The following is a 71,274-nucleotide window of genomic DNA, read 5'->3' as shown; positions in this document are numbered from 1 at the left end:
GTCTCTATTTCAATGGAGAGTTTTAGTGTCCCATGACGGTCTAAATCCTGTTTCAGAGGCTTTTCCACGCTGACATAACACTGAATACTTGTCATTTTTGGGGATTTTCTTGGACTGAAAATGATCAAATTTAAAGATCTTGAATATCGGCACAACGCATCGTCTTTTGGCGTTTCAATTCAAAAATATGGGTATTGGTATCGGCCTTCAACTACCCAAATCGGTCGAACTGTACTGGCTGCCACTGATATGCAGAGCACCACATGTTCATGACTGTACCGCTGGCTGGATACAAGACACACACACACACACACACACCGAGGCATGCATTTGATTATAAATTCATCAGGGATCTGGCGAATGATAGAGAGAGGGAGGGAGGGAGGGAGGGAGGGGGGGATGTGGGAACGTGATGAGACGGGAAATGCTGCCGTGTCCAACACATGTCTTCTACAGGAGACACATCCACATCCACACAGGGACAGGATGCAGTCCTGCTCCTCCAGACCCAGAACCCTGCTGGGCTTCACTGCAGCCAGCTAATCAGGAACCGATTTACAGCCGGGAATGAAATGAACTAGCTGATGGGACAGAAAACCAGCAGTGCTTATAGACTACTGCTGTAGCCTAGAGGCCCACTTCCACAAATACCACTACAACACTGCAGTCGCGTCACAAATCTCCCAGCGACCACGTCTGGCGTCATCATGGAGGTCCGGTGAACTGGCTCTGCACAAATAATGACTGAACATGTAACAACTGAGCAAGAAAAAGAGAGAAATCTAAAAAAAAAGATGGTAGATGTTGGTCAATTCATTCTCAGTAAAAGTGATCAGTCTGATAAGGTGGATTTGGTTTCTGTGACTCAGTAAACTGTCTTGTCTTTAGCTCTAGTCTCTACTCCAAAACACTCTGAGTTGTAGCTTGAGAAGAGTCAGCTCAGTTAACCTGAACAAACTGGTAGCTAGCTAACTAGCCAGCAAACACACTGATGTTAATGTTAGCATGCTAATGCTAGCTGCTACTAGATACATTAACTATTGTGCTAATAAAATGAGTTTACAGTAAGGCAGATGGTTAGCTGACTGGGGCCAGTTGCATCTTAGATTGAGGCTAAATGTGACCTTAAGTCAAACTTGCTATAGACACTTAGCCTATATTTACCTGTTCCTGCTTCTTGGTTGTTGTAGATCTCTACTGGCTTGTTTCTGTCTCTGAAGACTCTCTCTCTTCTTCAGACTCTTTCCAAAAACCAAAGATTTGCCATCTTGTGTGAAAAAACGTATTTAAACTTCCCACTCTGACAGTTAGGCCGACTCGTTACCATAGCAACAAAGTTCTTAACTCAAGATTAGCCAGGGGGAAGGTGGCTAACTTTCCTACCTCAAAATAAGTCGTAATATTTAAGTAACAGACAGTCTTAATTACACTAGTCCAATCGAAGGCCAGTCTAACGCTTAGACTAGTCTTAAACTAGCTTTATGTAACTGGCAGACGCTATGGTTAGCTAGCTAACAAGCTAACATTATCTAAACACAAAATCAGATGGGTCAGTGGTTAAATGATCGGTTCCCAGTCGAAAACAGCACAGAAACTAACGATATCTATTGAATTCTGTTGACACCCATGTTGTAGATTTAGAAACACAATTAGCTGGTTTCAGCTATTGTTGCCTTTCAGTTGAGGACCTCCAATATGGCCGCCAGCGGGTGCGTTACATTACCTGAAAGCCTTCTAGAGGCAGAGCATAACATAGATCTACTGCACTGCATGTAGTCATTTGAGTGTGTGTGTGTGTGTATGTGTACATATACGTGATAGTATGCATGCAGAAAAATATGTGCTAAAGGGTGTGTATGATATCATCTGTCAAAACTGTGTGTGTGTGTGTGTGTGTGTGTGTGTGTGTAATACATTCCTCCCTGTCCTGTGAGTGGTTCCTCTCTCCCACACTGTGACACATTCCCTGGGAGGTGCTGTGTTTCTGTTCTGTTTCTACTTCAGAGTCCAAAACACGAGTCTGGAAATGAGTAGACCCCCCCTCCACCCCCTCCACATCCCCCTTACTGCCTTTTCACATCTTATCAGGTTCCCACCAGTCCTGGAATACCTGGAATATCATGGAATATTAAAATGTTGCATTCCAGATCGGGAAAGTCAGGGAGTTTGAGGCCACTTTACAGGAAGACACCAGAATGTATTTTACAACGTGCTTCTCACATTCATTGCATTAGATGTGGTTTTGTTTTTCTCCACAGCGGCCCGACTGGAATGGAAACTTTTATTGCCCCTTTAAGACTTTTCTGAGGTGGAAAACAACATTAACAATCCAGGAAAGATAAAGGTTTTAGGTCATGGAAGTGCTCCGACTTGGCTTAAAGGATAAGGCTTGTGTTTTTTAATACATTGCTTACCGTCAACAAATCCTATGAAAATAACAAAATCAGCAATGATTTTGTTTTGCTAACAAGTCTCGTCCATGTAGCCGGTGCCCAATGCAGCCTCATGTCCCAGCAGCCATAGAACTCCATTGTATTAAAAAAACGGTTAAAAACACGTCAAAGAGCCATGCCGTTGCTCTGGGCAACATATTTCATCATCACGATGCACCGGGCCAGCAGACTTTTTCCTCAAACAACTTAATAAGCCGGCTGTAAACACGTTTGCGATCTCAGGAAAGTAGTTCCGTAGCACCGAAAATAGTCCCCGGCGTAATGAAGAATTTGTTCCCATTTTAATTTGATTTGGTAATAACTACAACAGTCTGACTTTTCGTGGTAACAGTTAACGATTTTTAAAATGTAAACTATGTCTTTGTGAGCTGTATTTAAAGGTTTTTAGCTTACAATTGGAGCCGATGACTTCCGGGTTGACGGCTAAAAACGGTACGTGGGAAGTCAGAAAGTAACGGGAGTAGAGCAAACGCATTGTTGATTTTGTTGTTTTCATAGGATTTGTTGATAGTAAGCAATGCATTAAAAAACACCGGCCTTATCCTTTAACGACATGGGATTTGTGTGAACTCTTTCAAATGTCAAATGGTTTGGATTTTCCTTGTGGCCGTGATACGCTCTTCATGTTACAGTCCAACGTTTGTAGGAAGAAACCAAGTATTTAGAACAGCAAGTCAAGTCAGAAGAAATCAAGAGTCCAGTATCAATTTAATATCTTAAAGAAAACTAAATATCTAGGACTTTTCAATGCTATATGGTTTTAATAGGATAAAAACTTGGTAAGAGCATCATGAGCTTGATTTCTATAATCAGTTTCAACTTCAATAAATTCAATCATTCCATACAAATTCAGAAAACAGAATTTAAATTCAGTCGTCCGCTGGAACAAATCTCATCACTTTCAATCTGAGTCATTTACACAAACACAAGATCTCAAGTCAAGACTTTAGAAACCTTTTCAAGTCACCAAAGCACAAGTCAGAGTCAAGTCCCAAGTCACCAGAACCCAAGTCAAGTCTCAAGTCTTCTCTTCATGCATCAAGTCAAGTCTCAAGCAATTAAAACTGTGACTCGAGTCCAAGTCGTGTGACTCGAGTCCCCACCTCTGCTGGCTGATATTTGATATTTAATAAAAGGCCAATATTAGCCTGATATATGTGGTCTAACCGCAGTGAGTCTTCTCTTCATGCATCATGTCAAGTCTCAAGCAAGTTGAAGTTGTGACTCAAGTCTGACTCGAGTCCAAGTCATGTGACTCCAGTCCCCATCTCTGCCCACCAGTGACCACACCAACACCAGAGCTTTGAATCTACAGCGTCTCAGTTAGCGCTGATGTGACGCTCTTCTCTGCTGCAGCCTCACTTTGTGATTCAGAGAGATAACACTGATGTATTTTTTACATAAAGATCTTGCCTGGTGAAGATTTAACGGTGCAGAAACTCAGCAACAGTCTCACAAATATTTTCCTCTACAGGATCGCAGCACAGATCTGGACAAAAGCAGCAGGGATGAATCACATTCCTGTGGCTGCTGCTGCACAGGGAGGGGGGAGGGGGGAGGGGGGAGGGGGGAGGGGGACGGGGTGCGGCGGTTTGGGGGGGGGGGGGGGGGGGGTTAGCAAAGGAGGTCAGCAAGTTGGTTTCAACAGCATTGCTTTCACTGTGCAGGAGCGTGCAGCGTTTCTTTATTGGGGCGATTGTGGCAGGGAAATTGTTGTGTTCATTTTTCTGTGTGTGGAGGGGGAGAGAGAGAGAGAGAGAGAGAGAGAGAGAGAGAGAGAGAGAGAGAGAGAGAGAACACGAGAAGCGAGTTCCTCTACAAGAAGATCCAGCAGTTAAACTGGTTTCCACCGTTTTGTTTTCATTTTGAATGCGAGTGCATGCGTGTGTGCATGCATGCTCGTATGTTTGTTGACATTTGTGCTTGCATTCGTGTGTGTATGTGTGTGTGTGTGTGTGTGTGTGTGTGTGTGTGTGTGTGTGTGTGTGTGTGTGTGTGAGAGAGAGAGAGAGAGCTCTGCAGCAGAGAACCTACTGGGAAACTTCTGTACTGTTTTATCCAGCTGGTAGTTTCAGCCAAGCAATCTGATTGGTCAAGGTGTTTTTATTTGTTATTCTAACACATGTAAACTACATTGAAGAAAACCTTTCAGACAGCACAGAGGCGTTGGTAACTGCTGCAAAAAAAAGCCATAAACATCCTTGAGGATGTTCTTTACTGCAGGGGATTATGGGAACTTGGATGCCGTCGCTGCCACTGACAGGATTCCCACCTTTTCCACGACTTTCCATAACTTAATCAGAACACTTCCATGACTTGAAAATGCATTCCTTTCTGGCTTTTTTTTTTTATGTCGCTTTCAAAAGAGGCGAACAGTTCCCCATTTGTAAAAATTCCCTGATTTCTTGAATTCCCAGAGTTTCCCTATGTGGAATAAACTTCTCAAACTTTCCATGATATTCCAGGAATTCCACGACCAGTGGGATCTCTGTACACTGCATCGCCATCGCACTGCGAATCCCAGAAAAGTCACACTTTCAAACTGGGAGATGATTCGTAAAGACAGGAGATTAGTCAAGCCAGCGAGTAGCGACTTTAAAAAAAGTACGGTGACCAAGAAGGACAAAAAGAAAGACGGCGAGACCAGACGACAGGAAGTCGGAGGAAGGGAGAGAGGGGGAGAGAGAGAGAGAGGCTGAAAAAGTGTCAAAAGAAAGAGGATTGTGTTTATATCAGAGAGGAACAGAGAAGCAGAACAGTGAGAGAAATTCCTAGGCTCTGACTCAAAAGAAGTAGGCCTCTCTCTCTCTCTCTCTCTCTCCCTCTCTCTCTCTCCTTCTCTTGTCCAACCTCTCCATTCACCTCGACTACAGCCGCAAGGGGGTTTTTCATTCACACCCAAATACAGTATTTCCTACATGGAAAACCTCTCTCACGTTCCTTCTATAGAGCCGTGATGGGGAAAACACACACGATTTGAGTGTGTGTGCCACAATCAAATATACGCTCTTCATTTGGACGGAGGATGATATTTCTACGAGGGTTTACTAGACTTCTCGAACTCAAAAAACAGGGATAAAAGACAGGGTTAACTGCTGTGCGGGAAATAAAAAACGCAACCCAGTCAGATTCTTTGACTTGTCATGAATTAATTTCATCTTTTACACTTTTCAGAAAGCAGCTTTGAAAAGAACATGTGGCCCAAACCAGACTAGCACTGGGCAGTAGCAAGTAGTGTGTACCATCACTCACTATAGTGTAAGCTAAAGTGTTAGCATGGAGCAATGGGGCCAATGATCTACTGGGGAAACATAGATGATTTTGGTGTTAATGTTCTCATCACTTTATGGACTACAACGAGGTTTTGGTGAGTTTGGCCTGGTCTGCATATTGGTCTCCTTGCCTAATATGTGATGAGAGGATTGGCACCAAAATCATCTCTGTGTCTCTGGTAGATAGCTCTGTCTGGTGCGCATGCTAACGCTTTAGCATACAGTATGTTCAGTAATCGTAGGAGACTGATCCAAAGTATGAAGATAAACCTTTTGGTAATGTAAAGTTGGCCCATTCTCTGGCCTGGAGATTTGTGTCTTCTGAAAACAAAATCTCTTTAACTTTAGCTGTCTGGCTAGCTTCGCTCACTTCATGTAAACAAAACAAGTTACACTGAAAGTCTCATGGGAAGAGAGATCTTCTGCTCTTCTGAGTAGTAGTGGTGCTCATTTTTGTCGTCTGTTTTACCAATTCCCTGATCATTAAAATGAACTAACCATCCAGTCTTAAAGCTTTTACAAGTTCTCATTTTCTCACTTTTATGCTAGTCGCCTACGATTACTGAACATGCTGTATGCTAAAGTGTTAGCATGAGGACAGATCTATCTGGCAGAGACACAGAGATGATTTTCCTTTCGTCACATACCTGAATTTCCCCAAGGGGATCAATAAAGTGCTCTCTTATCTTATCTTATATTAGGCAAGGTGACCAATGGGCCAAACTCCCCAAAAACTTGATGTTTTCCTTTAAAGGCCCTGACCGTCGGCCAATGTCGGGCCGTCAGTAAGCATCTGTGTCCCTAGTTTTTGCGGTGTGTCCCGCACCGTCGGCACTAGTCGGACCCCTGTCGGCGGCTTTTCGGGCCGATTGAGCATGTTGAATCGGCGGCGGAGCCCGTCGGTGAGAGAGATCACTCTGATTGGTAGTTTGTGTTTTGCCTCTGGATGATTGGACTGATAAATTCGGAGGTTTCATATATCTTCGGTTTATCTTAGGTTCGGGAAAGCCCCTTGAGCCTGTCGCTGGAGTAACGTTATTCATGATTTCACCCATTTAGTGCGGTTTCTCCTTATTTTTCGCCTCCGCCTCTTCCTTTCTTCTTCCACAACCAAAAGACCAAGGGCTGACAACGCCAGTGCCATTTGCAACTTCTTATCAGACATATGGTATGGAGAGTTATTTCCCCTCACGCGGGCGCAGAACGTACGTGCTAGTTGGCCGTCGGCTGTAGTCTTTGCGGTGTGTTCAAGTGCAACTTTTTGGACCAGACGCAGGCGACGTGAGGCGACGCAACAGTCGGCCTTCGTCGCCGCTGGTTCTTTGATGTCGGTCTGGTGTGTCAGGGCCTTTAGATGATTTATCAGGACTGTCCCTTTAACCCGACCCCGCACTTTGACCAAAAGCAAAAAAAAAAGCGAGTTTCTCCCTGAGGGGATCAGCAGGGTTTCACATTAAAACTTCCCCCAGTAAGCCGTGATGTGCTTCAGTTTCACTCCAGCGGTCGTGTCGTCAGAGTTTCTCCCCCTCAGACGGCGGACGTCTCGTTTCGGAGCGAAGCCCTTCACATTTTTTGCAGCTCATTTCCTGTGGCTGAGTGAGGATGGAGGTGCAGTAATGAGGTCACATGCCTCGGGTTTTACCTCCTTAACATTCCACAAAAGACGGACCGCCGGCCGCCGCTCACACACACACACACACACACACACACACACACACACACACGGGGACAAAAAAGGGGCATGCCACTGAATTTTGCAGCTTTGATCATTTAAATTCAGATGCAAATGGTAAATGTTATGTAAATGTCTGTGTGAAGGAAAATGTACCGTATGCATGCATGCCGCAAGCACACACACACACACACACACACACACACACAGTCTTATTCATGGGTAGTGTGTATCTCCCTATGGCCATGAGAGAGAGAGAGAGAGAGAGAGAAAAAAAAGAGAGAGAGAAAGAAAAAGGGAAGAGAGAAAGATGGGAAAGGAGACGACAAAGATAGAAAACTAGAAATAACTCAGGTTATTGATCTAGTGCACATACATGTATGTATATATGCACACACACACACACACACACACACACACACAACAGCAATACCATAAAAACAAACCAGATTCAATCACCAAACATGCCAATATTATATCTACATGCATATTATAGTTAATTTCTGTGTTATTACGTTAAAAATTGTGGATATGAAGGCAAACATCCACCAAAATAAACACAAATCCATTATAATTTCAGGAAAGCCTGATGTTTTCTTCCCCTCATCTTTATATAACTTCCATCCCATGGTGTTTCACATAAATTCATGTCAGACAACATGAGTAAAGTCTATTTCGCAAATAAAAAAGGTGCGTTAAGTGAATTTAGGTAAGTTTACCCTCCTGCATCCCTGATCAAAACACTAGTTTGAATATCTGAGCTTTACTTCCAAACTTTTCCAGGCCGTTATTTCTTGATTTGAGGTGAACATTTTGGCGTTCAGTAGGATTTACACTAACTCACTCTAATAAGGATTATCCTTCACAGCCACAAACACCAGAATACTTGAGATGACGGGATGAAAATGTGTAAACAACTACATATTTTCATTTTATTGGGGGGAAAAAAGAATTTGGCAACTTCCATGTCTTGGTAATTTGGAAATTGCACATAAGAGTTTGGAAAAGTATGGAGAAATGTTGTTCTGTCCTGATAAAGATCTATATCAGGACAGAACAACGTTTAGTAAAGTTGGAAAAGTATGGAGCAGATGGGGACTCGAGTCACATGACTTGGACTCGAGTCACAGTTTTAATTGCTTGAGACTTGACTTGATGCATGAAGAGAAGACTTGAGACTTGACTTGACTTGGGTTCTGGTGACTTGGGACTTGACTCTGACTTGTGCTTTGATGACTTGAAAAGGTTTCTAAAGTCTTGACTTGAGATCTTGTGTTTGTGTAAATGACTTAGATTGAAAGTGATGAGATTTGTTCCAGCAGACGACTGAATTTAAATTCTGTTTTCTGAATTTGTATGGAATGATTGAATTTATTGAAGTTGAAACTGATTATAGAAATCAAACTCATGATGCTCTTTAGTTTTTATCCTATTAAAACCATATTGCATTGAAAAGTCCTAGATATTTAGTTTTCTTTAAGATATTAAATTGATACTGGACTCTTGATTTGTTCTGACTTGACTTGCTGTTCTACATTTAGACTTGAGACTTGACATTAATGACATGGACTTGACTTGGTAATCTACATTTAGACTTGGGACTTGACTTGACTGACTTGGGACTCGAGCAAAGTCGACTTGGTCACACCTCTGGTATGGAGAAATGTTATCAGGCCAGAACAACAACATTTCTCCACACTTTTCCAAACTTTTCTGTGCAATTCCCAAACCGACCAAGACCTGGAAGCTGCCGGATTCTGTCCAGACCCCCGAGGTTCTGGACGAAGTCTCGGTTCAGCAGACCGCGAGGCAGAGAACCACACGGGGAGCGGAGCCAGCTGCCAACAGCAGCCCGATAAAACATTAACACACATCTACCAGCAGAGGAAACCAGCGCCAAGTTCTCCTGGAGGTTTTCACCTGGTCGCCGTTCCTTCAGTCAACAACTAACTCTTACAACTCTTCTAACTCTTAAATTCTCTTCTCCCGGGTTTTTTCTACCAACCGAACCCTCCAGCGGCTGCCCAGTTCCTCCTGTCCGGTGTGAAGTGGGTTCATCAGTGAAATCAGCTGCTGTAGTGTTTGGCTGGAATGAAAGCCTGAGAAAAACCTCCAAACGTTTTCATGTCCAGAGACGCAGACTGACGGGAATATCTGACCAGTGACAGCTTCACTTTCAAAATCACAGACTTCGTAAACACCTTGAGAGTAACAGAAGCCGGTTGACATCCTAGATTTCTGCTCAGTCTGCAGCATGTAAACGCCTGACTCAGATTTCTTTTGTTGTGTTCAAACTGCAGAGGTCAAAGGTCACCAGATGCAGAAACCTGGATGTTGTATTTACAAAAGGAAACAACATGGAACCATAAACCATATAACATTTCTAGAAATCAACATTTTTGGTAATAGTTTTGGTCTGTATTGGTGAATAGGTGAACACAAGTTAATTTAAAAGTTATTATTAGTTATTATTTAGAGGAATCGCGTTACCATGGAAACGCTGTATTTGAAATATCACCTTAAGCTGATTACTGCCAGAAATCAGAGTACTGTTGCGCATGTAAACTCGCTCTGATCACAGTGGATGAAACAACAGACATGGTCAAACTGAACTGTCTGTCCTGTTGCTCAGTCAGGACCCTCCAGGGACCGTTACAAGGACCCTCAGGCGGCCCCAGACCTCACTTTGGGAACCACACTGCTTTGGGGGCAATATAAACATTGAAGCTGAAAAAGCCATCATGTTGGGACAAAAACTACTTCTGATGGCAGACACACCGAAACTCTGCTTATATCTACTTTTTCATTTGCAGAATAGAGTTTATTCACCTTCAGCTGACATAAACCTTTATAACATGAATTCATAGTGATAGAGAGTGAAAAACATCCATCATAGTAATTAGTATCAAACCAATTATTTTTCTGAATATATAACAGATTTTTGTTTATGTTGGTGGTTTTTTGCCTTTATGATCCCAAACGAAAAATCACTATAATATTCCTATAAAAGACTTGTAATGCGTTACTAAATAGTGAGTTAACAGTGACTTTATCATACTTAACGGCATTTTTATAATATAATATTCCTATAGGATCTTACACCTAACTGTATCTGTGTTGTCTTCTACAGGATTACTAGTTTTTCTTCGTAAGAGAGATTAAAACCAACTTCACGTTACAGATTAATTTAGATTAGTTTTTATTCCCCACTTTACCTTTCTGCAGCGCGTCCTCCCGTTACTTCTCGGCTTTATTCACGTCTCCGGCAGTGAAACGTCTCCATAATAATTAATATTATTAGTATTTATTAGATTTGGAGCGCACATCGGCTGCTGCTGCAAAAAAGCAAATCCTCCCCCAGAAAATAAAAAGTTCACGGGTCTGTCGCGGGTGTCGATGCCACTTTTAATCCGTTCAAAGGGAAAATGAGCTTGTTCTCCGCCGGAAAGGTTTCAAATGTATCCACCGCTTTCATATTTAATAATAATAATAATAAGAAGAAGAATAGCAGGAGTAATGAGGGGTTCAGGGGAAGGAGGAGTGCAGGAAGCTTCCCCCTGTCTGCGCTATGAGAGGAATGCGTAAAAAGCCTGAAACCCCCCCCCAAGTGACTGGAAACTGGAGGAAAAAGTTTTTTTTGGGGAAGCGGGGAAATCCCTCCTCCTCCTCCTCCTCCTCCTCTCCTCCTCCTCCTCCTCCTCTCCTCCTCTCCTGTCCCGCAGGAAGTGACTCGAGCCGCTGCAGCACGCGAGGCTGTTGGCTTCTGGGACTGTCGCTCAGTCAGGAAGTTAGAAAAAAGAAAAAAAAAAAAAAAAAAAGGAGAAGAAGAAGGAGGAGAAGAAAAAAGAGAGAAAATGACAAAGGGCTTTTGTGTGTTTTGGTTTTGGAGAGACTGTCGGTTCTTGTGCTGCGTTCAAGTGCTGTCCGGAAATGTCGGGGTTGCGGGAAAAGCACTGAACCAGCCAACAAAGTGCACTGGGAATTCAAGCAAAACAAAATAACTGTACTAGAACTCGTAACTGAAATCCTGTTTGGTAGAAAATAAATAGAAACATCATGTTCTAATGTCTGATAGGGCAAAAACACAACAGGATTCTGACAGAGGGTTTCCAAAAGATCCAATATGATCAGATTACATTTCCAATATGGTGTAAGACTCCTAAGTGATTCTGATAAAAGGTGAAAGAAAGTCTTATAAGACATTAAAGAAACCTATAGGATCCAATAGAATAATCTTACAGGATCCTTTAGGGTTCAACTGAAATGCTGAAAATCCTACAGGTGTTTTTGACTAGGGAACCTTGTCAGCAACTGATGGTAAAAGTGCTGAAAAGTGATTTATTATTGTTATTCTTTGGATTTATATGTAAATAATTAGTAATTAGTATTGTTAGTATTGAAAAAGAAAAGAGCGTCACCTACAGAAACTCAACCTTCACCAAAGATGTCACCAAAATCAAAAGGACCTCACACATGGCGACTCTCACTTGTGGCTGTCATTGTATATTCTTTGTATACTTTAAGCGACCTGTCTTGCTTTTGCATTGCATTCTGGTCTCTCTCCTGCTCCTGTGGGTGGAGAAACTGGTCTCTCTCCTCTTCTACGATGGATTTCTCCCTGTGTGATTGTTGAACGTCTCTCGGTGCAAAATGGCGGCTCTAGAAAGAAGCCCTCGCTCTTTGATTCTGAGGGACTGACACCAAAACCTGACGTTTACCGCTGAGGTTTTACACACTGAAACATTTTCTCATATCAAACTCCACTGTAGGTGTTATCTTTCCACAGGACTTGACGAGATAAAGCAGATCAAACCAGGAGACGAGACGGAGAGTTTGGCACGAAGATGTTAACGATGAAACTCGGTGGGGACTCAAGCATGAAACTCACCCAGCATGCAGTCGCTGACTTCCAGCAGATCCAAACCCGTCACTGCGTTCTCTGCAAAAAAACACAAACAAAGAGTTTTAGTCCAAAATCAAAACCAATCACAGGAGCATTTAAACCCTTACAGAAAAACCACATGTGAAAAACCACATGTGAATTCAACTGGCGGTTTATGAAACAGAACTGGTTATTTAGTTGAATTCACTTAAATATATGATGAAAAAAATTATGCACAAAATTTTCTGAATATAATAGATGCCTTAGAGTTATTAGCCTATTAAGTCTTTATCTTTATACATAATTTAGGCCCATTTTATTTCTTTTTGTTTATCTTTGCTGTGCGTTCTGTGTCTTTTTTTAATGCTAATGCAAAAAAAATGGATGTCATATCGACACTTTCCACTTAAAACAACCCAAAAAACTCGATCAAAGCCGATAATTCCGACAGCACGTGAATGCAGCACTAGTGCACCGCCGCATCACTGACTCTGTTCATCATCAGAGAGGCGCCACCGTGCGGCGCTGAGCAGGAACTACACACAGGGCCTGCAGAGCTGGAAAACTGCGCCTTCCCTTCGGAGTTCAGACAGTTTCAAAAACTCTAAAAAAAATCTAAACTCTGATCTTCCGCTCAGCCTCCAGACTGAACCCGAACTCACCCAGGAAAGGTCTGGCGCAGTCCGGCAGGCCGATGTGCCGCAGCCAGCCCGCCACCTCCTCCGGACTCCACCGCTCCACCGGGATCATGGCTGCTGCTGCTGCTGCTGCTGCTGCTGCTGCTTCCTCAGACCATCTCACTGCACTTCACTGCATTCAAACCGCATTAAAGGAGATTAAAATTCAAAGAGAGAGAGAGAGAGGGCAGAGGAGAAAAACAAACCGACCGGGCAGCTGGGGGGGGGGGTTTACATTTAATTTCTCCAAGTAAATAGCGGCAGCAGGTCACATGTTGTTAGTCGTGTGAGTCCTGCCCGGGTAAAGAAAGTCTCCATCAGTGGGGAAAGTGGAACAACTCAACACCCTGCGGAGACGGAGGAACTGCAGCTGGGGAAGTCCAGCTTTTGGGTTTCTTTACGTTTTGGGGCGCAGCGCCTCTTCCAGGAGAATAAAACAGTGTTCAGCACGTGCTAACACAGTCTGCCGCTGGTATTTTTTTTTAAGTATTAGTGTGAAACAGCAGACACGACACTGAAACTGTCCAAAACTCACCTTTTATATCCGCGTTTTGATCAGAATCCATAGTTTGCCACGCGCAAACAGAGAGGTGCGAGAGACACACTTCACCTCTGCAGGTGAGGGCGGAGCGTGGTGCTGCTGCCTTCAGGTGCTGCTCGGAAATACTATTGCTACTACTGCTACTACTACTAACCCTAACCCTAACCCTAACTACCACTACTACTACTACTGCTGCTGCTAGGCTACTCCTACTACTATTAATATTATTAATAATAATAATGATAATAATAATTATAATGATAATAATAAACATTATTTGTATAGCACCTTTCATACAGAATTGTAGCCAAAAGTGCTTCACATAATAATACATAAAACCAGGTAAAACAGGATAAAACAGGTTATTAAGACTAAAAGAATGAGGGGGAAAAAGAGGAATATAAACATAAAATCATACTGTATGTGCACAGAATAACCTTAATTAAAAGGCAGATTAACGAGATATGTCTTTAAGTTTTTCTTAAAAAAAATCAACAGAGCTCACCGTTCTCTGATCATAACAAAATGGATCCTGTAACAAAAGTGTTTTATTTTTTTATTTTTATAAATCAAACGGCGCAGAGCAACTTTGTGCTGCAGCGGCAGAATGAAGATGAGCCAAGACGTATTAATCTGTTATATCTCTATGTATTCATCACTTTGTTGAGTCGTTCATGACTGCTCAGCCAATTATTACGATTTTCCAACAGTACCTGAAGGCTGCAGGAGAACAGCAACAGACTGGTGCATTGTGGGTAGTGGAGTTCATAGTTTAGCAGCAACGTTAACCTTCGGGCAACTGCAACTTCCAGTTCCAGAGTGTATCAGTGTTACTGCATCTATCATCAGTAACCATGGAGACACCAAGGCGAACTGCTGTACAGATCTCAATATTATTGATTATTAATCAGTGGCGATTTGAAAACTTGAAAAGGGAAATTTGGTCTACTAATTCAGTGGTTCTCAACATGGGGTCTGGGGACCACCAGGGGTCCTTGAGAGGGTTCCAGGGGGTCCCCAGCAAATTTATGAATTGTTAAACTTCAGCGTTACTTCATTTACAAGAAGTTAGAGAATGTAGAAGAATGACTGTTTGGATCACAGTTTCTCTGTTATCTCTCTACCTACAATACAGATAGTCAACGAATTCTGGACAAAATCTTACAATAAAAATATTCTCAGATTTGGGTCAGAGAGACAAAATCTCATCAAATAGGGGTTCGTGGCTCTAATGTGGACTAAATTGGGGTCCTTGATATGAAAAAGTTTGAGAATCGCTGGACTAATTGATCAACACTGTGGGCATTATGATACAGAACTTGTATGATGTATTGAAATAAAATTCTCTTTAGATATACTATTAGCTGTTATATGGTAGGACTGATGCGCTTTAGTCTTTAAATCTGACAGATGTTTGTGTGACGTAATGAAGCTTCGAGTGTCACATCCCTAATGTATCTCGCTCAGGATTCGATCAATAAACCCTTTTAAAACCCTTTAATACAATAAATACTGTCTGTATCGCTAGGCAACATACAGTATACATTAGTGTGTGTGGCATTAGGCTTCAGGTCATTTCCTGTTGACCCATAGGAAAACAACAGAGGTCAAACATCCTACTGTCCAAATAGTAGACTCTACGTTTACACATGCATATTGAATTAATTTGTAAAGCACTGTTAAACAGGTACAGGCTGCTGAAGCGGCTTTATGGCAGAGGAATACAGCATATCCATAATAGATATAGATGTGGCGTTCTGCATGTTAACCTGTGTTTAGAATAAACCAGCAACGGAGAGATGCTGCTGCATGACACTTAACTTTAACTACCGCTGTGATGCAGCTTAAAAAGTAGATTTCCAGTGAAACAGTGAATGGCAAGTATGATGTTTGCTAAGATGTAAAATACCAGAAAAATGCACTTCATCTGGCCTTGGTACTTGTGGTACAGATCGATATAAATATCACATAACCACTACATATAATCATATAATAATAATGACAACTTGCACTAATGTCACCAAGAGAAACTCCTGTCAGTTTACTGAAGTGACTCATTGCATCAAACAGAATGAGTAGGGACGGGACGATATGTCGAAATTCAATATATCACATTGCAAAAATCCCAAAATGTCAATCTGTATGGTGGGGCAGAAAAATGAATGGTGATATCAGCTGCATGTTGTTCTGCTGTAGTAATCACAAATGAGACGCTTGACCATCACAGTTCCACAAGCTCTCCATCCAAATTACATTATTGTCACTTTGTAATGACGTTTTTAAATTGTCGTTTACATTCTAGCAGCCAATGGCATCGCTAGAAAGATTTGTGTCTCAGAAATAAACAGAATTCTGCACAGTCAGACTTTGTTGTCGCTGAACTTGAACCCTGAATCTCATATCGCGTATCAAATCGCATCGTGAGACAAGCAGATCGTCCCATCTCTATTAGAATGAGGGAAATAAAGGATCAGGAGGCAGGTTAGTTTTACACATTAGACCGTTTTTATTCACCTGAACACACCTGCTCAGGTCAACATCACTCCTCACTGCAGCAGAGACTCCCGGCAGACAGAGGCGACACAGCGAGCGTGACTTCAACACACTGAGACAGAAAACCCATAGAAAATATAAAGTGTAGGTAGAGGTACAGACACAGGACACGTTTCATACGGGATGGTGACGGTGCAGGAACGCTCCCAGGCTGGCTATGCAGAAGTGACGCGGCGATACACGCATGTACACACACACACACACACACATACACACACACAAAGTGCAAGCATTCTAGCTCAGGTGACACAGATGCCAAATTCCCGTTTGAAGCTGAGCGGCTGTTGAGAGAGAGAGGAGGAAGATCGAGACGGGACCCAAAACTGAAGCTGGGAACCTTTTAAGTTCGGGTTCGGGTGTTACGCACCATGCTGTCCCCACGCTGGGAATCATGATCCTGAGCGGCTGTGTGCTCCCTGTGTGGCTGGGACACACTCTGCATTATTAAACATGATGGAACAAGAAACTACTGTGGTAGCATGGGGACAGAGGGTCAGATATTGGTCTTATTAAATATCAGATAAACCTGCAATGAAATTTATTTCGTCTTTGCTTATATTATTTATTCATTTGATTGTTCAATTATGTTGTTTGGGATACACGAGGCCTTTTTAAAGGAGGAATCAATCTACAGAGTTTCCCCTACTATTAAATAGGTGTGATGAGTCATAATGCTTCAAAGAGCTGCTGACACTAAAGGAATTACATCAGTCTGGGTTTCAGTGGAGAGTTTTAGTGTCCCATGATGGTCTGAATGTTTCAGAGGCTTTTCTACCCTGATGAGAAGAAAATTCAGTGGGAAAAACTAAATCCTTGTCATTTTTTGGCGTGATAAAAATCTGTATCGGCCTTCCAAAATCCCATACTGGTCGAACTGTAATGGGAATAAACACTGAGGCATGTGAGAGAGGGAGAGAGAGAAAGAGAGAGTTTCAGTCGCTCAGCAGGATATCTGACATCTGTTCTCCCTGGCTGGGAGCGGTGTGGTGGCTCTGCAAAAAAAAAACATCCATCTTAACGAGTCAATTCATCTTGTATTTCATCTTAAAATCTCTCACTTCTCAAAACAAGTGAAAAAAAAAATCTGCCAACGCAGTCGTTTCCAGTCCAGTTTCACCTGGTTGAAGAGTTTCGACGCCATCTTGAAATCAATTACAACTGGCATCAATTTCACTGATTTTGAGAGAGATTTTAAGATTTTAATACTGAATAAAAGATGATTCGACCGGTAAAGCGGGATGTGTTTTTTTTTTTGCAGTACGCTAGCCGAGCGTGGGGTGAGGAGACGAGAGGAGAGGAGGATCCGGCAAACCCCCCCCCACACACACACACACACACCCTCCTGAAGGGGCTGATGGGAAATTTAGGCGCTGCTCAGGGCGTCCACACCGGGCAGGACTTTACCTGAGGGCAGAGAGAGAGAGAGAGAGAGTTAGGATCATCGTCAGTAAGCCTGATCCATTATTTAAATATACAAAATGTGATATTTTCATGAAGAATCACAATAGGACAGAAACAAATATAAATGAGCAGTAGTTCTTTTGGCCTCGCACACTGCAAAAACATCCGTCTCATTTAGTCTCATATTCAAATTTAGCTTTATATTTTTATCAACACAAGAGAGAAATGAGAATTGGGGTGAGATAAGTCCACTTGTTTCCAATGCAATTTCACTGTTTATAGAAATATTCTAGGAACACAACATCAATATCTTGAAACCAGTCAGAATAAGTCAGATCACTCCACTAGTATCAAGAAAATGACACTTGATCCAAAAAAAAATTGTCCTGAAACAAGTTGATTTGCATTGGAAACAAGTGAAATTAACTCAATCTCTTTTACTTGTTTTCAAGAATTTTAATCCTCAGTACTATATTAAATGACTTGTTAAGATGCTTATTTTTTTGCAATGCAGAAACTAAAATCAATTTATACTGCGAATTACATCGTGCAGAACGACCTCAGCTTTTTTTTTCAGGCCATCATACATTCATGGATGAAGAGTTTGTTCTCCATCGTCCTGCTGGAATGAAACAAAGTGAATTATTCTCCCACTCACCCTCCAGCAGCTCCAGGCTGGCTCCGCCCCCTGTGCTCACATGGCTGACCTTGTCTTCTGTGTTCCACTTGGCGCAGCAGGTGGCGGTGTCGCCCCCACCTGGACAACACAGGGACACAATTAAAAAGGGATAATACGTAACCTACGACCTCTACTGGCCACCAGCAGGAACATCGGCAGAACTCGTCTCCTCCTGTACAAGTCTCTGGCTCCGCGTGTTGTGGAGAAGTCTTGATCTTTTCCTCCTTTTTAATGGTAGAATTTGAACACGTCCCACCACACAGGAATTAAGCATTTTCTTTGTTGTTTTTTTTAGTGATAATGATGTAATTTAGCCTGGTGTCACTAATTATTAACTCAGTAGTATTAGAATAGAGTCTAATCAGAGTTCAAGAAACAGCATATAGCTATAAAAGATTCCCACTGAGATACAAGGTGCGTTAGATGGTTTTTAAATCTCTGGTGTGTTGTTTGAGTACTGTGGTGCTGATCAACGGTTACAGAACAGCAACAACCCATGCTGCAAATACACAGTATGCACTCATGGTACTGCAAGGATAAAAACATCCAAATGCCATGTGTGGTGCAATAGTCAACAATCAACTCTCTGGCACCAACAAAGGAAACAGTATGACCATGATCAACGTCGGCCAACATTTCTCTAGTGGTAGAAAGTTGCTGGCTTTCTGATGAGTTTCTGGCGGTTTGTTGAGTTGCCTGCAGTGTGAATACACACCTGGGCCACCAGCAGAAGCCTGTGGTTGTACTGGGTGTGACTATGTGAAAATGTGAGAGTGTGAGTGAAAAGTGAGTGTGCTTAGTCAACATTCCCTCGAGATAAGATGGAGCAAAACAAAGACTGAAAGAAAGTAAGAGCAAAGAAGAAAGAAAAAAGAAGGAGAAAAGTCTCCCGTCTTCTTTTCGTACCGATGATTGTGATGCAGCCGGACTTGGTGACCTCCACCACTTTGTCCATCAGGTTCTTCGTCCCCTTGGCGAAGTTGTCCCACTCGAACACACCGACCGGGCCGTTCCACACGATCTGCTTGGCCCTGCCCACCGCCTCGCCGTAGGCCTTAGAGCTCTCTGGTCCACAGTCCAAACCCTGAGGAGGAGAGGAGGAAGAGAGGAGAGGAGGGGAGGAGAGGAGGAGAGGAGAAGAGAGGAGGAGGGGAGAGGAGGAGAGGAGGGGAGAGGAGAGGAGGAGAGGAGAGGAGGAGAGGAGAGGAGAAGAGAGGAGATGAGATAGAGGAGAGGAGAGAGGAGAGGGGAGAGGAGGAGAGGAGAGGAGAGGGGAGAGGAGGAGAGGAGAGGAGAGGAGGAGAGGAGATGAGAGAGGAGAGGAGATGAGAGAGGAGAGGAGACGAGACGAGAGGAGGAGGGGAGAGGAGAGGAGAGAGGAGGAGAGGAGGAGAGGAAGCAGGATGAGTACAGATCATTTTGCTAATCTGAAACTATAAATGAGCCGCTGTTCTTCCTTTTCCTCCCCACAAACTCCTTGTTGAATTTGTTCAGGCACAACCAAAGAAAATAAAACCGACGTTACGGCTGGTCCTATTCACATGTTTTGGTGAAACGACACAATTAATGGCATTTGCCTTATTTCCTTTATCTTATGTTCAAACTCTGCCTCGACTACACATCACTGAATGAATCTGTCGATGCCGCTGTATTTTTATAGTTCCACCAAAACTTCCTTGAAAATAAACCTGCATAATATACAATTTAAGACCTCTAATTGCTGTATTTAGGACATTTTGACTTTATGGATTTATATTTAGATTAAGACTTTTTCTACTAATTTAGTTTTACAATCAATGCTCTTGTGAACCATATATTTAATTCTTCCCCACACTCAAGAGTCTCCCTGCCCAGCTTTTTGAAAGTGTTATGAGGGACATAAGAAAGGGATCAGCAGATCACTCACAAAAATCTCTTCCTGGTTCTTGGTTGCTTGTTAAATATGTTTGATCCGGGACACAGAATGCAGCTGTGTTAACTTAATCTACTTTTCCTTGTTTGTAGATGTGGGAAGTGTTGGAAGTGTGAATTTTTTAGACAAGGATTTCAAAATAAAAGTATGCAGGTTACTGTTTGGTTACTGTGAGGAAGTATCTATCTGTCTCTCCCTGATCAAGATCAATCTCTGAGCCAATGAGATTTCTCCGCTCACCATCCAGCCGGTGGGGATGCCGCCACCGGCCACGGAGGCGGTGCCGGTGGTGGCGTGCTCGTCGAACTTGTCGGCGGTGACGAAGTCGACGGGCAGGGTGATCTTGACGCCGTTCTTCTCGGCCTTGGCCATCAGGTCCTTGACGATGGTGGCTCCCTCCTCGTCGTACAGGGAGGTACCGATCTGACCGAGGGGAGGAGGGGACAACATGAGACGAAATGCTGACGTCAGGACCGTCTTTCATCCTGCACTGCGCTAAAATTGCAGATTCTGAAGTGGAACAACACCGCAGCAAGAGTATAACAGTGCAAAACGTGAGAATCGTACAAGGGCTACATCTAAACTGTGACTGTACTACACATAGAAGAAAAATCTACAGAGAGATACAGCGGTGTTTCAGCAGTTTGTTTAAAGCTGCTCTAGGTCATTTCCTCTATTTCCGTGACTTCAGCAGCCCCAGACAGCAGCAAGAGGCAACTGTTTGAAATTTAAAGACTTCAATACCCAGAAATCCTGTGCAGTGAGGTCAGTAAACGTCACACAGCTCGCTCATGTTTACCGACTCGGCCGGTCTGTGATGCTTTATACCAAAGGAAACCAAAGAGTCGAGAGAGGAGAAGATCTAACGTTGCTGAGTCCAGCTTTGTATTTGGGTCTTAAGTTTTGATTCCTCACTTCTTGTGGGAAGAGAAGATTTCATTCAATTACATTTGGGCAAACAGGGTGAATCTATTGCGTCTCAGTCTTGTATTTTTACATAAAAATCTTGCCTCCTGCAGCTTTTTTTTTCTTCCAGATAACAAAACATTGTTTTATAGACTTTTACATCCACAAAATCTCTGCTTGTTGAGTCAGAACAGAGAGTATGGGCCACTGTGCACAAAATAATGTCATTATTGTTGGTTTCAGTGGAGAGTTTTAGTCTCATCTGGCCTCCATCCGGTTTCAAAGCCCATTCCACTTCACCAGCCAGCCTGGTCAAAAGAATTTCATTTGTATTTGGCATCAATGTTTGGCATCAGTTTTAGTATCACTCTGTCTGAATTTACCATGTGGCCTACACACTTTTACAATCTGCTCAGTTTTACACCATGTATATTTCACTTTCCAAAGAAAGATTTGAAAACGTTATTGTTACACAAAAGCTGGTATTGTCAAATCTTTTTTTCCCAGGGGTCAGTTTGGTTACGAACGTGCTTCCCATTCTCTACCAGGACACAAACCATGCAGTTTCACAAGTCTGTTTGAACATCACCAACATTAAACACCGAGTCTAACAGTCAGATTAGGAAAGCATGTTGGCCAAGTGGCAAAGACGTCTAAGTTGTGAAATAGCAGAAATGAAACACTGATGGTTTTCTGTGATACAGACTTCGTTCCTGAGGCTGTTTCACCCCGACAAGAAAAACAGTTCTGGGGGATTTGTGTTAATAGGGATGCTCAGTTGTATTTGGACTCATTTTTCTGAATAAAAGTATTAGTTGTCGACTACAGGTCCTCAGAGAGGCCAATATTGGTGGCTGACCATTAAGAGGAAACTAGACTAATAAATGAAAATGAAGCATTTAGCTCCAAAATGAAATTCAAATCATGTTACTTTTTCAAAAATAGCAGGTAATTTTAGCCCCTAGTTAACAAAATGACAGTACTTCTACAGAATGGGCCATCTGTATTTTAGAGATACTGAATGATGAACTTTAACGATGGCGTTAAACAGCATATAGCATTTTGGAAATAAAGTATTCAAATGTTCCGTCAAAGCCAATTATCACTTTCACATGGACTCTCTGTGTCATCTTCCTCCTCCTACTCCTCCTCCTCCTCACCTCCATGTTCTTGAGGACTTTGAGGAAGGTGAAGGCCATGCCGCCTCCGATGATCATCTCGTTGACCTGATCCAACATGTTGTTGATCAGCTGGATCTTATCTTTCACCTTCGCCCTGAAACACAGAGAGGGGGAGGGGGGGGGTTGGGGAAAGAAAGAAGAAAAAGGGGGGTGGAGTGGGGGGAGGAAAGAGAGAGAGAGGCAGGGAGAGAGATATTACATCAGTATACACTAGAAACTAGAAAAAAACAGATACATACCTTTGTAGAAAGGGGGTTTGACTGATGTATCAGTTTACAGATATTGGCCTTTCAATAAAAACCGTTGCCCACCGCTAATATGATGAAGGATAAGATTTCAGGAGTGTCAGTCTGTAAAACCTGCCTCAGCCTGCCTTAAAAGAGCTGCTAACCCACCCAAGAGTTTCATTATCCTGGGTTTCAATGGAGAGTTTTAGTGTCCCATGATGCTCTAACTGCTGATTCAGAGGCTTTTCCACCCCGACAAGAAGAAAATTCTGGCAGGAAACGTTGAATCCATGTAATTTTTTGGGCATGGTCGAATGTAAATATACAGAATATCAGCACAAAATATTGGCTCTCAACAGTATCATTACAAAAATATTGATATCAGCCTTCAAAACTCCATTAAGCGTGTTACTCCTATGCCTAGGATGGATGACAGGTTAGGTTCACAGATGGCACACACTTCTACAAAGCAAGGAATTAAGTCAAAACACAGAAGAAACAAACAGAAGAGATCAACAAACACTGATGAAAACATCTTTGACCATACAGACAGTCACACAGGGATGGAAATTCACACACACACACACACACAACTGATCTGTTTCACTGCTGTCTAATGAACCCAGTGCTGAAGACTGCAGCCTTCCATCCACTGATTGGCTTATCACTACACACTAATGGTCAATGTCCTTTGTTTCTGGCAGTGGAGGCCAAACAGCTGAACGGTGCAGAAAACTGAGGCTCAAACTGGTGAATTGGAGGGACGTGATTGGCTGCGACGCTGAGCGGAGGCGACAGTTGCACAATGAGGCCCGGGCTGAAACGGACTCTGACACGGGGCCAACTTCCACATGTGGCCGACGGCAGCTTGTGTGCAGAGCAGCTCAATCTCAGCCCGGTGTTTCCCCTGTATTCATTCAACAGTGCAACAACACTGCCAAAATATATTAATATAGTCGCAGAATTTAGCCAAATTGCACGCTAAAAGGAAGCATTGGAGTCCTACTGTTTGGAATTAATGTTTTTATTCTCATTAACTGATAAATACATCGCTCTGCCAAGTTATATACAAGGTGGAAGTATTAGGACGCTTTTACAGGTTGACATCAGGATAGATAACAACTCTCTTCTTTGCTGTGTTGGTGATCTAGGAACTGAAGCGTATTCTAGTTGCTCATTGCAGGTCTCTCTGGATAATGTGAAGACAGGACGGTGTCCGCTAAATTCCTTTATGGAATACACTGTCATTTTGTTAAATACGCTCTGTGATTACCTTGCTGCTGTTTGACAGGAAGACTGGTAGCCGTTTCACTTCTGTGTGTTCAAGATTTTGGGATTTTGGGATGAAACGAAACTAGCTTTGACTGTCCACTGTCCACGCATGCGCTGTGTTAAACCAAATAAAGAATGAACACAACGTTCCACAGCGTTAGATTTAACATCTCAGGCAGTTAGCTGATGCTCTTATCCAGAGTGATTTACAAGTGCAAATAACTCTTAAATCACCAACATTACAGGCAACCAATAGAAAACATTCCTGCGACCATGGATGACCAGGCGAGAGAGGAGTGCTGGGAGAACAAATTCAAAACAACACGATTTTACAAGTTTATCCAAGAGCCTGTTAGCTTCAAAGCCAGAGTATCACTTCAGCTTTGTGTATAGTATCTCATCTCTGCTAGCAGCTAGCAAACTGCACAGTAAGTGCTGAGCAGTGACAGTGGCTTGAAGTAATCGGAGCACTCTCACACCACAGATTACATAATAAGCTTATGGTCTCTATTCCTGGATCGCCACCTGGGTATTTTAAAGCAGAGGCTTCAGCGCACCGGACCAGAGTGTGATGACTCCTCCACAGCAGGAGAGGATGTCAGGATGAGAAGACGCAAGGAAATCAAGAGTGTATTCTGAAATATGACAGGTGGTAGCAGGCTCAGGAAACCATGATTATACTACTTCACCCCACAACTAGACTTTTTAAATCAAGCGGCACCTCTAAATGATGGCTGGTTACCTGCCAAAGTGCAGCTACTAACCCACCATAAAGAATTTATTAGCATTGGTTTAAACATAGAATTTAATTTATGTTGGTTTAAATGCATAGTTTTAGTGCCACATGGTCTAGATTCTGTTTCAGCGGCCCTTCAAGAAACATTTTCCAAATAGTAATTAGAGTGCGATAACGTGTGCTTTAATATTACAATTTCATTCAAGTTACTCAGGTGTTACATTTTGGGGATTTAGTGTTCATAAGCCACCCACAACAAACATGATAAGATCAGGTTACGAGAAATCAATATCATTATTTGGGAATATTCCTTTCTCATTTACTGCTGTTTTCTGCAGTGTTAACAGTTTATCCCAGTTCCTTAATCAGGATATTAACGATTAGCCATACTGTGAGCATGTAAATCATATACGTTGGAGCACTTGGAAAATAAATTTAAAAAAGCTAAATGATGAGGCAGCCTTTTAAAGGTTCCATATTCTCCACTTTGTTGTTTTATTTTCTGTCTTGAGGTCCATTCAAAGCTGTGTGTGTGGTGTCATGTACCAAAAACACTCTCAATCCATTTTTGCACGTTCATTTTCCAGCATCTCTCAGAAGAGGCTGTTTCTGTTGCTGTGTCTTTAAGGCTCATTAATATTAACGACCCCTCTGTTCTGATTGGCTAACCGTTTCAAGAGTGAAACGTGAGACGCCGCGGCCCGGCAGCTACAGGTAGGGAAAACTCTCCGGTTAATAAACAATGACAACCGCTCAACCACTTTGAAAAAAACACTTTGTTAGTTTATTATTTCTTACAGAAATGATAATGAGCGAACCTTTGTGACGCCACAAAGTTACGGAAGTCCAAACGGCTCGTTTAGAGGCTCGCTTTTCTAATATGGATTGTGTGGATTTAGTTGGCGACCGTGCGTTTTGATACTTTCACCATGTTTAGATAGACCATCCAACTGCTTTATCATCACAGAGGCGAGGGGAGTCCTGCTTTACACCGTATGGGACCTTTAAAGACGCCGCACGTAGAAACTCTGAAAGCTTTAGCTCCGTTTGCTCTGGAAGAACAGAACCTCTTCCTGTTTTGTGCCGTAAAGCGATCCAGCAGATTTCCATCCAAATCCGACCAGGTGGAAAAACAATGGAAAAGTTGAGTAGAGAGTGTGGAGGCTGATAGAGGCTGATAGGCTTCTCAGTGATAGTCTAGTTTGTTTTCATAATTACACTGACGTCTCAAAATGGTGATGATTTATTGATGTGAAAAAGCGACACGCAGCACCTTTAACTCTTTAAATGTTACAGGAGAAACCAGCTGTTCTTACCCTCCGAGGATGGCGAGGAACGGCCTCTGAGGTTTCTCCAGGGCCATGGCAAAGTAGTCCAGCTCCTTCTTCATCAGGAAACCAGCCGCCTTCTGGGGCAGATTCACTCCCACCATGGAGCTGGGAGAGAGGAAGAGGAGGAGGAGGAGGAAAAAAGAAGAGGAGTAGGAGGTGGAAGAGGAGAAATAAGAGGAGAAACGAGATGGAAAGGGGAAGAGGAGAAATGTGAGAGAAATGAGGAGATGAAAGAGGGAGAGCAGATGTGCATTAAACCCCATTCAATCATATTATGCGCGTGCAGACATTCTTCTTCAGCACTGTATGTCCAAGAGTCTGCATCCTGTTTTTTGATCTAGACGTACATCCTATCCATACTACCCAAAAATGCTGCGTCCCGCTCACCTGTGGGCTCTGTGCGCCGTGCCGAAGGCATCGTTCACGTAAATGTCTCCCAGTTTGGACAGAGACGCCCTGAAGGAGTCGATCTGCTCTTGGGAGGCCTTGGTCTGAGGGGCGAAGAAGAGAGGAAGACAGAAAGATGGAGAGAGTCAGAACACAGGGAAATAAAGATAAAGGATAGGTTTGGCGATTTTATATGTATATACTGTATATGTATGGTATACTCTGCCAGTAACGCACTTTCATCCCACAGCAGTCAGCGTTGCGGCAGAGAAAAATAGTTCTGTGATTTCCTGATTAGTTCAAGTGTGCGTAATGGAGGAACTGAGTCATGAAATCGGAGCTAATTTTAATTTATACACTTTGCAACTTTTACATTTACTCTCAACTCCCTGTGGAGCCACAAACAGCTTTTTTGGAGATATTTTGACAAACAGTTTGGAGTCATTGTTGCAGCAAGAGGCAGCGGAGCTCGCTGTTTCAACTGACAGCTGACTCTGGAGACAGTATTGTCTGTGGGTCCAAGTACTACAGGGATGGAAGAGATAAATTATATATATAGGTCCAAAATCACAGAACTTATCCTTTAAGAAAAAAAGAAAGACAGATATCAGTCATTCATACAGTCTGCTTACAGAGAGATAAGGTTACTGAGTCAATAAGTCTCCGTTTCACCCCCGGTCGACACAAAGATCTATAGCTGTCCATCGTGCTTCAGAGGGGATCAAGTATTTATACAAGGAATATTGGTATGACTATATTAGCTTGGCTACCAGGGTGAAACTAAGTTTCTTCAGAATAGCACATGCCCTGTGTGCAGCAATTTGTTGCCTATTGTCCTTGTTGCTGGTGATAAGAGGAAGGAAATGTGAAAGAATGAATAAATGTTCACCACAAGGTCCGAAAACAGACTGGCACTGTTCATGTTGGTCAAGATCAGAACTTTCTATTGATTCTCACCCTCCTGGGGAAGTGTAGAGAGTCTTTACTGTAGGTCTGATGTACCATACTGTTTAGAGATGTGTGTGTATGGCCTTTACAGCAGGTTTATTACTGTACTGCAGTGCTTTAGGTGCATCTGTGTTCATGTGTGTGTGTGTCTGGAGTCAGTCAGTCGGTGTGTTGTGGATCAGGTTCCTGCTGCACTTTAGCAGGCAAAGGTCAGGCCAGTTTGACTGGAGGGCAGAGAAAGGTCGAGACGGTTCTTTAGTGTCCCGTCCAAATGTCAGCTGTGGGCTTCAGCATGGTTCAGCCAGGTCGCTGGTATTAGAGAGACTTATACATCCTCTTTCTGTCCCCCCTCTTTCTGTCCCCCTTTGTCCAGTAATGTGTACGATAACCAATTACAGTAAGAAGTAATATTATTATGGTTACCAATGAAAAACAAAAGTCATTATATTTTGTCAGAGTGGAAATTTTCCCACTACTTAGATAAAAATAAAAGGGACCGGACATGATCCAGGAGCCACGAAATGACGACAACACTTGGCGGCCTTTTCAGGTTTACCGGTTAGCTAAAAACTGTGACACTGAGGTTTAACTCAACCAATCAGAGTATTTCTGGAGGCAGACACTTAATTCAGGCTGCATACCAGCCAGGCCTCACAGGACAGGAAAAGCAACACGTCCGGCCCGGGACAACCCACCAGCCTTCAGCCAAATGTCAGCAGGTCAAGGCTACAGAGAGCGGGGCCCGGCGTAAATTCATACAACTTCTAAGAATAGTACTGATCCTGGATCTGTTGTCCAATCAAACAGCCATGTGCACCTCACTGTAACTTATGAGAGAAACTGCTCTCTGGTCAGCCTCTGACTCTGAGATCCTTTCATCAGCACGCTTATTTAAAAAAAAAAAAGAGAGAGTGATGGATACAGTAACTGGTTTAGAGGTGAATAATCCTGTCTAGTGTTGTCTGCACACACAGCGTTGTCACGGTAACTGAAATTTCAATTCTACTTCAATTTGAATTTCTAATGCAAAAGGTTAAATTGAATATTGAATATTTTTTTAAAACATTCAATACATGTACGAAAATCTGTTTGCCTTCTAGAACCTTCTCAGGCTCACTGCAGTTCTAGAACGTATTTGGGGTTTACTGCAGTTCTAGAACCTTCTCAGGCTCACTACAGTTCTAGAACGCTGTCAGGCTCACTGCAGTTCTAGAACCTTCTTCACAGGCTCGCTGCAGTTCTAGAACCTTTTAAGGCTCACTGCAGTTCTAGAACCTTCTTCTCAGGCTCACTGCAGTTCTAGAACCTTCTTCACAGGCTCACTGCAGTTCTAGAACCTTCTTCTCAGGCTCACTGCAGTTCTAGAACCTTCTTCACAGGCTCGCTGCAGTTCTAGAACCTTTTAAGGCTCACTGCGTTCTAGAACCTTCTTCTCAGGCTCACTGCAGTTCTAGAACCTTCTTCACAGGCTCACTGCAGTTCTAGAACCTTCTTCTCAGGCTCACTGCAGTTCTAGAACCTTCTTCACAGGCTCACTGCAGTTCTAGAACCTTCTTCTCAGGCTCACTGCAGTTCTAGAACCTTCTTCACAGGCTCACTGCAGTTCTAGAACCTTCTTCACAGGCTCGCTGCAGTTCTAGAATCCTGTCAGGCTCACCGCGTTCTAGAACTTATTTAGGGCTTACTGCATTCCAGAACTGTTTAAACCCTGGGCTAGCTGTGTTTTTAGACTAGCTGCATTCTAGAACCAATTTCATTTACAGAGCCGACGAAGACAAAGACGCAACCGACAACAAAACCCTGAGAAAAAGTTGCTATAAAGCTGTAGAGGTCGAGTGCGGCAACACACTGCAGCATGATTTATCCTCTTTTACCGTGATATTGTGGTAGTGTTTTGGCATCAAAGTCGAAATTCTAGCAACATTAACTCGCACCACACATAATATTTTTATCCAATACTGAAGTCCCAGGAGTTACTTTATCTTATGGGAGTATCAGTATTATGATATTGGTGGTGTGACAGCAGAATTAAATACTCTTCTTTTGGATATCCTTCCTGTGTTTCTTCTGATACTGTGCTACACTCACAGATACCATCTTCTCCTGCAGGAGTTTTGAGGTCAGAGACGGACCGCCTGCACGGCTGTGCAGTGACTCTGCAGATCTGCTGATGCTGACATCATCAGACGGTGACGCAGCAGCTTCAGCCTGACACTGCAGGGACGCTGCAGCTGGAGCTGACTGGGCGTTTTTCCTCCAGCTGACCCATCATGAGACCGATTCATCCGAGAGTCCAGTTCTTTATCTCAGTTACAACACAGTTCTTCAGTTTCCTCATGTAAAATGACACTGAAGCAATGATGTTCTTCAGCTGATGATACAGTTACTGAGACTCGTCGTATTCTCTCTCTCCTATACTGGTTCAGGTTTGGGACAAGCAGCTCATTTCTAACTAGGGCTGGAACTAACTCATTATTTTCAGTGTCGATTCATTATTTTTCAATTAATCAATTAATAATTTAGTCGATAAAATGTCAAAAATAATGACAAATGGCCATCACAAGTTACCAGAGCCCAAAGTGATTCTTAAAATTTCTTACTCAGTCTGACCAGCAGATTTATTTTATAATGATATGAAACAAAGAACAGCAGCAAGTCTTTAGTGAAGCTGGAACCAGCAAATGTTTGGTATTTTTACTTGATAAATGACTAAATTATAATCAATTCATTGTATGTTGATTGACTAATCGATCGATCATTTCAGCACTATTTCTCACATCATCTTTTTCCCCCGCGGTGATTTCAAGATTCCTACACAGATTCACTTTCGGAAATTCCATACTTTTTGGAATAATTTCTTGATTTAATTTTAAGATTTTCCTCATTCTCCTCTGTCAAAATACACACTTATTAACCGTCTTCTTTCCCAGAAGGCAGCCTGCTGGGAAGCCCCGCCCACAGCTGTTGCAGTGTTGCCCACCTTGTTCCCGGAGGCGTCCTTGCCCTTTCCCTCCTCGGCGACGTGGAAGCGGAGGTTCTCCAGCAGGATGACGGATCCGGCGGCGGGGTTGGCGCAGGCGGCCTCCACCGCAGCGCCCACACAGTCCTTCAGGAAGGTCACGTCCCTGGAAACACAGTTTGACGGGATGACGGGACGTTCCCATGAACTACCTACAGCAACTCAACTGAACCCCCCTCATTCAATTTCACAAGACCCTTTCATTTCTGCTGTCAGATTCAGATTCTCTTATCCATTTCAGGTGGGGCTTCGCTTTTCAACTTGATTTTTTGTCTGTTTGTTTCTTTCAATGGAGGTGAACACCTTGTTTTTTTCATCTCTACTGCACAAAAATGTTAATTTTCTTTATGTTTTATTTTTTAGTTTTTGCATTTTATCACTTCACTGCGGAAGACAATTAGGGGCACATGTGAAAATGTATTTGTAAATGACTTTAAACTCAGAATTTTGAAAAAAAAAAGTCAGAATTCTCAGAAAAAAAGGCAGAATTCTGAGGATTAAGTCAAACCTCAAATACATTTTTCACATGTGGCCCTAGTCCTCTTCCGTACTTCACCTCTGTGTTCTAGCATGTGCCAAATAAACTGAACTAGATGACGGAGACAGAGGAGAAAACAGTCGGCCGGTCGGTCATCAACTCACTTGCCCAGCAGGGTTTTGAGCTCGGCGGCGACGGGCTCCAGGGAGTATTTGTCGGGCATGGGGGTCCCGTCCGGACGGCCCAGGTGGCTCATCAGCACCACGGCCTTGGCCCCGTGGTCCAGGCAGTACTTGATGCTCGGGACGGCCGCCTTGATCCTGACAGACAACCGGCATGAGAGTTCAGCTAAACAACCAGAGAGCCAGAGAGCTGAAGATCACATCCAGACAAACTGATCACTAATTAGGTCTCTGGTGTTTTTGCATCATTTTAAGAATTGAGAAGATATTCATTCATTTCTTTTGTAGTTTAGTTATTAGGTTACAGGTTCAGTACACTACCAGTCAAAAGTTTGGACACACCTAATTGAATGAACTATGTTTTTCATTCTCTTAAAGCCATTGTGATCTAAAGGCTTATGATTTAAATGCTTGAAATTTGTTTCTTAGACAAATATAAACAGTGAAGTTGATCCTATGTATGAATTTCTTTCCAAAGCCTTTTGCCTTTCCATCAAGGCAAAGGGCGGCTACTTTAAAGAATCTAAAATATAAGATAGTTTTGATTTGTTTAACACTCTTTTTTAATTCCATTTGTGTTCTTTCATAGTTTTGATGTCTTTACTATTATTCTAAAAGAAAGAAAAATGTGGTGCGTCCAAACTACTTTCAGAGTGATAACAGCTGAGATCTGAACATTGTGAGAACAGAGAAGATGTTGCAGGAGCGAGGAAAGTGGATAAAGCACATAACTATAACTTTACCTCTGGTTGTTTGTGATCTGCTTGTCCTTCATTGGCACGTTGAAGTCGACCCTGCAGGAGACACACAGCATTACCAGAGGGACAACAGACTGATAAAAACTATGTGTTACAGAAGTTTCATTACACAAAACTGGACAACTAGATCTCTGATGTAACTTCCCATAAGAAACTCCAAGTTTGAGAAATGAACTATGGCATTACAGTGATTTATGCATCAGGCTTACTCATTTTCCCCCCCACTATTTCATCGGCAGTAAAACAAACAAAGCAGAACAAATGGCTCTAGTAAAGCAGGAAACTGGAAAAAAAAAAACATAACTGCTTCATCTAAAAAATTCACCAGCAGCCACTTTCACTATTTTACTGACCAACTAGATTTTAAGAAGAGAATCGGACTTCCAAATGATGGGTTACCAGCTAATTACTTTCCCACAGAAACAAGTATGACTGTAGATGTTGAAATGAAAAAGAAAAAACTCCCGAAGGAACCGAGGGATCAGTGAAGCGCCTCATTCAGCAGAAATACACTGCAGGTAATCTACCGTAATCTCCACTCACTGTATCAAAAAAGCATAGTATGTAAACGTATGAAAAAAATGGAGGCATTGGAAACTATCGGGGTCTTGCTGGTGGCTGAATGGTGCAACATAACTTGACTTTATTGAGAATTCATCCCTGAAATTTCACAACTGAATGAAAAGCACAAATTTCACAACTAAATAGATCAGTAAGTTAGTGACAGAGACAAAGAAGCAATGACTGTGTCTGATTCAAAAGAGGTTATACATCCATTTTGTTCCACAGATCCATTTGTTTTAAATTATGTGCCATCAGTCCTTTTGGAAGATATCCATTTTTAACTGCTGAATATCTTATTTTGGAAGGAAACTATTATTATTTTTCCCCATGAATGTCCAGCAGTGATTCTTTCTAAATATGAGGCTCAGAGGCCAATAAAATCAAAACTAACCTGCAACATTACTGATAAAGACTATTATGATTGCCTCCAACAACCCCCCCCCCCCCACACACACACACACACACACACACACACACAATCTTTGGCACGAACCAATGACATCCACCCTGTCAGCCCGTCCCACTGCCTCCAGCTAGTTACTGTTACTGATTGACAGAGAGAAGATTTCCCCACTAATCCTCACTGGAAAGGAAGGGACGCTGAGGACTGGCCTGTATGTGCTGCACACGATGCATGGAGACACACACACACACACACACACACACACACACGCACGCAGCAAGCCCTTGTGCACTCATACACAGCGGTCTATAAACTGGTCCAGCAGCAGTAATGTAGTCCGCACAGCTAGAATTAATGTGAATCCATCCATCTATCTATCTATCTATCTATCTATCTATCTATCTCCATTCAGCTTTATGGCACCACACACACACACACACACACACACACACACGAGAACATGCTGCATCCCTCGTACTCGACTCGATTACGTAACTCCCCCCTCCTCTTCTCTAGATAGACTTGATGCCCTGATGCACGTGATCAGCTGCACGAGCCACAACCGCTCACACACACACACACACACACACAAACACACACAGCCATAATAACACCTATCTATTGTCTAATCCTAAAACCTAAGAGTCAGCAATTCATTGGCCAATACCAGAGGAGTTCAGTGATGGCAGCAGAGATTGCGTAACAACAGGGTGAAAATTTCAGCGCGATCGTTTTTCACCCTGAATCTCAAGCTCATTCAATGTTACTTATGTTCTTGTCATGTGGGGATCTGCACACCATGTTGGCTTTTGGAGGCAGAAATAATCTCATTGGTTGAGTTAAACCTCAGTGGGCGGAGCCAAAGAAACAGTTGTTTGGAGCACAAGTTAGCTAACTGGCAAACTTGAATGGCACAGAAGGAAAAAAAGATGTCAATGACTTATTTTTTCACTCATTCATGAAGTTGAAGGACAGCAGCAAGCTAACTATCTTACCTAGACAGCTATAGGCGAGTACGGCTAGATTATTTCTGCCTCTGAGAAATGTCTGTGCAGCTAAAACTGCAATCTGCTAAAGGAACAATGATGCTGAAGTGAGTTATTGGGTGTGAAGTGGGGCTGGTTTGTCCTCTGGCTGCTGGACAGATTCTGTGTGTCTCTGCTGCGTCTCTACAGCAACACACTGCCCTCTTCTTCTTCTTCTTCTTCTTCTAATTCTACACACACCGCCTCTCCTCCACTCTCTCTGCTATTAGGAACTGAATGAAACTACAGAGCCGGCATGCTGCGACAGGCCCGGGGCGTGATGTGTGATGAGGAACAGCCTGACAGTCTCTCTCTGCAGCACTGAAACAAACTCAAGATAAAGTGAATTTGACCTTTAACGGTAAGGAGTGTGACCTGAGGGCCGGTGTTGTGGTGAACTCTGTCCTATGCCGTCTGCCGCTGCATCACACCAAAATGGCCCTCTGACATTTCCAAAGACGGTGTCGGTTTCAGCTGCACTGGCCACCGACTGCAGTCTGCATGAAACTACAGCAAACCTTGCTGCAAAATGACTGCATGGCATGACTTAAGTAAAAAAAAAAAAATCACTTTTTCACTAGTTGTTACTAAAGTGACACAGGCCCAAATGGGCAGCACATGGCCTTGTGGTTGAAGAGCCTGTCCTTCAACCAGACAATCCCAGGATCAAACCCTGTGTGGGCCGGCATCCGCCTGCTGTAGCGCTGTAGGGCTAATGATTATTTTCAGAAATCAATTAATCATTTAGGCTATATAATGTCACAAATGCCCATCACAAGTTACCAGAGTCCAAAGTGATTCTTAAAATTTCCACTAAAAAACCTCCCCAAACTATTCACTTTATGATATGAAACAGAGAAAAGCAAATAAATCTTAGCAATTAACTTAAACAGATTTTTCAGCACTATGTAGTAGCTTTGAGCAAGGTGCTGAACCTCCAGCTGTTCTGTAGCTCAGTGGTTCTCAACGTGGGGTCCGGGGACCACCAGGGGCCTTTGAGGAGGTTCCAATTGTTAAACACCATTATTTCATTTACAAAAAGTTAACACAATTTTTGATCATTCATGTCATGGAGTTCTGGACAAAATCATACCCAACAATAAAAAATATTCTCAGATTTGGGTCCGAGAGACAAAATATCATCAAATAGGGGTCCGTGGCTCTAATGTGGACTAAATTAGAGATCCTGGATATGAAAAAGGTTGAGAATCACTGCTGTAGCTGACCCTGCTGTCTGCATTTCCCTGTGGATGATATCAATGTAGCATCGCCACATTGCCGTTATTAAAAGTACAGCACGATACGTTGGATGGATTAGAATAATGTTTCTGTCATTCAAATACAGTAAATTAGGCTACTGTCCTTTTTTTTGAGATGCCGCTTGCATCCATGCAGCATCCCTTCAGAGGCACGTAACATGGATGAAAACGTGACAACCAACAAGTTCACTTCCTGTCCTCTGCTGTATCTGAATCGACCGGTACACCGTTATTAACCATACAAATGTTAGCTGCTGTGTGTTTTCTCATTAACGTGTCACATAAGTATTTGTTTTGTCGGTGACCGGTCGGTAACGGGTTTGCGGCCCGTAACGTCTCTAAATGTCAGTTACTTAATCTCATTTCCGATGATGGCAGCCGGACCGGTTCGTCCAAAAAAAAAAAAGCTACAAACGGCTCACCTCATGATGACGCGCTTCCCGTTGACGTCCACCTTGTCCAGGGTGAGTTTATTAGAAAGAGACATTTTGACTGTTTCGGGGTTGTTTTCCTGCACCTGCTTCGCCGTGTTTCTGGTTTCTGTCTCCTTCCCCTCACTCGGCTGACGGGTGTGAATGCCGAATGGCAGTGACCTTAGCGCAGCGAGGAGGCACAGCGACTGGGCGGGGCATGACACGCCCCTCCGCAGCTGATTGGCGGAGCGGTGGCGTGCACGGCATGAGCGCTGCGTCGGGTTGGCTCTCGGTTGGTGTCTGTTTTCTGACGAAGGCGACTTGACCTCCGCGCTGGTGTTGCGTTCATGCAAACTCGGAATCCTGGAAACCTATGACATAAAACCTCGAAACTCCGCTATTGTGAAGATTTCAAAGCCATGATGTTTGTACATGGAAATTGTTCAATAAAAAAAATAAAAAATAAAAATAAAAAAGTACCACACCCGCATTTTTTTCCCCTCTGGCAGCCTGAGCCTCTGCATGCGGTAGTAAGTATTTAATCAATATATAATTATTTTCTACGTGGACTCGTTCTGAAAACACCTACATAATCACTTCCCATAGCTCAAATGGACATTATCCAGCTTCAGTGTGTTTCAGAGAATTCTCCAAATAATGAAGACTGAAGAGCCAATATAACATGAGAAGACTTGCAACACGACAGAAATACCAGTAGGAGGCAATGATGCATATGCTCCTATCCTGTTAAAAATGTCTACGCAAAATACATTAAGTTTTGATTTTAGTTTATTCTCGCATATATAGGCTCAGTGATGGAAGCACAGAAAGAAGAGAAGCAAAAGAAGTAAATTGTGCAGCTGAGATGAAGAAGCTCCAAATATTTCTAAATGCCTGTAGAGCTTTGTAATTATTTACTCTCACTTTTCAATTTTTATATTTTAGAAGAGTAGTGAGCACAATTAGATCTTGCATTAACAAAAAAAATGGTACAAATTAAGATGACGTAACCCAGCTGCTAATGATCAGGCAAAAACTGAACCTGAACTCTAATGGATAAATGCTGCCAGGTACGATAGAATTTACCAGCCCCTACAGCAGCTGAAAACAAAGGCCCTTAAACTAAACTTTTATCGGTACCTTTATCTTCCAGCAACTTGTATTGTTCCCTGAATGCTACACAGCAATCTTTCTGTTTCTTTGAGATTCAACTCTATTCATAATTTAAGCCTTAATTCTTTTTGTCTGTGCATGTATGGGAAAGATGAAAAAGACGATACCAGAGGTGGAGACTTGAGTCAGACTCGAGTCACAATTTTAAATACTTGAGACTTGATTTGATGCATGAAGAGAAGACTTGAGACTTGGACATGACTTGGTAATCTACATTTAGACTTGGGACTTGACTTGAGACTTGTGCCTCAAGACTTGAGACTGACTTGGGACTTTTCAGTTGTTTTCATGCACTCTGTGAGCACAAGAATTTCCACTGATAGTAAAGTATACCTTAATCTGTACCAATAAATGTGCTTCAAGATGTAAAATCTGTATCTGATCCATGGGTGAGATGTGAGGCCACAGTGTTTTGTTGTGCGGTCAGCATTCAAACAGAAACGCTTCTCTCATTCCTAGAAAATCGCTCCCAGTTCCCACTTTCTTGCTTTGGAGGAGAGAGAAGAAACTGCACTCTTAGACCAACTCTTAAACTGAATCTCATTAAAGTATGTGCATGCCTGTGTAGATTAATTTAATTTTATCACTAAAACAAAATCCAGTGGACTGAAAATTGAAGAGTTTAAGATGTTTCTTCATCTGATGGATGGATTTTGTTTTTATTTTTTGGACAAAGTATATTTCATGTTTTAAATAAAGCCTTACAATAGAGGCTGCCCAATAAGTCAAAAAAAATATATACTGATGATAAACCCACTCTCACCCTTCTTTCTTCTGAAATTCCGTTGCTTAATAAGGGCACAAGAGACAGGTACAACAGATCCTGCATAGCGGTGAATTTCCAGAGTATTCACACGAGTAAAACAACAACCATCAGTAGAATTAAACTTAATTTATTTATTACACAGTAACGTGTTGGAACAACCACAGGCATTCGCTGTCTGAACACATAGATATCATCATCATCATCTGTACAACCAGAATGTTTGTCGGAGGGATGTGGGTCTGTTTCGGGGCTCGTCACTCCTCCGTCTCCGCCTCCCTCCACTCTTTGGGCATCACTTTGCCGACTGGCGACAGGTTCCAGGTGATGCCGGTCTGAGTCAGAACCTGGAGGAGGAGAGGAAAACGTTTTCTTAACACGTCACGTGGTGGTGGGATGCTTTTATCCAGAACGCTGAATGAAAATATTTTTAGTAGGGGTGCAGCCCCCAGTAAGAAGTGAACCCTTGAACCACTGATCTAGATATCCTCTGTTTGGACTCACTGGCCCTCACGGACCTAATTGGCGTCACCTGTGTGCGCAGCTGTAGTGCGAGAAGTCGTGAGGGCTGGAAATGGTATATGAGGAATGGGACAGCACTTTGCGGCATCACTGTTGCCTTGACGATGTCAGATGTTGCCATCTCCTGTTAATTAATCAGTTTGTAATTTACTCTTTGCTTGTGTTTTTGTCTAAACAGCATTATTATCCTGAATTGTGTTTTGGTTTTTTTTATTGGGATGCATGATACATTGATATTAACATCACAAACGCTATGAATTGTGGGCAAGATCCTCAGAAAAGTCTGCCGACATGCGGACTCGCGGAGAGGCCGCATATGGGCATTGAAAAGTCTGCATCAGAGCCCTCACACACTTGCTGGTTTTTCACTGGGACAGCCCTAAACGCTTGCAGACTTATCGAGAACGCGCCACAAAGTCCGTGAGACCGTGAGTGCGGACATTAGGATTGGGCCGTTGTTAGCAGCAAGAGGCAACGGAGCTCGCTGTTCCAACCGACAGCTGACTCTGGAGCCGATATTGTCTGTGGGTCCAAGTACTACAGGGATGGAAGAGACTATTTTCTTCCTTCTTTCTGCACCTGCACAGAAGCCCTGGGACCAGGTCTCGCATTAAACTGCTTCACTTAAAAATGTCTCCCAATCCCAAGCCTTTTGTCAGGAGCCTATCTGTTAAAGTCACATCATGAATAGATCTGACTTGGCTTTACTGGGTATTGTGTATTCACTTTTCTTTACACATTTCATCCATATGCTGCTCTTTCCGCTGTCTTGTCTTGTTTATTGCACTGCATTGTCTGTTGTTTATTGTCTTGTCTTGCAGTGTTAAGTCTGCGTGTCTCACTGTCTTGTGTTGCTGTCCTTTGTATACTGATGAGATGACATTAAAGTTGATGTTATCTTTATAAGACAGCGGTACTTACAAACGACCACACAGCCGTGCAGAAGACGGCTCCTCCGACGATGAGGCCGGTGCCGTACTTGGCGTGGAAGTCGGGGGCCGTGGATCCATGCCTCACCTGACGCACCGCCTGACCTGCAGGAGACGAAGAAGAACAACACGCCGTTCACCTTCTGTACTGACACCTTACTGACTTTTATTTATCAGTGTTTTGTTGTTTGTAAAGCCATTTGTAACTCTCTGGATAGGTACTATACAACTAAAGTTTATATAAAAGTTAGGAGAATAAAACAATGTTTGAAATTTACCTGAACAATTTTATGTTTTTATTGATGTGCTCTTATGTTGTTGGTTCTAGTTTTTATTGAGAAGCATTTGTGACCTCGGTTTTAGAAGGTGCTTAAGTAATAGCTATAAATTCAGGATGCGGTTAAGACACCAGAGACACAGAAACTACAGAAAGAGCTTTATCACTTGGGAATATTTAGGAAACTTTAGGGTCACCTGAGGACACTTGACAAACAGGCTGGGGCCCAAAAGACACTGCTGCTAGACGGAATTGCTTCAAAGTCTATTTTCCATTTAATTCAACTCCTGAAACATTGCTTACTATGACTGTTATCTTAAGTTAATTACCTACTGATCCCACATATTTTGGGTTACCGCGTGTGTGTGGTAATCTAGTCCTGTCACAGGACTGTGCAGGGTTCGACTATCTTCTGGATTTCAAAAAGCTAAAATTAAGTCTATTTACGACCTTTTGTAATGTTAGTTGCAATGACAATTAACCACATGAAAGGCAAAATCATTCGCTAACCGCACACAGGTCAGTGCCCGAAAATGTCAAATCTCGCTAGAACGAATAACACCATTTTTAAACGTCTGAAAAGGGATTTAAACCTGTTATAGAAGACAGTTTAACTATGGCTAAGACCTTTAAACGGCCTTGAATTAAATAACCCAAATTAAAACATTTTAAGGCTTTTTGAGGAGATGCTAATGCTAGCTGGCTAACGAGCAAGCTATCACATTGAAAACGTCGCGCGGTCAACGACCAAGTCACGAAGAGAGAGAAGGCCGGTTTAACTTTTAACCGACTGAGATGAAACTGTCATACGAACTAAAAGCGTACAAACAAAAACCAGCTTCCTATATTAAATCTTACCGGTGATGTTTACAGCGGCTTTCGCGAAACGATACATGTTGTCAGATTGGCGACTTCAGATACCCTTGAAGAACGGAAGTAATATGGCCGCCGCACGTAGACACCCCGGAAACTAACGTTACGGATGCAAGATATGAGCATGCGCGAACAAAAAACAACCGTTGAAACCTGTGAATTAAATGGAAAACAAACGCTCACAACCATTAGAAACAGCAAACGGCGGGGGGCACCAACAGTCACTTATATTTTTTAGTAAAGAAGTAACCGATTTAATAACTATTTCAAAACGTCTAATCGTCGGCGGTGTTGGGTATAAAGGTATCACAGTGAACCCGGTTTAGCACCAGTGTCAGGATGGCCGAGTGGTCTAAGGCGCCAGACTCAAGGATGAACTCCTTCCGCAGAGCCGGGACTTCTGGTCTCCGAATGGAGGCGTGGGTTCGAATCCCACTTCTGACACATCTTTTCTGTTTCGATGTGAGACTTCACACTCAAACCTTTAGTACTCACGAGCTGGAAACAGCAGGGAACACGAATCTACTGAATAGCGGTATTTTGGTTTTTGTATTACATGACTTTGCAGATGTAGATATTAACACTTTTTTGCAGTTTGAACTACTTTTTCTAACTAATTTCAAGTTAACAAAACTTTGAAAGCTTTGCTGTAGTTCAACTTCTCAACTTCTTCCACTGTGAAGAAACTGGTGGCTTCACTTTCAAAGTAGCTTCACCAACACTGCAGGCATCAACATACAAATTTGCTATTTCAATTGTCAACCTTTTAGCACCAACTATTGACAAATCTACAAAAGAAATCGATCCAATTAAGGTTACATAAACTTAATAGAAAAGTTATTTTGAATATTAATTCACTAATTCCTTATGTACATCGTCTTTGATAGGATCATGAATGTCTTTCTCTAAATGTTCTCAGCCATTACAGTCAATAAAATCTTCTATACTGATTAGAGTAAAAGCAATAATTGTAGACTGACATCAAGTCTCCATTTGGTAGTTTTATTTATTAAATCAAAATATCATTCTCAGGATTATAACTCACAGCATCATGACATTTCTAGTCCGTGTGTGTAAATGCATGTTGTACTGGAATGTTTCCTCACTGAATCTGCTATCTCATGGTGACTGATTTGTCCAGTTTATATATAGGTGTGTGTCATAAATTATACGAAACAAAGGGGCTGTGTGTGTGTGTGTGTGTGTGAGATCAACCCACAGATCTCAGGTCCTTTTCACAGCTGACAGTCTGGGGATCCAGTCCACAAAATAAAAATCTTTCCTTGCAACCAAACCCGTTTTGCAGGATTTCATGTCGGCTATTCCCACATCCATCCAAGTTTCAGCCTGCTAACCTGTTAAGACTTTTACACTGCATGTGTTTGTGTAACATTCACCTTTGATTTGTGCAGAATAAACTGGGGACCTACTTTAATGTTCCCATGACCTGACTTTGGGCCCTGACCCAGACTCAGGGTTCCTACAGTTTCAATGATTTACGCTAATCATCCTCCCCTACTAACTCTGCCATATCTTTCCAAGGATGAAGATTACTCTTTACAGCAAAAAAATATCAGAATATGTGAGACGACGGGGGTCTAAAGCCACAGAGAATGTGTAGCAGTATGTACTGTATGTCAGGACAGTACAATGACAATTTTACATACTTTTCCAAACCCTTTGTGTAATTTCCAAACTTCTCAAGACCTGAAAATGATCAAAATATGTTCCCATACATTTATAGATTTTCCAGACCTGTGTAGGAATCTTGCAGACTATGAAAACCTCCAAGTCAATCAAGTCCTCATGTTTGGGTCGCACTTGGATTTAAAAATACTGCTGAAAAATGTAGTTATTCGCAAATTATCATTAGGAAATTAGCATTGACTCTCGGGCAGGCTTGAGAAAAACGAACGTACAGGGTCAGATCTAACCTTCAGGTCTGAGAAAACCGGTTTCCTGCTGATTTGTCCGTGACGCACTATTCTTTCTATTCTTCAGCTAAGGAAACTAAATCCATCAAACCTTCCAGCAAGCCAAGGCTGAATGTTGTGACTTGAACAAAAGGAACTCTCTACCCTTGGAGAGAAATAAGAACAACTTTTACTGCAAAAATCAAGACATTTTGACCATCAGGGGCTGAAACGCCTCAGTTTTACAATAAATGTTTTCTTCTTTGACGCGAGAAAGGCCACGAACCCTCAAATGAAAGGGATAAATAATGAATGAAAGTAAATATAATTAGAACTATGACTTACTTGTGTGATCTTGACATTGATTTACACAGAAAGCGGCTCTGGGAAAAGTCACAAAAGACTTTATAAGAAGTCGTTACGCCACATCAAACAGAAAAAAGTCGAATTCAGCTGAAACCCCTTTAAACCTTCTGCAGAGTGGAAAACCAAACCAGAACCAGGAAGTGGAGGAAGATCTGTGAACTGTGTGGAAATCCCAGGACCGGCACATGATCATTCGTTTTGAACAAAATCAAAACACACAGATGGAAAACAACAGACAGTTCAGTTCAGGAAGGTCAGCAGACACACTGGATGGGTTGGGAATGTTACAGGCATCTGTACACAACGCTCCGGTGAGTTTTAAAAAGATTTAAAAAAAAAAAAAAAAAAAAAAAAAGGCTGGGGCAAAGTCACATAGTGATAAGGAAGGCTTGGAGCCAGAGGGGCGTGAGATCTGATATATCAAGTAAAAGCACTTGAGGAGATCTATCTAGTAGTGTACATATCTCTTTATGTGATTATTATTATCATGTCATTATTGCGATCAATAGATATTTACAACAGATGATCGAACTTAAGTCCAGTTTTTAGTTTTGGCTCTCCTGTATACTGGCTCCAAGCCCTTCAGAAATCCCTAATTCACAATAATATATTTCTAAATCTTTTCGCCGGATGAAATAAAAAATCTGTTTTCTAAATTTTGAGTGAATCCACTTCCTGAGATGACTGAATTCGATGTGATTTGACCTCCAAACCTCGGGTGTACGTCAATATCAGAACAGTGTGAGACGGCTGTTACCGCGACTTTTAAATTCAGCATCTTGCGGGATATCATCTAGGCGAATCGAACAAAGTTTATCCCCCTCCTTTAGGCGTCTACCCGCCAGTGTCGGCCCTGCCCGGCGCACGCAGCGATCGGCAGCTTCGTACAAAAAATTAGAATTGGTCGGTGGAAAAGTGGCCGAAGCTCCCGATTTCTCCAAAACGATCTGGGAATCCATTTGAAACTCCAAAACACTGGCCTAACCCCCGACTAAAACTACACAGCTTTACATTACAATACAGTATATTCAATATTCAACATTAACCTCAAACCTGCTGGATTTTGGTGAGTGTTGGTGTGAGACATGGATTTCAACCGGCATATAAAACCCAGGTGTCTGACGGTCCGACAGGGATACAATAGATACATACAGAAGCAGGAGGTGTTTTCTCTGAACGGCCCTAACAAGGCAACAGGCATCAAATTATTCAACGACAATTAAGGCATCTGGATGATTTCTTTTGAATTCGCATCATTTTCTAGTCCGCCTTTTTGTCCTTCACTTCCTCGTCGTCCGTGTACTCTGTGGGCTCCTCTCCTGGCTTCAGCAGCTTGCCGATGTAGTCGTACTTCTCTGTGAGGGGGGAAAAAAGAAAGAAAGAGAAAGAAATTACAGCCACAGTGACACTGAGACCGAAGAAGACCAACTCAAGGACGCCGCTGCAGTCGTCCCGCTCGGTGGAAACGGCACCGGCCTTGATGATGTTCTGTAGCGTTCACTTCACACGGATTTTTCTTTCCCCGTTTAACTGTTAAGCCCACCTGTCTGTTTTCTAACCAGGAAAATTCAATATTAAAAGAAAGAGAACGCCACACACGGCTGCCAAGTTTATTTCGATTGATATCAAATTAATCAAATGTAACGTAGTGTTAAATTTGATCAATCGTTTAGTCTACAAAATGTCAAAAATAATGACAAATGCCCATCACAAGTTACCAGAGTCCCAAGTGATGTGAAGTATTCATTTTATAAAGATACGAAACGGGAAAAAAACAAACTTGCGAAGCCGTAACCAGCAAATGTTTTGTACTTTTATGTGATAAATGGCTAAAACTGTTAATCGATTATCAAGATCATAATTTATCAATTTTCTGTCGATCAACTAATAGTTTCAGCGCCGTCTCATGGTCTCTCAACTAGGGCTGAACAATTTGAAAAAATATCTAATTGCGATTATTTTGACTGATATTGCAATTGCGATATGATTTGCGATATTAGAGGGAATGATCATTTTTACATCATTATTCTCATTTTCATTGAAAAACGTATTAAAATGACTATGGTGTGATTTTTGCGGGGATCTGTACCAAACAAAGATGTTTTCTTAAGTCTGTAGAATATGATGTGTAGGCCAGGACATCTCTGCAGCACGACAATATTTAATTTAAAATGGTATTTTGACACACATTTCGCCTTTAACAAATATTGCGCCTCCTGTGATTTGAAAATTGCAGTAGGCCATATTGCGATTTCGATAAAATTTTGATTAATTGTTCAGCCCTAGTCTCAATGACTGAGCCTTGAAAGACCTTGAGGAACCACAGCATCTAACGGTGCGTTCAGGTTACGGGCTACAAAGCAACAGCAAGTCATTCATTTTCAATGGAAGCAGGCGCACAAAGCTACAAACTCCTGAGTGTAAAATGTAGCAGCAAAGTTCAGCTTCCTCCAACTCGTTTCCTCCTTCTGATGATGCGGTGAAGCACGAACCAATCACAGTAGAGGGAAGGCAGCATGGGGTAGTTATAGTCACGTTATTATTATGTACTTGATGAATTATTTCAATTAACAAGAATGATTATTTGCCAAATAAAAGACAAAAACAAAGCTATGACAGCATTAGTCGGTGCACACAACCTGATGACGACAACATGAACCGTTGGCGAGACTATCTTGGTACACCAGACTGTTTTGTAGCTTTTGTAGCCTGTAATGTGAACGCACCATAAGACTTCTTCTAACCCCCCCCTCAGCTGCACCGCCCCCCCTGCTGAGAAACAGACAGTGAAGAGGCGGAGCTGTGTGTTTGGGCCCTGGACTCACGGGTGAACTGCGTCTCCCACTCGGCCAGGCTCTCCTGCTGCATGCCGTTCAGGTCCGACAGGTCGTCGTGTTCGTCTTTCAGCGCGTCCTTCTCCAGGCAGAACGTCGCCAGGCCTCTGGACGCGTCTCTGCCTGCAAACACCCCGTACGGCCCCTCTGGAAGACAAGGAGACAGAACAGTTAGTTATTTATTCATTCATTTATTTAACCAGGAAAGGGATGCAAAAACGAGGACGACAGTCATAAATCTTTCTGTACCTCTTTTCAACAAACCGCTGTATATACAGATGGAAGCTGGACGGGGCACCTTCACACTTTGGCCGACCCCAAATGGCGGAGAGAGATAACTGATTAAACTCTGCATGAAATGTGCAGAGTGTGCGTACGCGCCAAAATGACGTAACTGCATCTGAAGTGACCGTGCACCACCTAAAGAAGACCGGTGGCAGCGCAGTTCGGCAGAAGTTCCTCCGGCGAGGATTGGCTGAACGAAGAGAATCGGATCCGCTAGCCAAACCACCGTAATTAGCTACAGGTCATTTTTAAAGGCCACTGTCATAATAACATAATCAAGAGTGTATAATTATTCGGTGATTCGGTGTTTACTGTTGGGTTGGGCACTTGTTGAGGACTTGTTCCGTGTTTTTGTTCTCGTCTGTATTGGCAAAGCAGCCGGTCAGTACTGACTGTTTGCTCAGCAACGAGTTCAGCCGTCTTCACCTCTCTTCCACACCAGAACACAGCCAAACAGAAACTTTGTTCACTTGAAAAATAAAGACACAAAATTAACTCCATCTTTTAGAAGCATAAGGAGCCTGAATGCCAAGCTAGGCGAGCATACGCAGCTCACATGCATCAAGCAACACAGAAACTATGAAGCAGACATCAGTTTTCAGTTAACTTTACCTACTTAACATTTCCCTAAATAAACAGTGGTCTCTTTCAGATGTTAAATAAAGGTTGAATGAATAAACAGTAGTCGATCTGTTTGCACTTTCCTTAATTATTGATATACTTTCTGTGCCCAAAGGCTAATGCAAATAAACTAACCTTACCTTACCTTACCTTAATTGTGGCATATGCTGTCTTTTCTCTCTCTTATAAGAACTCTTTAATGAAGACATTTGCTGTAAAAGCAAACTCTTACTCCTTCCTAGAAAATGTTTTATCCAATTTGTGTTTCTTCTGCATCTGAATCTGCTTTTACATCAGTTTAGATCACTCAGATCAAGGCAGGAGGACAGTGTTCGCGTTCAGAGAGAAGAACGAGGGTGGGCTAGTGATCAGAGTGTCCTGTAACCAAAAGGTCACAGGTTTGATCTCTGCAACAGACAATTTGTCCTGTTTGAAGCGTCCTTCAGCAAGACACTGAACCCTCAACCTTCTCCCTCACTCTCTCTCTCTAGATAAGAGCGTCAGCTAAATGACTTCAAATGGAAACACAATATCAGTGTCGAGGTTTAACAACACAAGCCTTAAACTGACCTTTACACCTATAAAGATAACCAAGGGTGGAAATTACTGATTACATTTTCTCTTGTTACTGTAATTGAGTAGCTTTTTTGTGTACTTGAACGTCAGTAATTTTACTTTTACTTAGGTATGTTTTTACTGAAGTATTGTACTTCACTCCATTTTAAATCCCATCCATCACAGAACAGATTGTGTCTCTCCATCAGCAGCAGAAACTGGATCAACGTAAACTGACAAACTGTGGATCCATTCACAGTGAGAAGAGGAATCTGACTTTACTTTGTTTCTGCACTTTATTTTGTCATTTCTAATGTTTCCAGTGAAAAGTATCTAGTTTGAACTCTGTCCTCTCTCCTTTTAGAATCACATGGAAAAGATCACAGCTAACAATGTTCTCTTTTCTAAAAAGTCACTTTTACTCTGAGGACATTTTAAAATGAGACACTTTGTACTTTTACTTCAGTAGATTTTTACACCAGTACTTTTACTTCTACTTAAAAAAAAAAAAAATCAGTGACAGAACTCATACTTGAGTAGGATATTGCAGTACTCTTTCCACCATTGAAGGTAATTATGACATTATTGTAGGCAGCAGGGTGGTCTAGTAATTAAAAGGGACCATTTGTAACTGAGAGGTTGCAGGTTTGATTCCCTGCATGTGTGCTGCTGAAGTGAAGCCCTGCCTGCTCTCTCACTGTATGACTAAAACACCTAAAGTGGAAACAGGAGACAGAGGAAAGCAGAGGTTCAGTGTCTTCGGGGCTGGGTGTGCTGCAGTGGGAAGGTTGCATGACAGTGAGATATCCAGTTGGTCAGAGGTTACACTGCCATCTGAGATGAGGAAGAAGCAGAGAGGTCTCACTCTGCCTCCATTTCCAGGTAACGCAAATGTCACAGACCACTGAAGCACGACATAGAGAGCCTAAGTCCCTCCCCTTCCGGTGGACCACCATGGGACCTTATTTCGGAAAAAATATGTACGGTAGTCAACGGCGAGAGACAAATAATTGTTTGATCCCGTTTGAATTGTGCCATGAATTACACATATGATGTTTTGTATATTTAAATGATAATTTTGCAAGTCAAGAAAGTCGCAGTTTGTGGTAAAACTGTTGAACTATAAGACTGTAAAAACACGTAATTAGAAAGACTACACACCCAAAAGTCGCGCAAGTGACTAGACTATACATTTTCTGCCCAAATGAGGTTCCGGTTCCATCACCTTGTCAGACCGATGGGAAAACGAACAGAGGTGTAACGACGCCAACACTGAGCAGTTAGTCAGACTAATCTAACATGTGTTTGAATGAAGTTGGTTAAATTAGCTTGTTACGCTGCAGGACGTCTGTGTTCGCTCATTGTTTGTCTTTCGCATTTTATTTTCTGACAAAATAGCACGTTAATGCAACTCTGTGTAACTGCCGACTTGGAAGTCCCAGATGTCGGACCTTCCCACCAGCACATGAACGCACCATAAATATCTGCATTAAAATTATTAGTTTTATATAATGATGTTTTTAATACTTGTGGAACCAATTTCCCATTGAGGCCAAATTATGCCGAAACGTGGGATATAGGCTAGCCTTTTGTTCCAAATATCGAAGGATCGTTTGGACCAAAAACACACAAACTTAAAGGATTGTCAACATCCTGGGTTAACATTTTTGTCAAGAGAGGTTTTTAGGAAAAACAACTTTCCTTCGGCTCTCTACCAGATTGGCCACTACGGTAACGGCGTTACCCTGCAGGAGGAGAGCGCATGCGTGAGGGTTAACGCCCATTTTTGAAAACTGGAAGGTGGGCAGATTATTACTATCGAGTGATTAATCTTCCGAAAACACAGACGATCTCTGGCTGCTATGCTAACAGCTCCCCATGTTGTGAAACGGGATCTCGGACCGCTGATTCTTAAAAAAAGAGAAGGGGGTGTGGCGTTAGGAGTAACTAAGTGTGTCAAAGTTATGCAAAACAGCAACTGACAAATAACTGACCCATTAAAAAAAAAACTTGCCATATAACGTTTCTGGATCGGTATCAGACGATGAAACACGACATATAACCACCGGCCACTTAGCTGCTGTTGCTGGAAGAGTGCACCTATCTTTGGTAAACGCGAGACACTGCGGTTTCTGCGTAGTTTGGAGTTACATTCAAGGAAAAATAAAATATCTCAAACCGCGTTAACGGAAGCTTTGTAACGTTACCTGGCCCGTAAAACTTCTTCCCTCGGGTCACGTCAAACACTTTCCCGTTGACAGCCATGAGAATCCTTGGATTTTGCAGCCCGTCGTACGGCTTGAGCTCAGACAACGTAAAATCTTTCTTTTTCATTTTCGGCAGAGGTTTTTCCACCTCGCCCAGCTCCACCGGCTTGTCCCCGCGAATGATTTTGTACAGGAGGAAAATACAAAGGCCCAGCAGGCTAAGGTTCAGCGGAGAGGTGAAGATCTCCTGTAAAATCCCACCAGGCGAAGTTTGCTCGCTTCCCTCTGCGTCCGCCATGTTGGTTTCTCTGTGTGGGGGGTTCGGGTGGGACTGCTGGCCTAAAAACTACAGAGCGAGAGAAGTGAACCAATCACTACAGCCGCCAAGACATCGGTGTACTGTTTTCGACCAATCGGGTTCATTCTAGGTTTGTTCGATGAGTCGTCCCTAGCGAATTAAAATAGAGGGGCAGTCCCACTGTAACTCCCTGTAGGAATATTATAGGAACAATATAGTGGTACATTATGAGATTTTAAAAAAAAATACTTTTAATAATAAATAAATAATAGAAAAATAAATAAAACGTTTAATTCACCGAATCTCGACAGGAATATTATAGTGACACCTATAAACTCATCATTGAGTTCACAGACACGCTATAAAACCCAATAGGAATATTCTGTGTATGCTATTTTCCATTAGGGTACATGGCAAAAAAAAAAAGCTTTGGCCCGTGACCTATGACCCTTATTAAATGCATATAAAATATATATAAAATAAATATATATAAATACAGAAAGGCGTGGAAATACGTAAATAGCCTATAAAATATTAACCCAGACAATATTGCAACTTTAAAACGACGTCATCGCCCCCCCCACCCCCAACAAAAAAAATCATCACATCCGGTGGGTGTTTCATGCAATTCGGTACTTCCTTCTGTTGGAAACCGCCTCTCGTGCCTCTTTGGTTCCCACCCAAACAAAGCACAGTTGGAGGTTTTGTTGAGTAACGTTATTACCGTTAACTAGCTGCCTCTAGCTAGCTGATCCCCGACCAGCCAGGCAGACTCATGAACTCAGATAGTTGTGTTTCTGTTAGCTAGCAGTAGATGTGCGCTAGAAACGATGTCAGTTGAGGTTTAGGGAGTTTCTCTGCTTGCCTGGTTGTAATTTCAGCCATTGCGCAACACCGACTATCAAAACAGCAGCCGGTTAGCTAGGCAGGACAGAGATGACAAGGGGATTTGTTATCGCTTTCACTTTAAAACAGGTTTTGTAGGCACGGATAACAGTTACCGACATCCCGCTGTTGCTGCTGCTTGGATTGGGCTCAGATGCGGAGAGAGATTTGTTGAGTCAAGCTAGCTACCAGGTAAGTTTTTCATATTTTTGTGGTAAAGTGAGCTAGCTGAGTTTCCCCAACCCATCTACTACGAGGCTGTGTTGGCTAAATCAGCAGTGCCATGTTTTACCTTGTCAGTTATGGATGATTCCCACTGAGCAAAAAAGACTAACTGGTTCTAGACGTCCAGGCTCAAATGAGGCTCCACAGGGTTTACAAGTGAAAGGTTTTAGACTGCGTCTCCTGGAGTAAATGGCAAAAAATAAAGTATCATCTTGTATTTATCTGGTGCATATTGTCGATATTTACAGCTGGGTGTGCATTGTTTTAATATGTATGTAATTTAATAAATAATGTATTTACTGCTTGATCTAAAACTGGCAAAACGATCCCGGGCTGCATGAGAGCTAAAGAAGAGACGCGACGTTGAAATGACATGTACTGCTAAACAGCCAGCACTGTTATTCTATATTATTCTATATTCCTATACGGTTATCCGCTGTGTATCGTGTCTTTCCCGCAGCACATCGAGCGACCCAGCGGCCGCCTGGCTGCCTGGCCGCCCGGCTGCCCCTCCCTGTCCCCGGCTGCCCCCCCCTCCCTGTCCCCGTCCCCGTCCCCGTCCCGTCCCGGGCCTTTAAACCGGAGTTAGAATGAGTGCGATGCGTGTGGATGCCAAAGTGGTGATGCTGGGGAAGGAGAGTGTGGGGAAGACCAGCCTGGTGGAGAGATACGTCCACCACCGCTTCCTGGTCGGCCCTTACCAGAACGTGAGTGTCAGCTGCCCTGCTTCAGTTTTTCCCCTCCCTGCCTTCCCTCCTTCCTTTGATGTAATGAGACACTGCTGTTATATTTAGCACCAGGGAGGCAGAGGGAAATACAGCCTCCAGTCAGTGCTCAGGCTTACAACCACCGATATAAACAATTAGATATGCAGAAAAGCATTCCTGTATACCTTCCCCCCTGAAAAGACACTGTCCTGCCTGCTGAAACTTACACCAGTTTGATGTCTGTTATGAATTTAAGTCCTAAAGGTTTCTGTCAGCCTAAAAAGGTTAGTTTTTCGAATGCTTGTGGTCTGAAATGTAAATGTTGAGTTTTATGACTTTTACATTAAGAGATAAGATCAGATGAACGTTATTGATGCTTGAGGGCAGACTGGGTCGCTAGAGTAGCAAAGAATAGAGACGTAGGTTGGAGAACAAAAAGTAATTAAAAAAAAGCAATAAACAATATCAGTTTCAAGTTTATTTGGCATTCACATAAAAATGAATTAGAATTCTTGATCAGGAGTCTCTCGTCATTCAGGAAAAAAACAGAAAGAACAAGGACACACAAGAAGAAAGATTAAAGAAAACCCACTGTCATCACATTTCATTGATAATAAAATGTGCAAAGAAAACAAAATTTCATCGCAGGTTTTACAGACTGTTTTTACACAGCTGTGGTCAGGGAGGAACCTCCGTTATATCGGCAGTGGATGACATGACCGGCTGAAGTCTGATATTTAATAACAGACCGATATCGGCCCAAGATATCAGCACACCGATATCAGTCTAACTCTACTTTGTACCATCTCCATTAGTGCCCATTTAGACTGTGGCTAGTGAAAGCCCAGCTGGATATTAGCCGGAGTCTAGTGGGATTGTAAAGTTTCCATGCAGGAGCGGCTGATGCTCTGCCTTGTTTTCCTTCCTGGCAGACGATCGGAGCCGCTTTTGTTGCCAAACCGATCCAGGTGGCAGACAAAGTGGTGACTCTGGGAATATGGGTGAGTTGGAGGCGACCGGACCTGAACCTGAACCCGTCAAACACCATGAGATGATCTGAGTGTGTGGACTAGAGGACTAGACTTATTTTATAATTATATGAAACAGAGAAAAACAAACAAATCTTAGTATTTTGCGAAGCTATAACCAGCAAATGTTTGGTATTTTTACCAACTAGACTACCATCATATGCAGCGCAGCGCCAGATGAAATAATGTTCTTTAATAAACAACCTGAACCTGCCTCTATGTTTTCCAATTCTCTTTATCTCCCTCGATTTGATTTGATTTGGGAAATAGAAAAATAAAAATTAACATTTCATATGTGTTAGACAGTTCCACAAACTGACACCAGAGAGGCCAAATGAGCTTCGAGCTGCAGAGATTTTCACACTGCGGATTATGCCAGACTTGAGTTTGCAACCAACCAGTGTTGTAACCAAACATGTAATATCAGATCTGAGATATCCAGAGATATTTATAGCATCAAACACACAATTTAGTTTCAGTTGTTCAATCTGCGTTTTACAGGAAGTGTTGTGGTTTCTTTTATGTCTCAATTCTTCTCTCTCTCTTCTGTCCTCTTCTCTTCTCTCCATTTCTCAATTCTTCTCTTTCTCTTCTGTCCTCTTCTCTTCTCTCCATTTCTCTCTCTCTTTCCGTCGGTTTTCCCCTCTCTCTCTCTCTCTCTCTCTCTCTCTCTCTCTCTCTCTCTCTCTCCTCTCTCTCCTCTCTCAGGACACAGCTGGATCAGAGCGGTATGAAGCCATGAGCAGAATCTACTACAGAGGAGCGAGGGCAGCCATCGTCTGCTACGGTAAATCAGTCTTGTTCCTTACCGTCCTGTAGCTTTCAGGTGATGTGACACACCCTCTGGCGGCCATATTGGAGGTCTTCAGGTTGTTGTGTTTCACAATTAAATACCTTAAACGGAGACGTCGCACTGGTTTAAACATTGGAATTGAATGTAAACCGGAAAGTTGGTTGTCAACTCCATGTTTAGTTTCTCTGTGTTGTATGCCGGACTTAAAGTACTGTGCGCATCCCTTCGCTCTCACAGGTTTTGGTATATTGCCAATGGACTCTTATTCTGAAGGGCTGCATGCATTAGCTTTTGCTCCCAGCTGCCAAAAGCTGTGTTTTGGGAAAACGAAGTAATGTCCACATGATACTAAGACCGAGGAGGAAGGGGGGAAGTTTGGAAACCGCACACAAAATGAAGCGCTGTGTAGGTTGTTCTGTATAAAAGTCTTTGGGATGCTAGTAATGGCACGTACAAATCAACGCCATCTAGCGTCTCTTTGGGGCTAGACGTGGTTGCGATTTGTGACACTGCTGCAAAGTCCAAAGGCCTAATGACTGTTTATCACTCCTCACTCTTTTGCCGCTGACCACACTTTATTCACACACTTTGACTAGGAGATAAAATGTTATGAAACTGTTTTACATGCATGGCACAAGAAGGTTCTGTTTATGTTCCGGTTCTCATGTAACGGTTCATATTGCAGTCTGTGATTTGAATAGATTGTCATAATGTCAAAATGAAGGACTCAAGATATGTTGGGTGTATCTGGACAAGGCTTAGGTAGAGTGTAGTGTTTTTATGTCCAAACTACCCTCCAATGCGGTGACTACATGTTTTATTGTTGTGTCAATATTTGCTATGTGACCTTATGTGAACTGACACATTTAGAAGTGGAAAAAAATGACTGTATTTGCAAAATACAATAAATGTACAGGACTTTTCTTGGTGATATTGATGCAGGAACATGTCAGCAACTTGTGTAGTGACATTTAAACGTTGAGTTTTATGACCTTTACATTAAGAGATAAGACTAGAGTTCATTAGAGCAGCAAAAAAATAGAGATGTTGAGGTCGGAGAACAAAAAGCGATAAACAATATCGTTTTCAGTTTCAAGATTATTTGCCATTCACATAAAAACGTGGGAATTCTTGATCACGAGCCTCGTGTCATTCAGGCAAAACAGACATAAGAGACGTGGTAAAAAGAACAAGGACACATAAGAAGCAAGATAAAAAGAAAACACTGTCATCAAAGTATATGAAGTGATATGAAAAAAATACAGTACAATTAAAGACAGAGGGTCACATTGAGGGCAATCTGCAGTTTTCAGACCTATGAATTTACAGATTTGTAATGAAAAAACTCACAGGTGTGATTTTTCTTATTTCACTTTCTCAACTCAGCAGCACTCAAGTTCTTTTTATTGCTTTTTTTTCTTCTTATCTCCCATTTATTTATTTTGTGATGTTCCTGATCACGTTCCTGATTTTGCGTTGTAAGATATCAAACACGTTAAGGCTTGCTTGCTTGTTTTCTGGACGGTGTTCATGTTTTCTGTTTCTTCTGTCCACACTGGGGAATTTTGGCCGTTTAGAAAATAGCTGATGGCATTTCCCACTCTGCATTACTCACACTGCCCTGCTGCATTTTTTTTTTTAACATTGTTCTGTTTTCCTAGCCTGGTAAGACCATCCTGATCACATGACCTCACATTCTGTTTCGCTCCACAGATCAGTCTGGACTTCTAGCTGCCCACATCGATTTCCTGAAATTACAATGTAACCGGGCCAATCAGGGACTGCGTCGTAGTTGATGACGTAACCAGGCCAATCAGGGACTGCGTCGTAGTTGATGACGTGAAATACAGGCCGCCGCTGGCAAAACAATAATGGCGTCTCCCGAAGCAACGAGCGGTAACGTTAACGTTAGTAGAGTAAACACAGCCATAAGTGCAGTTATTGCAGAAATAGACTCAACAACAATTAAACAAGAACGAGAGTATGCACTAGCGGAGTTTCTCGGCGGAAAAGACGTTTTCGCCGTTCTTCCGACTGGATTTGAATTTGGATTCGCTGATTGGCTGAAGGAGTTTGTCTGTCAAGGCGAGTACTCCCGCCCACTGAAATCGATGTGGGCGGCTGGAAGTCCAGACTGATCCGTGGAGCGAAACAGAACGTGAGGTCACGTGATCAGGATGGTCTTACCAGGCTACTGATTTCCACCATGTTGTTTCTGTTATCATTTAGTTTTTTTGTTTGTTTTGAGGTGAGATGTTTTTATAAGCAACTTGTTATTTTTTTGTCATCTCATCTGCGCAAATTAGTGATAGCACATCTTTTTTATTTTTTATTTTTAATCACATTTCATCACCGTTCCTGTGATTTACCACTGTGAAAACCAAACTGAAGTGTGAGAGAATTGGGAGTTTTCATTGTAAAATGGCTATGCGTTGTCAGCTGTGTCTATCCTCATAGTTTAGTAATGCATTCCTGTCTGTGTAGGAACCAATCACATGTCCCTCATGCACTGTATGCAAGGCCGTGATCAACTATGCATCTTATGGAAGATATGACAAAATCTTTGTGATATAAAAGCGTATACACACCGCATCAGATTGGCACTAAGTCAGTAAATGTGACTGCGGTTGTGTTTCTGTCCTCTGCAGATCTGACAGACAGCAGCAGCTTCCAGAGAGCTCGCTTCTGGGTGAAGGAGCTGCAGAACTGTGAGGAGGTGAGGGACTTTTCAATTTGTGAATGTGACCAACACTCTCTGAAATCAGAAACCAGACAACCAAATGTGAGCCAAATGTGTGAGAGACCTGTCGATGTTGCAGCTCCTTGCTCGTCGATGGAGGTTGAGAAGTCATGGATTACTTCATGCCTCTTTAAAGCCTTTTTAAGCTTTGAAAGACATGACAAACGCCTGACTCATTGTTATTCTGGGTAAGAGTGTCAGCAGTGTGTGTTAAAGGGGCATTACGACATACATAAGTCACATTTTCACATTAGAAACTAGGTAATTAGAGCAGAGATCCAACAGAAATGTTTAGCGAAGAGCTAATATTTCATTTATTTATTTAGCCTTTATTTAACCAAATAGTCCCATTAAGATTTAAACGCACAGTATGTCATTTCTGCCGCTAGGGGTCTCTCAATCAAAACAATAACAAAAGACGTAGTTTGATGACGTCGTGAAGTAGCGTGGGATCATGGGAGTTTTTTTACGGGGACGCGCAGCAAACGGGAATGAATAATCGTGATCCATCACGAGCGAGCAATAAAAACAATAGAATGAAAAAAACAGCAGAGCGGCTAGCTAGCTAGTTGGCCGACTTCCTTCCTCACTCTCTGACGTATCATCTGGTGTTTCCCGTGTTTCCCAGGAAGTTAGGGGGTAAAGGGGATATGACGCCACTGACAGGCGACCAAATGAAACGCACCGTTACCTTGAATAAAATTACGGATTTCTCTGGGTTTGAACATTGTTGGAAACATTTGGGATAATGTAAGTACACAACTCAACAAAATATAAAACATAGGTCTAGTCGTTTTTAGATACGTGAATGCGGAAATGTTACATATTATACCTTTAAAAAAAAATCTGTTTTACAAGAGACACCTGGCCAAAAAAGCAGTTGGCACAGCATTTTCCGCTAAAGGTTGGCTAATAGGTTTAAGCAAGTAAAACAACTTTGGTTCGGTGACTCTTATCGCCCTCTGCTGGTGACCAAGGAACTGCAACAACATGGACAGGTGTCTGGCACATCGTACGGTGGCCTGTAGTTGACATAGCCTAAACAATATAGTCACATTTTCACATTAGAGACAAGTAAACTAGCTTATTAGAGATATATATATATTTTTTTAATTTAGCCTTTATTTCACCAGGAAGTCCCATTAAGATTAAAAGATCTGTCTTACAAGAGAGAGCTGGCCAAAAAAGCAGCAGAAAAACCGTACATAAAAGCTGCAGATAACCAACATCACCATGCAAACTACTGTAATAATACTGCTTTGTCTTTTGCCTTTGTTTTTGGCTTGAGAATGACATGTCTTGCTCACTTGTAGCCCGCAGATATATTATGGTTGTTTTGTGCTCTGGGGCTGTAAAAAACCTTATTTAATGCACTTTTAATTTTTGAAAAACATGATAAGTGCTTGATTTAATAGCAAGTTACTCGGGATAAGAGAATCGGCAAAGTGCCATAAACATAAATTCATCTTAAAATGGCGGTTTTCTTTTTTGCAGAGCACTTTCACTTTAACATTTTCCATTTGATGGTTGCTTTTCTCCAAAGTGCCTGAACGCACCATGAGTCCATACAGCTCCAGCATGGCCAGGGAATCGAACCCGTATCCCTTGCAGCATTAGTGCCACGCTCTCCCTATTGAACTACACATGAACTACCTTATGTTGTGTGTTGACTGTGTGTCGCTGACATTGTGTGTTTTTGTCTGTGTTGTGTGTTAAAGCACTGTAAGATCTACCTGTGTGGCACTAAGAGCGACTTGATCGACGGAGACCGGAGCCTGCGGCAGATCGACTACCACGACGCTCAGGACTTCACTGACGGTAAATTCAATTCCCTTCCTTCCTACCATCCTTCCTACCTTTCTTCCTTCCCTCCCTCCTTCCTACCGGCCACCCATTGCTCCTACAGACCTTTAATGTTTTTTTTAACCTTGCCTTTATGTACATTTTTCCTTTATGACTGAAGTGGATTTTACAGGTTAAACTAAGAAGGGATTATGGATCTCACCTCAATTTCCCTCACTCTATTTCATGGAGAGTCAGGTGTTCTTAATATTTTGTACTTATCTCCCATATCTCCCCCTGTTTTTTGTTTTTTTTTAAGCTAGCAGTGCTAAACAGCTGCCTGGGGGGAAGTGTCTGACTGACATGCAACCTCACGCTTGTGATTTTCATTCACAGAGATCGGCGCGCAGCATTTTGAGACTTCTAGTAAAACAGGAAACAACGTGGGTGAGTCGCACCTTCAGTCATTCACAGACCTGACTGAACACTTCCTCATGGCTGGTTCACAGCTCAGATCACAGCTGGATTTATTTAGTCAGTCAAATCAGGAAGTGGGTTGTCATAAAAATTTTCATATTGAAAAACGTAGTGAAGTTTTGAAACATGTAAATATACAGGGTTATAGTAACAGAAGGTAAAGTTTATATTTAGAGGAATTTATTTGCATTTAGTGCCGCTGCCTGAAACGCATCACACTGCAACTCAACGCAGGAATGTGAATTACAAACCGGTTTTTATCAGGTCAGAGTGTGTGAACTGATCGGTTTGTTCTGCTGCTCGCCAGATGACCTGTTCCACAAAGTTGCAGAGGATTACAACAGCACTGCCTTCCAGTACATGACAGGTGAGAGATTTGTGAATCCTGCTTGTAATGTTGTGATAATTATCAGTTAACTACCAGTCAAAAGTTTGGACACACGCATTTTTCTTTATTTTTACTATTTTTCACATTTTTAGAATAACAGTAAAGACATCAAAACTATGAAATAACACAAATGGAATTATGCAGGGACCAAAAAAGTGTTAAACAAATCAAAACTATCTTATATTTTAGATTCTTTAAAGCCTTTGCCTTGATGGAAAGGCAAAGGCTTTGGAAAGAAATTCATACATAGGATCAACTTCATTATTTATATTTGTCTAAGAAACACATTACAAGCATTTAAGCATAAACCTTTAGAGCAAAATGGCTTTAAGAGAATGAGAAACATAGAACATTCAATCAGGTGTGTCCAAACTTTTGACTGGTAGTGTATATCGTTCTAGGTGTTGTTTTAAATGCAATTAACAGCCTCAATAGACCAGAATGCAATGCAGCTACAAGACATGTTGAGTTGAGTAAGGGCACTGGCCGCAATCGTAGACACGCCCCAGTGTTCATGAGGTAGTTTAGCTAATTATATTTATATTCCCATGTTCTCGCCTTTGATTGAAAACAAGTTCACGCCCATTCTCTGGGGTTGTCGAAAGGCATTCTGGGAAATGTAGGAAATCACTAACTGAAGTAGAAATAGACGAGAGGATGTGGATACACCAACGGTAAATCTGCTGCTAAATCCTTGAAACCTAACACTGTTCCTGTGTCTCAGCAGAGGAGACGGGTGTGGACTTGGGCCAGAAGAAGGACTCCTATTTCTACTCCTGTTGCCATAACAACTGAACCTGACGGACAGGAAGGGAAATGCCAGCGGTCACTTTCCCTTCACCGGAGTGAAACCTGGATATGCTGGATGGGTTTTTCACAACTCCGCTGTGGATCTGGTATCCAAACCACAGAGGAGGAAAGACACAGTGATAAAAGAAATAAAGCAGAACTCTTTGGTTTTTTTTTCCCCCCTCTTTGGATATGTTTATTTGTGCCATAAAGAACTGAGGCCTGCAGACTTCACCGAAGAGGATCATGGGAGTTCTCAGCACCGGGTGGAGAGATGCGTCTCGCCACCAGGGATCTTATTTTCAAGGTTTTGGGGTTGTTGTTTTTTTCCGAAATCTTCAAGGAGTTTTTGAACACAACACTCCCATTCGTTTGTAGTGGAGGATCACGTTTTCCTCCTCCGTTTATTTCCTGTTGTTCTTTGCGTTGTCGTCATCGCATCCCTCAGTTTGCCATTTTTCCACTTTCCAAACACTTTATTTGGACAGTCCGATGTTGACACTCAACTATCAGGTGATAAAAAGGAGATGTTCAACGAAGTGTCTTACCTATTGGATGCATCTCTACAGACCATGTAACCCTAAACCTGATCTTAGTCTAAACCCTAAAGGCCGAGTTACACTTCTGCACCGAAACACTCGCTGTCAGCGTGGTGCTTTGTCAACACAGAGGTAATAACAGAAGAAGTAGTTGTGTTTACATTCTCTGAAGCTCGTGTTCTGGATATTTCAGTGACATCTGGTAGTCTTTTTAATTCGGAGATGCGCCGTCATACAAGTGAAGCTCCTCAGCTCGTCTCTCTCCGATCTGGTCCGTGTTATCTTCAGTATCGGCGGACATCAACCGGACACAGGTACGAAGCGGGCCGGTCACAGTTCTTGCGGTCTTGCGTCGTCCTAAACTGGCCTTTAACCCTGACCCATTTTTAAACCTAAACCCAACCCTAACGTCATATTTCTAACATCATCTCCAACCATAAGATGAACCCTAACCCAGACACTGAATATCTATTGACTGCTTTTCACACAATTATCAGTATCACTTGAAACTCAGTAAATTTTTGAGCGACACCTTATAGTCACTTGATTTGTTGAGTATCCACACTGGACTTTCCAAATCAAGTGTGACCCCATGGAATTAAACAACTAAAACTCAATATTCAATAAATGCTAAGCGAAATGTGTTTCAAAAGAGCAGATTCCACGGTGCTTTGACGTTTTGTCGCCGGCCACGCAGCGCTCCATCATGGTGGACGGCTTGTTCTCCTCAGTAAACGTCTGGTTGGCCTGCAGCTCTCGGTGCCGTGGATCCTTCAGTTGAAACTCACCTCCGACCCGGAGAGCCAAACGGCAGCATAACTAGGGCTGGGTATCGTTTAAAAAATTACGATACCAGTACCAATACCAGTACCCTTAAAGTGATACCGATACCAATAGAGTACTTCATTCGATACCTTTTTTTTTTTTTTTACGTTTTGGTGGCATCTCGGCACGCTGAACTGCCAACTCCGTCACACACACCGCGCTCGACTTCACCACAGACTGTATGGGTTGTAGCTGCTGCGGTAGCGGGCCAATCACACGTCACATTAAATCGAAGAACGCTTGTGGTGATTGGCTGCGAGCGAAACCATACAAATAGTCATTTTTTTTCTAGATCTGTGTACAAAAAGTATCGAATGCAGGTATCGTTTGACTGGAGAAGTTTCGATACTACTTGGTACTGGGTTATTTCAGTTGAGGTACCGAGTACCGATACCCAGCCCTAAGCATAACACCCTGATCAGCTCTCCATGGTCCATTTATCACTCAAATGTTTCTTATTTGGGGGGTGAAACTGGGCTATTTTGCCTTCACACCCTCTGGAGGCTGACGAAGGCGAACGTCAGGACACAACGTCTCAAAAACAAAGAAAGATCCTCCAACTTTATGCTGTCAGCCGTGCTTTATTTAAATTCATGCATATTATACCGTTGGAAATTTGGTGTAATGGATTAGTGAAATGATACCAATGATAATTTTAAGGCCTTTCCATCCACAGTGAAAACACCGGGACTGTGTGTGTCTAAAATCGACTTTCTTGACTTTCTAGTGCTGAAACTCTTTTGGCGTTTACGGTGACATCATCGCCGCACTACACATGTATTGTAATGTAACTTGTACATTATGTTTTGGACCATAAGCTAATGATTCTATGTAAAGGTGAATTTCAACCTAAACTGCAGTTGTTACCCTACAGGAGGAGACAGTATCTAAAATTTCTGTTACCAAATCACATCATGGCCTGAGATGACTGAAGGAAAATCTAAGGTATCTTTATTAAACCTCTACATTTTCTATTTTAGTAATTCTAGACGCATAACATAGGCATGGGAATTAAAATGTTCTTTCAGCCGTTTCAAGCAGTGCAAGTCACCGATGTCGTCAGACTGCGTGTTCCCGTGAAGAAGAAAAAAAAAAGGAGATTTTAGAAAAATGTCCAAAACCTGAAAGTTCCTCTTTACGGTGTGAAACGCAACAGCAGAGATTTCGCCAACACAGGAAAGCCGTGTGTGTGTGAATTTTGCAATATGGCACAAAATGTTGCACAGCTTAACGTACACAAGGCCTTTTGAAGTTCTCATAACTCTATTTACACCCATGTTTAACTTACTGTATGTACAATCTAAGGCTCCAGTTACTAATTTATTGCCTTTTTACGTTGTGCTGCCTGGGAAAACATTGATAAAACATGACAGTAATTCCCTCTGTGATGCTGCTTCGATGCGTCCGTGTCAATGTGCCATGTGTCGATAGTTTGATGCACAATATTTTTTTATTCAAGGCTGTTCTTGAAAGACAGTGGTGTAAAATACAAAAAAAAAATGTTCTGTAAAATTAAAAAGCTCCTTGGAAGAATGTTTCTCAGTTCTGACAGGCCTTGACTCTCATATAGTTATTGATTCATAATTTATGCTTTTTTTTTTTTTTTTGCCCTTGGGGATATGATCGTAGCTTTTTATGCTTTTGATTGGAACAACTGAATAATAAATTGCGATGTATGGCAGTGTCGAATCGTGATATTTAAGTGTATTGCAAATCTGGACATCATTGTATCGTGTCCCACAGAATGTGATGGTTTCACATTGGGAAACCTGAGGAACACGACGAGCTTAGGAAGTGAGTTTGTTGTATTCAGACAGTTTGTTTCAAGGTATTTTCAGTGACTTTATCTTCTTCCACTTGCAGATAATTTTGCTGGTTTCAAAAATCTCCACCCCATCTCACCCCATCTGTCCTAACCCTAAAATAAGGAAAATAAATCTTTACAAAAAAAAAAAAAGTTTGTGCCTCAAAACAACTGACATTATCATAAACCACATGAAATCAGATGAAATCAGTTGAAACCAGTGAAACTGTCTGTCACTGCAGCGAGGGAAATCCACTGCAGGTCTCCTGAAACTGACTCGAAATACAAGTTGAAATCACTTGCTGATCTCATCTGTTTTGCGGTTAAATTCTCCAAAAACATCCATCTTAACAAGTCACTTAATCTTGTAAAAAGCCTTAAAATCTCCTTCTCATTAAAACAAGTGGAAACACCTGCCAGTGGGGAGAGAAAATTTCACTTTGTTTTGACGTTTCAAGTTTTCTTTTTCTTGAATCAAGTGACATTTCCTTGAATAAAGCAGATCTCTCCCCCAGAGATGAGATGCAGTGGAAACCAGTGACATCATCTCACCTCTCTGACATGTTTTTTTTTGTTAAAGAAAATAAGACAAGTAGGTCTGCAAGCAAGTACGGAAGCCCATTGGGGACTTGACTTCATACATTTTATTTACGCCATTTTCCTGTGATAATGAGTTAATCATTTTTGTTTTCTCAATATTTTTTTAGTTATTATGGAAGCCCATTCCCGCCACTCAATAAAATAAAAAACGACTCAATTCTGACTTTATATTTCGGAATTCTAACTTTATTTCTCAGAATTCTGACTTTATATCTCGGAATTCTGATTTTTTTTAGATAAAAAGTCAGAATCGTGAGATATAAAATCCCTTGCTAATCTTGTCATTTTCTGCAGTCTAATTGCCACTACCACTGCCTCACATGCTGCATGAAAACATCTTAATAAGTCATCTTTCAGTCTTGAAATCTTTTTATAACAAGTGAAAAAACAGTGGTATAGTATAGATGGTTTTACTTGTTTCCAGTTCAGTTACAGGAATCCCTGAATCAAGTCAGTGGAAACATGACATTATCGTTTCCTCACCTCGCTGACATTTACTTTTTTCATGTTTTAAGTAAAGGTAAAGACTGTTTATTGGGTTTTTGGGATTAAATGACAGGTCAAGATGCCTTTTTTGCGCTGAGCGCTGCAGCTTTGTGACCGCTGTTGAACTTTACACCTTCTCCACCTGCAGTGGGAAGCTACAACTTTTCTGTTTGTGAATGTATTTCTTCATGTTTACACTCATTTTGACAGTCTAGCTGTTGACTGTTGATTTACTTTTTTTTTTTTTTTTTACTTGATTTGACCGATTTTGTGTGTGTGTGTGTGTGTGTTAGCTTAGTAGAGCTTTATTTAATACTAGTCTTAGAGGGTTTCTGAGCCGGGCCGAGTGATGGGGATGTACCGATGCTACTTTTTCATTGCCGATGTTGATTCCTAAACATTTAATTACTGAGTGATAATTGTTTTTAAACCTTTTCTTATCCAGGGAGAGTTTACTGAGCAACGCCCTGCTTCACATTCATACTGGAGAACGTCATCAGCATCTTTTACTGAACAACACAGACTTGAACCATTAGTTTCGCCTTCTTGGACAAAAATGTTGTTTTGTTGTTCAACGTACCGCTGAATCCACACAGCTTGGTGTCAGATTTTAGTAAAGGTGTCCGTTTTCTATCGGTTTCTGTTTTTTATCGGTACATCCCGACGTCTCGGAGAGGATAAATGACGTCTAGAGCAGTGGTTCTCGACCCCAGGGAGTCGCAAGATCATTTTTAGGGGTCCCGAGATGATATATGTGATTAAAAAAACACATTTCTATGATATAAATTTAGTAATTTGTTATAATATCTGATTTCTCTCTAATTTTTGAGAGTTTTCAGCCTCTTGGCCTCTTCTGTTAATCAAATGAAATGGGGAAAAGGGAAAATCATTCTTTGGTTGAACTGTTCACCACCATACACAGTAGGGATGGGACGATATATCGAAATTAAATATATTGCAATACAAACAGTAGGCATCACTTCATTTTAAGGGTTCATGAGCCCAAAAGCTGGAGAACCACTGCTGTAGAGTCTTGGCAGCAGATACTGACCTGGATGTCAATCACATATCCATCATGTGCTGTTCATAAACTGCTTCTTTCAAGTGTATGTAAACATATGCTTGTTGTTGTCAACGCATATAGACACAAATGTACAGACAAACATCCTCCTGGAGCGGGTGTGTTGTATAAAGAGACTTCCTCTGCTTGGTTTTCATGAATGGTTTACAGGACGGTGCAGTCAGAGAGGGCAAGGGCCGAGAGGGAGAGAGAGAGAGAGGGAGAGAGAGAGAGACTGTTTACCGCTCTGATTGTTGCCCTGGAGATAATCTTACATAATTCCTACAGAGCACCAGTGGGTCCACAGTGTTGGCTGATACCAGGCTCTCATGGTGTCGACGCCCATGACTGTTTTGTAGCATGTTGTAAATTATTCAAAAAATAAAACGAATAAAGATTAGATTTCTGTGAAGTTGTGTGCCGTCTCTCTCTGCAGGAACAGGGCATCAACCAGCCAGAATTCCACAATTCAATTGAAATTTTTTTTGTGTTTCACATTGTTATTTAAAGGGGCATTAAGTGATCTAGGACCTTTATTGACCTCTACTGGTGGCCAGTAGGAATTGCAACAACATTGATAGAACTGATCTGCACAAGTTCCCCTTGAGCTACGGAAGCCCACATGCCACAACACACATGCCGAAACATATCTTGACAGCTTTCTTTATTATGTAGAAAGGACTACAACACATTTGAACGTCCTTACAAGGCAACAAGATCTTTGATTCTTCCAACAGACATTTTAATTCGGACAGATGAGGGACACTCGGCTAAAAAACAACAGAACAGAACAGAGCGGTTTAAAGAACGACGACGACTCCGTAACAGAAAAAGAACAAAACCTCCACCCCTGTTAGGAAAGTTAAAGACCCCATGAAGTGGCATGGAGAGCGCGATTTGTGTTGACGTATTTCTGAATGAAACAGAAAGCGCCAGTGGGAGGGGCTTATTTGAATATTAATGAGACGCGGAGGAAGTGGGCGGGCAGCAGTCGATCTGCACTCGGTTGTGAATGAATTTTCTCCGCCTCTGTCGCCCGTCTGAGAAAAAAGTATAGGGTGAAGCAGCCAAAAAAACACTCCTTCGTCCCTGCTGCAGCTGAACTGAGCTGAATGCTAGAAATTTTTTTGCGTATAATTCCAACGGTTATCAAAATTTCATTGGATAAAATTTTTGTATTTGCCCCCGAGTGCAGGATGAGTCATCAACAGAAATGTGCTGTTTACCGGAAAAAGACGGGCTGTTAATTTTGCTATAAAATTTCTAGAAATCAACATTTTTTGTCTTTTTTTTTGGCCTGTATTCGTGAACGGGTGAACGCTAAGTCCAGCAACATTGACAAAAAGGTAAAAAAAAAAAAAATTATGTTTCATTTCATGGGGTCTTTAATATGCAAGACAGTACAGAAACAGCGCTACAGCCTCTGCCTTATTTACTCTGCGCCACACTGAGCAGAAACCATGATGGGAAACGAACGGGTTTTCAGACGACAGGACATGCAGCTGCTGTGGGGATCAAACCTGTCACGCATCATCATATCCTGATTACAAATATCCTCTTCCTGCTTTCCCCTAGTGGTTTATGTACAAGCTTATCTGGGTTATTGTTAACAGGATATGATATTTACATACAGTATATCTGTGTATGCCAGAAGTGAACTGGTTACAAAGTGGGGGGAAAAAAATCAAACTGGAATACTGAAGTATCCAAAATATTAACGGGACACCGGTGTGCATGTAAATGCTCTCATGCACTCCTGGAATTTCACCATGACTCAAGGCAGAAGATCAAATGGAAAAATATATCCACATATCTGTAAATATTGGGATATATCAATACTAGTATTTTGATCAGAATTTGATTCTGATTTGATTCTAGTGTCCTACACCCCTTACAAGACTGTAAAACAAAGTGATCAAACAAAAAGTACAATACTGAAAACACAGAGTGCATGTTGTCCGTCTACAATTCACCTTCAAATTACATTACAAACAGTAAATTTCATCCAATATCTCATTCAGAATTCAAAATAAATTGTCCAAGTCATCTTTTCTAAACAGATATTCAAGTCTCTGTCCATCCCCCATCAGAAATAAATCACAATGAATTAGCTTATCGCACAACTTAATTCTTAAATCATTATATAAAGGACAATAAAACAAAGTGAATTTCATTTTCAATCTCATCGAGGGATTGTATTGCATTGTCCAGTTTCAATAGCAAGGGGTAACGTACCTGATCTCAACTGTGCACATAATGATATTTTACCTTTTGTTAGGTTGTGAGTAACATATGGTTCAGGTGCAAACTGATGAGACTTTATGTCAGGCTTTGTCCAAACATTAGCTATCCTTATATTTTGAGAAGAATTCATTTTTAACTGCATGGTAGTCCGTTACTGAAAATATATCAATATTCAGGAGACACCACAACTGGTATTGGAAGCTTGGATTCAGTCTGTGGATATATTTTTCTGCACCAAGGTGTACACTCTTCTAGTCAAAGAAAGAAATACTAGGCGACATTGAAGGGAAAGGGAAGACGGCTCATTAACATCCTATCAAAGTGCCTTATACTCACTGCAGTGATGGACGTCCATTCTGACGAGTCTTAGTACCAGAATAGACTTCAACCAGCTCATATACTATTTTTTCATCACCTAAAAATATTACAGATATAAGATATATTACCAATGTCCTGCAAAAACCATGAGTGTATGTTTACCATGGGTGTAGAACCACCAACCTTGGCAGTGTTAGTGCCTTGCTCTACCCATTGAGTTTAAAAGGGAACGCCACCCATTTTAAGGATTCACATTATGTTCTTCCTGTGGCCTTAGGACAGTTCAGTCAATGCATGTGAACATGCATCACTCTTTGCTAGACCTACAAACTGGAGAAGTAAGGCTGCGTTCACATTGGTATTTTTTTTCTTCAAAACTGCCAGTTGAGTTTGGTTCAACTTTTCAGAAAAGCGCAGAGTGACGTGAACCGCTTTTTTCTCAGCCAGCCAATCGCGGTGAAGGAGAGGCGGGGTTTCATGCTACGTAGGAGGCTGGCCGTTTCGCATAACAACAACAAAGATGGAGAAAGTGCCGTTGGAGAAATAGTTTGTTTTAGTAAGTGAATATCTGGTACAGCAACACCAATCATAAAGAGGCAGTGTGGATCATACTGGACGTGTACTGGGAATATCTGGTTTATTTAGCGAGCTAGCCAGCTACTCGGCTAACGTCAGATAATGTTATTACTGTATTTCTCCTCATCAGAAAAGCTCCAGGCAGCGCTTCACAAAAAACGCTATGTGTGAACGCAGCCAACCCTTGCATTTGTGATGTCACTGTGATAAAATTAGGCACTGCTCCATTGACAATGAATGGGGCGCTGACTTTGTGCAGCCAGTTGTTGTCACACTAAAACGAAGTTTATATGCTAGCATTGCTAACCGGTATGAACCCGTCTTTCAATCTCATTTGAGTGCAAGAACTCACACAAAGAATCTTATGGGTCGACAAAGTCAGCGCTCCGTTCACTGTCCGACTTTACATCCCAGTGACATCACACATTCAAGGGTTTACTCTGATTTCTAGCTTTAGGAAAGAGCGTTGCAAGTTCACAAATATTTGACTGAACTGTCCTGGGGAAAAGAAAGAACATGTGAATTCTTAAAATGGGTGACATTCCCCTTTAAGATCTCAATGATTTGAGGACCAAAACTGCTTCAATGAACTTTTGCCAATTATTATATCAACATGTAGAAATGAAATGAAATTCAAGAACTCAAAATTGGTATGTTTTAGGGTAAGACATGACATCAGTCAGAATTAGACATCACATATGATCACACAGGCGTCATATAGGTTTTTAACTCATGATCTCATGTCAAGTCAAGAAATCCTGGTGAAATCCTTCATTTTAAAAAGGGCAGATCTCCATCACAGGGTTCCCCTCAGGATGTGAAGTGTTGATCCAGAGAGCTGAAGCATATTGATGAATTTGGGTGCTATATTTTCATTTTAATAAAATCAAATACTTTCAAGGCCATTTTCAAAATCTTTCACAGCCTTATTCTCTTTATCTCCAATCTATTCAAGGATTTTCAAGGCCTCTGGGAACCCTGGAGATGTTTTGATCTTGCAGATATGTCAATATAACAGTTACACAGAATTAATTGTGCAGCCTTCAGCAGTAAAAACATAGTGGAAATGAAAATGAAAAATTGGAGATGGAGGATTTTTGCAGGACTGTGATAATAAATAATGAATATCACTGGCAACAGAAACTGACAACAAATCAACCCACAGACAACCTATGTGACCATTAGAAAAGGCCTCTGAAGAGGATGTATTATATAACTCAAGACTCATGTATAAACAATTTTACATTTTCTGTTCATATATTCTTATGTACAAATATACAGGACAGAATATCTGGGCAGCTACCTTCACAGAAAATATAAAGACGAGGACAGTTGGATACTGCGGAGTGCTGCAGTGTCCGACTCTACTCTCTACTCATATTTCTCAGCTTAGAGACAAAAACTAGATTTGCAGAAACTATCGCTGCTGTTGTGGAAAAAACACGGAACTTTAACGCAAATTTAGTGATTTTCTAAGTTGGATTTAAAACTTTCATGGTCATTTATGTTTGGAGCGAGTTCCCTGACCCTGGGTCCTGGGAAAACCAAGTAAAACCTCATTGCTTAATTTCAAAAATACAAGGGCATCAATGAGAAAGCTCCTGAAGCATTGCGTTTCAAAAAACGTTTTCGCAGTTTCGTGTTTTTTGCCTGACAACAGTGATAGTGAATTCGTATAGGCTACAGCGCTGATGTCTACTCCATAAATACTGTATCTGCTCTTGCTGGCCATTTTCTAACCATCTTCAACATTCATTCCTTAAAAGTCTACACCGACTTTTTGGGAGTTTGGCCCATTGGTCACCTCACCCAATGTGTGTCAAGAGGATTGGCACCAGAATCGTCACGCTGTATGCTAACGCTTTAGCATACAGCATGTTAAGTAATAGGCGACTAGCATAAAAGTGAGAAAATTAGAAGTTAAAGCTCTAAGGCTGGATGGTTAGTTAATATTAATGATTAGCGAATTGGTAAAACAGACAAAAAACAATGTCCTCTTTGAAACTACTTTGAATGGCAGAAGATCTCTCTTTCTGCTAGACTTCGAGTGCAACTTGTTTTATTTACACAGGTGAGCGAAGTTAGCCAGACAGCTAAAGTTTTTGCACTGTTGATTCGTAACAGACTTCACTAATGATGACTGAGATTTTGTTTTCAGTAGTTATGAATCTTCAGGCCATAGAATAAAAACCAACACCAATTGGATTACTAAAAAGTTTATCTTCATACTTTGGATAATGCTAATCGCCTACGATACTGTATGCTAAAGCGTTAGCATGCGCACCGGACAGAACTATCTACCAGAGACACAGATTTTGGTGCCAATTCTCTTGGGTAACTGGGCCAAATTCCCCAAAACGTTGGTGAAGTCCTTTAAAGACATTACCAGATCTATGAACCCATCAAATTAAAGTATATGGAGGCTAATACTGCTTTTTCCACTGCTAATACCGATTCTGAACACAAAATGTGAAGCGAGTATCAGCCGATACCAAGACCCCCTCTGTTAGTTTCATGAAACAATATGAACTAAGACAAGTTTGGAGCCACTGGAAAAAATTAGTGAGATATTATTTCTTCATTGGAGAGACCCAATGTGTGGAAATCAAATTGTTCTTGATGCTAGTTTCAATGCTGGTGCATCCCTTTTAATAAACAGAGGGCCAACGTCTGAAGGATAAATATCTGCTGTTGGTGCACTGTTAAGAATATTCATCTTATATGTCATTTAATCTATTTTTGAAGTGTTTGAAATCTTTCTTTGCTTAAAACAAATGAGATAAATCTGCAAGGTCAGGTAACTTCCAGTGCACATCGACTTGTTTCAAAGGATTCCTCTGGTGTTGGTGAAAGTTAGCCTCATTTTCCAGAATGGCAACTCTCCCTAATGAAATTGTTGTTTTTATTTTGTTTTACCTTTAGATAGAATAAATATTTTAGACGTCCTGCACTTTAAGAAGTCATCCTAACTTTTGAAAACTGTCGTAGCAGAAACCAAACTAGCTTGTTGTTATCAGCAGCTCCAACTGATTTGTGGGACGAATTGTAGAATGATAAAGCTAGCTTACTCCACACTGACAATTTACTGTTTTCAGGCAGAAAAGTGAACTTGTACTTGACATGACAAGTACAAGTCAACAAACCCAACTTCTCAGGTGAAAGGTTTGAGGACTTTCTGAGCGTAAGCAGTGATTTGAAAAGGCAGAACTTTCGTCAGTCAAGAACTACTTACACTAATAAAATGTATATTGTAGGCTTATATACTACTATGTTATGCTTACATCTTTGACCCATAAATCTCCTCCATATATGTCACTACACAATGGTAAATGACGAGCGACACCATGAATGGGATTATCTACAAGGTAGTGTTCACCAGTCTCACTTTAGCTAACTGTGCGATAACGGTGTGCAAACATTCACAACAGTTTCATAAAGGAGAGAGTCCAATCTGGAAAATGAGGTTAACTTTCACCAACACCAGAGGAATCCTTTCTTGGAATATATTCTTGGATCAAGTGACAGTCTTGATACTAGTGGAGCGATCTGCCTTATTTCAAGATCGTGTCACCTGATTCAAGAAAAGTGAAATGAGAAACTGCATTGGAGATGGGTGAAATTATGTCACCATTTGGCTGATTTTTTTTTTTACGTGTTTTGAGATTTTAGGATTTCAAACTAGATTATATGACTATATGACTATTTCACAGTGCACCGAGGAAAAGAGGATTTCATGTCCCAATTCATGATTTAATAACTTTTTTTAAGATGGACATTTTTTTTTGCAGTGCAGCCATGACGCGTGAGAGGGAGGCGACTTGAAACGGGCTGAAGATCTACTCCAACTGCTTAGCGCATCATCCCTTGTGAACTATAAATGTGTAGTATAGTATATTCACTTTGGAAAAACAAAAATCATAACCTGAAGTTCATCAATCATCTCTGGAGGATCCAGTTCAAAAGTGTTTTGGACCATTTTGCCAACCAACGATTTAAGTTACCATAACTTGCTTTAATTACTTGAAGTTTATAATTCAGCATCTCTGAGACATAGATGATCCAGTTGGTAAAATTATTATTTTGTCATCCAATGACTAAAGTTACCTACCTTCCTTTAAAAAGATACCAGAATTTGTTTTCAGCGCTTTTCCAAAGGGTGGGTTTTCATTTTGGAATGAAACTCGGCAGATTTTAACGGGAAGGATGGAAGAATGTCCTCAGCATCCTTCCTAATAGAAATGAACAGTCATGCAGTGTGTGT

General features: G+C 41.8%; 4 protein-coding genes and 1 non-coding gene across 6 annotated transcripts; 2 read left to right on the top strand and 3 right to left on the bottom strand.

The window, feature by feature from the left end:
* Positions 1-15,979: 15,979 nt before the first annotated feature.
* Positions 15,980-35,286, bottom strand: pgk1 (phosphoglycerate kinase 1). The gene is made up of 11 exons (XM_071914084.2): positions 35,141-35,286; positions 31,453-31,503; positions 30,692-30,847; positions 30,011-30,155; positions 26,083-26,186; positions 25,681-25,800; positions 22,109-22,223; positions 20,283-20,465; positions 19,037-19,214; positions 18,110-18,208; positions 15,980-17,454 (listed from the first exon to the last, which is right to left on the bottom strand). Exons 1-11 carry the CDS (start codon positions 35,203-35,205, stop codon positions 17,414-17,416), a joined length of 1,257 nt encoding a protein of 418 aa, XP_071770185.1. The 5' UTR covers positions 35,206-35,286; the 3' UTR covers positions 15,980-17,413.
* A 1,895-nt stretch (positions 35,287-37,181) lies between these two features.
* Positions 37,182-39,760, bottom strand: cox7b (cytochrome c oxidase subunit 7B). The gene is made up of 3 exons (XM_071914089.2): positions 39,654-39,760; positions 38,511-38,623; positions 37,182-37,414 (listed from the first exon to the last, which is right to left on the bottom strand). The coding sequence occupies exons 1-3, from the start codon at positions 39,688-39,690 to the stop codon at positions 37,325-37,327; spliced, it is 240 nt and encodes a 79-aa protein (XP_071770190.2). The 5' UTR covers positions 39,691-39,760; the 3' UTR covers positions 37,182-37,324.
* Positions 39,761-40,001: 241 nt separating this feature from the next.
* trnal-caa (transfer RNA leucine (anticodon CAA)) lies at positions 40,002-40,112 on the top strand. Its single transcript has 2 exons — positions 40,002-40,039; positions 40,067-40,112. It is a non-coding gene; the product is annotated as a tRNA-Leu (tRNA).
* A 542-nt stretch (positions 40,113-40,654) lies between these two features.
* pgrmc1 (progesterone receptor membrane component 1) lies at positions 40,655-48,748 on the bottom strand. The gene is made up of 3 exons (XM_071914073.2): positions 48,450-48,748; positions 44,773-44,928; positions 40,655-43,302 (listed from the first exon to the last, which is right to left on the bottom strand). Exons 1-3 carry the CDS (start codon positions 48,745-48,747, stop codon positions 43,208-43,210), a joined length of 549 nt encoding a protein of 182 aa, XP_071770174.1. The 5' UTR covers position 48,748; the 3' UTR covers positions 40,655-43,207.
* A 1,611-nt stretch (positions 48,749-50,359) lies between these two features.
* rab24 (RAB24, member RAS oncogene family) lies at positions 50,360-59,553 on the top strand. 2 transcript variants are annotated; one of them, XM_071914088.2, is made up of 8 exons: positions 50,360-50,564; positions 51,497-51,565; positions 52,301-52,379; positions 55,034-55,101; positions 56,844-56,943; positions 57,304-57,354; positions 57,692-57,751; positions 58,500-59,553. In XM_071914088.2, exons 1-8 carry the CDS (start codon positions 50,448-50,450, stop codon positions 58,565-58,567), a joined length of 612 nt encoding a protein of 203 aa, XP_071770189.1. In that variant the 5' UTR covers positions 50,360-50,447; the 3' UTR covers positions 58,568-59,553. The 2 variants fall into 2 exon arrangements, with proteins under 2 accessions (XP_071770189.1, XP_071770187.1); XM_071914086.2 differs by having other exon boundaries at positions 58,497-59,553.
* The last annotated feature ends 11,721 nt before the right edge of the window (positions 59,554-71,274 follow it).

This window comes from Centroberyx gerrardi, chromosome 11, assembly GCF_048128805.1.
Source record: "Centroberyx gerrardi isolate f3 chromosome 11, fCenGer3.hap1.cur.20231027, whole genome shotgun sequence".
NCBI classification, from domain to species: Eukaryota; Metazoa; Chordata; class Actinopteri; order Beryciformes; family Berycidae; genus Centroberyx; species Centroberyx gerrardi.
Note: the sequence above shows the minus strand (reverse complement) of the source record. Positions and strands in the feature narration are given on the sequence as shown.

Bases quoted from the DNA above. Each gene is read 5' to 3' on its own strand.
- rab24 (XM_071914086.2), top strand. From the start codon at position 50,448: ATGAGTGCGATGCGTGTGGATGCCAAAGTGGTGATGCTGGGGAAGGAG. The intron at 51,566-52,300 runs GTGAGTTGGAGG...CTCCTCTCTCAG, and splicing joins TGGTGACTCTGGGAATATGG to GACACAGCTGGATCAGAGCG. The intron at 56,944-57,303 runs GTAAATTCAATT...TTTCATTCACAG, and splicing joins CGCTCAGGACTTCACTGACG to AGATCGGCGCGCAGCATTTT.
- pgrmc1 (XM_071914073.2), bottom strand. From the start codon at position 48,747: ATGGCGGACGCAGAGGGAAGCGAGCAAACTTCGCCTGGTGGGATTTTA. The intron at 44,929-48,449 runs GTAACGTTACAA...CTTGTCTTCCAG, and splicing joins GAAGAAGTTTTACGGGCCAG to AGGGGCCGTACGGGGTGTTT. The intron at 43,303-44,772 runs GTGAGTCCAGGG...CCCCCCTCACAG, and splicing joins GTGGGAGACGCAGTTCACCC to AGAAGTACGACTACATCGGC.
- pgk1 (XM_071914084.2), bottom strand. From the start codon at position 35,205: ATGTCTCTTTCTAATAAACTCACCCTGGACAAGGTGGACGTCAACGGG. The intron at 30,156-30,691 runs GTGAGTTGATGA...CTGTGTTTCCAG, and splicing joins CTCAAAACCCTGCTGGGCAA to GGACGTGACCTTCCTGAAGG. The intron at 17,455-18,109 runs GTGAGTGGGAGA...CTCTGCCCTCAG, and splicing joins CAGCCTGGAGCTGCTGGAGG to GTAAAGTCCTGCCCGGTGTG.
- cox7b (XM_071914089.2), bottom strand. From the start codon at position 39,690: ATGTATCGTTTCGCGAAAGCCGCTGTAAACATCACCG. The intron at 38,624-39,653 runs GTAAGATTTAAT...CGTCTCCTGCAG, and splicing joins AGCCGCTGTAAACATCACCG to GTCAGGCGGTGCGTCAGGTG. The intron at 37,415-38,510 runs GTAAGTACCGCT...CTCCTCCTCCAG, and splicing joins GCACGGCTGTGTGGTCGTTT to GTTCTGACTCAGACCGGCAT.